This window comes from Schistocerca cancellata, chromosome 2 (genome assembly GCF_023864275.1).
Source record: "Schistocerca cancellata isolate TAMUIC-IGC-003103 chromosome 2, iqSchCanc2.1, whole genome shotgun sequence".
NCBI lineage: Eukaryota > Metazoa > Arthropoda > Insecta > Orthoptera > Acrididae > Schistocerca > Schistocerca cancellata.
Window position 1 is genome coordinate 1,061,742,985 of NC_064627.1, and position 72,089 is coordinate 1,061,815,073.

Consider the following 72,089-nt stretch of genomic DNA (forward strand, 5'->3'; position numbering starts at 1 on the left):
TGTTAGCGGACGAAACTCTAACTGTTTGTACCCTGGTACTTGGAGACATGGTGTTTTAAGACAGCACCATAATACCGAACGCCTCCGTCACTGCGTACCACACGTGCAAAAAGGTGGTGGTGGAGTGAAGTTCTGGTGTGGCATTACATGGGGCCACAGTACTCCTGTCGCTAAGGGCAATCGTGCAGCTCTACCTAAAGAGACGAGATTCTGCAATACTAACATTTTGATGACAATTTCATTTTGATGTATGATAACTCACATGCTCATCGTGCTGTTTTAGAAGACATATTCCTTTATCACGCTACAATCACCAGAATGGGTGACCTTCCTGTTTCCCGAATATGAAAGCGTAGAACTTGTTTGGGATCGACTAAAACGAGCTGTTTTTGGACGCCACCAATAAGCACGGACGCTGCGCAATTTACTCACAATCGCCATTGAAGATTGGGAGAATTCGTCACGACGGATATAAGCCTGTATCAGAGCAAATGGCTATTAAAGCACGTACTGATGTTGCTCTGGAGTGCTGTAAAAAAATTGCCATAGAAAGCAGACGAATTTGTCGTTACACAAACGTTAGGTTTCTCCCAGACGATCTGGACTCATTACTACGCTACTGGCCATTAAAATTGCTACACCAAGAAGAAATGCAGATGATAAACGGGTATTCATTGGACAAATATATTATACTAGAACTGACATGTGATTACATTTTCACGCAATTTGGGTGCACAGATCCTGAGAAATCAGTACCCAGAACAACCACCTCTGGCCGTAAAAACGGCCTTGATACTCCTGGGCACTGAGTCAAACAGAGCTTGGATGGCGTGTATAAGTACAGTTGCCCATGCGGCTTCAGCACGATACCACAGTTCCTCAATAGTAGTGAATGGCGTATTATGACGAGCCAGTTGCTCGGCCACCACTGACCAGACGTTTCCAATTGGTGAGAGATCTGGAGAATGTGCTGGCCAGGGCAGCAGTCTAACACTTTCTGTATCGAGAAAGGCCCGTACAGGACCTGCAACATGCGGTCGTGCACTATCCTGCTGAAATGTAGGGTTTCGTAGGGATCGAATGAAGGGTAGAGCCACGGGTCGTAACACATCTTAAATGTAACGTCCACTGTTCAAAGTACCATAAATGCGAACAAGAGGTGACCGAGACGTGTAACCAATGCCACCCCATACCATCACGCCGGCTGGTACGCCAGTATGGTGATGACGAATACACGCTTCCAATGTGCGTTCACCGCAATGTCGACAAACACGGATGTGACCATCTTGATGCTGTAAACAGAACCTGGATTCATCCGAAAAAAATGATGTTTTGCCATTTGTGCACCCAGGTTCGTCGTTGACTACAGCATCGCAGGGGCTCCTGTCTGTGATGCAGCGTCAAGGGTAACCGCAGCCATGGTCTCCGAGCTGATAGTCCATGCTGCTGCTTACTGTTCGTGCAGATGGTTGTTGTCTTGCAAACGTCCCCATCTGTTGACTCAGGGATCGAGACGTGGCTGCACGGTCCGTTACAGCCATGCGGATAAGATGCCTGTCATCTCGACTGCTAGTGATAGGAGGCCGTTGGGATCCAGTACAGCGTTCCGTATTACCCTCCTGAACCCACCGATTCCATATTCTGCTTACAGTCACTGGATCTCGACCAATGCGAGCAGCAATGTTGCAATACGATAAACCGCAATCGCGATGGCTACAATCCGACCTTTATCAAAGTCGGAAACGTGATGGTACGCATTTCTCCTCCTTACACGAGGCATCACAACGACGTTTCACCAGGCAATGCCGGTCAACTGCTGTTTATGTATGAGAAATCGGTTGGAAACGTTCCTCATGTCAGCACGTTTTAGGTGTCGCCACCGGCGCCAACCTTGTGTGAATGCTCTGAAAAGCTAATTATTTGCATATCACAGTACCTTCTTCCTGTCGGTTAAATTTCGCGTCTGCAGCACGTCATCTTCTTGGTGCAGCAATTTTAATGGCCAGTAGTGTAATATATACACGGACGTCCAAAATTAAAGCAACAAACCGCTATTTCCCCGTCCTGTGCCTAATTCATGATATAATCTTACACACTGTCAACAGATGTCAGTACGATCGCGTTCTTCGCGGATGATGGCATTCCGGTTAACGGACAACACGGACAACCATGCCAACAATGACGTCAGGGCACATACCGAAAGGGGTAGTGTCTGCCGGGTAGTCCCACACCGACAATCGCTGTGTACACAGTCACATACAGTGCAGTACGGCACAGAGAAGACGCCTACCAAGCTCTCTGCGGTGAAGGGCCACAGGAAGAATGGAAGCAGCAGGACAGTTGAAAATTGATGCTACCGCCTTGGTGCCGCACGGCAACTTGCATCTGACCTCGCACCATCCAAAGGATGTGTTGTATCGAGGCAAACGGAGTACAGAAGGCTTCCGCAGAGTGGCCTTCATTGTCGGAGAGCTGCCGTACCTTAACCTCTGATGCACCTTCACAAAAGGGAATATCTATAGTGCAGTCGTCAACATGCCACCTGGACGGTCGAACAGTGGGCCAATGTTATTTTCACTGATGAGGCCTGATTTGGCCTGTAGAGTGATTCTCGGCGGATTCGCATCTGGAGGGAACCTGGAACATCATTTCGGGACCCAAACATTATGGGAAGGGACTGGCGTCGAGGAGGATTCCTAATGGTGTGGGCAGGGATTATGTTGACCACTCGAACACCTCTTCATAAAATTGTACGAGTGGACTGACGAGGTTTAACTGCTGTCAGGTACCGTGTTGGGACCTCATCCGCGGTTGTTGCGAGGTGCTGTGGGCCAGACTGCGTACTGATGGACGATAACGCTCGACCTCATAGAGCACAGGTGGTTGACATTTTCCCGGAAACGGTAGATACTGCACTCATGGCGTGGCCTGCTCGCTGTCCCGATTTGAATTCCGTAGGGCATGCCTGGCGTGCACTAGGGAGACGGGTTGCATCACGCCAGCACCCACCAACCACTCTTAAGGATTGCGAGCAGCTGTGAGGAAAGAATGGGCTTTATTTCCTGAACATGAGATTTATGATATCATTCTCCGCGGCTCGTGGTCTTGCGGTAGCGTTCTCGCTTCGCGCGCACGGGGTCCCGGGTTCAGTTCCCGGGGCCAGGGATTTTCTCTGCCTCGAGATGACCGTGTTGTGTGTCTTTCATCATCATTTCATCCTCATTCACTCGCAAGTCGCCGAAGTGGCGTTAAAGAACTTGTGGAGCGGTGGCCGAACCGCCCCGCGAGGGGTCTCCCGGCCACCAATGCCGTACGCTCGTTATTACTATTATGACATCATTCCCCGACGTTGTCTGTGTTCATGCCAGACAGAGAGGTGGTCGCACCCTGCACTCAGCATATTAACCTGTCGTAGAAACGTGTGTGCAAATCCGTCAAACTGAAAAAAAAAACGAAGAACTTTTTGTCTACCGTTATGCATTGTGCAGCGGTTTACATTGTTTCTACTTTACTATCACCTGTTTATGCCTTTTAGTGGAAAAATTAACGCAGCCTTGCAAAATTTTCATTTGTTGCTTTAATTTTGGGCACCAGTGTATATACACTCCTGGAAATTGAAATAAGAACACCGTGAATTCGTGGTCCCAGGAAGGGGAAACTTTATTGACACATTCCTGGGGTCAGATACATCACATGATCACACTGACAGAACCACAGGCACATAGACACAGGCAACAGAGCATGCACAATGTCGGCACTAGTACAGTGTATATCCACCTTTCGCAGCAATGCAGGCTGCTATTCTCCCATGGAGACGATCGTAGAGATGCTGGATGTAGTCCTGTGGAACGGCTTGCCATGCCATTTCCACCTGGCGCCTCAGTTGGACCAGCGTTCGTGCTGGACGTGCAGACCGCGTGAGACGACGCTTCATCCAGTCCCAAACATGCTCAATGGGGGACAGATCCGGAGATCTTGCTGGCCAGGGTAGTTGACTTACACCTTCTAGAGCACGTTGGGTGGCACGGGATACATGCGGACGTGCATTGTCCTGTTGGAACAGCAAGTTCCCTTGCCGGTGTAGGAATGGTAGAACGATGGGTTCGATGACGGTTTGGATGTACCGTGCACAATTCAGTGTCCCCTCGACGATCACCAGTGGTGTACGGCCAGTGTAGGAGATCGCTCCCCACACCATGATGCCGGGTGTTGGCCCTGTGTGCCTCGGTCGTATGCAGTCCTGATTGTGGCGCTCACCTGCACGACGCCAAACACGCATACGACCATCATTGGCACCAAGGCAGAAGCGACTCTCGTCGCTGAAGACGACACGTCTCCATTCGTCCCTCCATTCACGCCTGTCGCGACACCACTGGAGGCGGGCTGCACGATGTTGGGGCGTGAGCGGAAGACGGCCTAACGGTGTGCGGGACCGTAGCCCAGCTTCATGGAGACGGTTGCGAATGGTCCTCGCCGATACCCCAGGAGCAACAGTGTCCCTAATTTGCTGGGAAGTGGCGGTGCGGTCCCCTACGGCACTGCGTAGGATCCTACGGTCTTGGCGTGCATCCGTGCGTCGCTGCGGTCCGGTCCCAGGTCGACGGGCACGTGCACCTTCCGCCGACCACTGGCGACAACATCGATGTACTGTGGAGACCTCACGCCCCACGTGTTGAGCAATTCGGCGGTACGTCCACCCGGCCTCCCGCATGCCCACTATACGCCCTCGCTCAAAGTCCGTCAACTGCACATACGGTTCACGTCCACGCTGTCGCGGCATGCTACCAGTGTTAAAGACTGCGATGGAGCTCCGTATGCCACAGCAAACTGGCTGATACTGACGGCGGCGGTGCACAAATGCTGCGCAGCTAGCGCCATTCGACGGCCAACACCGCGGTTCCTGGTGTGTCCGCTGTGCCGTGCGTGTGATCATTGCTTGTACAGCCCTCTCGCAGTGTCCGGAGCAAGTATGGTGGGTCTGACACACCGGTGTCAATGTGTTCTTTTTTCTATTTCCAGGAGTGTATTAGCATGCCTCAGAACCAATTATTGTTTTCTGTGCCGTGAATTTCGAAATAAAGGGGTGACGCAAAACTTCTCTGGAAATGTGTGCTTTCCTTACCGCGTCACCAGCCAGCATTCAGTTTCGCGGTGGGTAGTGGTCGTAATGTTTCGGCACATTAAGATACATGTGTCACGGAAGTCAGCGCTGCCATCCAGCGCCGTCTGGGAGCCTGTGGAAGTATGCGTCGGATCCATGCGTGTGCGTGAGGGAAGAGGAAGGCATATTGGCACTCTCTGTGAGTCCGTGAAAGGTGAATATCAGAAACAATTGTCGACTCAGGTAATTACAACGACAGAGACAGAAACATGTACCGCAAATAACGGGTATTGTTGGTAGCGGTGTATCTTCATGGAACGCGACCGCCGTTATCCATAAAAGCAAGGAAGCGAGGCAGCAGACCGGGTCGTATTACGGAGCATAAAGCGGCAATAAAGACTTGTCTGGGCAGGATGACTGTGCAGTAAAAGTTGCAAATTCGCGCGAGTTTAGTAGCGCCGTTTGCAGTGAGAACTGTACGGTGGGCCAAGACATCGGCGAGAACGGGCGCCAGCCGCAAGCAGCTATTCGGGCGTGGAAACTCACCGCTACGTTTACAATTGCAGCGCTGAATTCGGGTTTCTATACACGGCCTCACGTGGCGGATGGAGCATTGATTGTCACGGAAATTTCTGCCCTAAGACGGAACCGTTTGATTGAAACGATATTTCATTAGCGCGATAGAAAACGAGACAGAGCACAAGCTCGGATTATGGAAGGGTGGAGAAGTAATTCCACTGTGTCCTATGGAAAGAAATAATCCCGTTCATGTACCTTATGCAATTCAGGGAAATAACGGAAAACTTAAATTTGGGTGGCAGTACAGGGATCTGAACTGCCGTCTCCAGCGTCTTTCCGCTGCACTACCTCTCTCTTCCCAACCAACCTCAGTGCATGCCCCACAACACAATCTACTTACAGAACCGAACTGAAGGATTAAAGTCGTTTGAACCCATTGCTTGCATATGTTGTTTACTACAGAGACGCCAGTAGTGTTCCACTACCCCGATCCACACCGTGTTCTTTCACTGGTAAGTTGGCGGGTCAACTGTCAAACCTGTCCCGCACTGTCCAAAATCACAAACTCCACGAGTTGTGAACAATTTTTTGTCGCGAACCTTGCCCATCTTTGTATGGTTTATCGTACGCTTTAATGCATGGCACTAACGCTTCCTGCATGCAGCGTAACATCAGTACAAAAATAACAAAGATTCGCTGAAATTATACCCAGTCCGATAGAGCGCGAGGATTCCATCTTGGGCGCACGGGTCCTGAATAACACTTGCAGTGAAACCTTGCCACCGTTGCTACTCTTCAGTTCGACCAATCCTCGCTATTGAGCTACTGTGCTGTTTAAACAGGAACTTATTTGCCGCCTCAGAAGGTACGTTCTCGTAAGGTCTGAAATCAGCCAGTCCGTTTTCACAGGGTGATAGCTGTGCGTTTTGAAACACAATGGGGATGTGGTCCCCCTATTGGAGGTATAGGCATACTGTTATTACTTTATGCAATTGTTTATGGTCTAATTCTCCTGCCTAGTGATGTTCATAGCTCTCCAATTGTTCAGCTACGACAGTACCAGTGGTTTCCTCTCTGTAGTGGCAACATATACGGTTGTAAGTGACACGTGGAAAAATACTGGAAAATACAGTGTCCCCAACTAACTTTGTACTGTAAGCTCCTTTTAGCTGTATTGTCGAAGAACTGCGACTATTTTTTTGCATGGCAGCTATGTAGTACAAGTTCATACTACGAAGGGATATGTTATATTAATAATCTCAACACACTTCTTTGAAACAACGAGATTATATTCTTGAATTGATTATTTCACATTTACTATGGCCAACTGTTTGAAAATTGGACTAATAAAAATGTTCCTTTTTACAGTAGCCTTTCAGAGGTCACAAAAGTTATATTTCACGTAATGTGCGTACGTTGCATGTGTAGTTGTCGTCAATAAAGTTCCATAATAAAAATTGCTCTCTCTATGTGGAGTTCCACAAACAAATATAATAGTCTTATTCAGAAGCAGAGGGCTATCACTGTTTCTCGTAGATACAACAGGTCTGTGACTACGACTGTCTATGACAGTGTCATAAGGCTCTGACCTCTCAAGTTCACTCTGTGCTGTCACTCTTCAAGGTGATCCCTTCACCACTCTCCCCCCCCCCCTCCCGCCTCCCCCTCGTCCCATGCAGTGTAAATTCGATCTGGCTGATGTAGCCCATTCTTACTACTTTTAAAAAAAATACAGGGCGTTGGAAGTAGACCAGTTAACACAGTGGCACAGAAAAAAATTTCTCAGTATGGGTATCAGCTTGCACACCTGGTGTGGAGCAGTATTCCCTAAAGCAGTCGTGATGGTGGATCTCTCAGCAACTTCCTTCAAGTTTCGATATATTTGTCATTCCCACAGTAATATATCCACCGAAATGTCAGTAATTTGAGCTGCCTCTGATGTTTGTCAGGGATAACGTAACCATGTTGGTTGGTTGATTGATTTGGGACCAAACAGCGAGCTCATTGTATAGCACTATAGCTTAGACACTACATACCTTTTGCTGATTCATTTTGCTTTCTGTTTTGTTCAACATTCCATCGTTGAGCTTAAATAATAATTTTATAATTAATTATACTGTATAAAAATGTGTACATTTTTCTTTGTAGAAACTTTGATGTCCTCGTTTAATCCTGTGCAATGTATTGTCTTTCTCAGTTAAGGGGCTCCGGAAAGGCTCAAAATCATGAAAAGTTCAATTTTTATTTTTTTGCGTTTTCTGAATCTGCAGACTATTACCTTTTAATAGATATATAATTTATTCAATTCCGAAGACTACAACTATTTTTAAATTTTTTTTGAAATGTGTTCTACATGGGCGTGACACACTGTGGCGCTGTTAAACTGCAGTCTAATGGTGTTATTATTAACGTCCGTGTTCATCAGGTACATTTTAGTGATGTGAGATAAAGTATCTGTTGTGGCTAACCTGTGATGGTTCAATATATATCGCTGGTGTGATTGTCGATTGTTTCATGTTTATTTACTCTGTCGTTATCTCGAAAATATTCGTAATTAATTCAGTTTCTTGAGTCTCAGTTTTGTTGAAGTATAATAATGAGTAAAAGTAACGTTATTAGAAATCCTCTGAAGGCTTTTAAGAAAAGGAGAAATGTTGGAAAGCCAAAGGTATTTAGAAATATGGGAATGAAGATAGGTTCTAACATGGTACGAACGATGCTTGCTTTAGACAAGGAACGCCTTCGGGCTGCAGACAGGGCTGTAAAGAGTCTAGAAATACAAGCAAGAGTAAACAGGAGAAGGAACAAGAGGAAGCAGGAGGAGGAGTTTGCAGAGGATGAAGATAATCCATCCTATGGACCTGGAATGCACTAAAAAGTTAATCCAATCTTTGTCGCTCGATTTCCAAAACTTTTATTTTCTCATACTAATTACATGTTTTCTAAGGATCTTCCAAACATATTTGTTTCAAACTTTCAGTATATGTTACACAGTACCTTCTGCATAATTTAACACAGCCTTTTTCCAAAAAACTGTATACTTTTGAATATATAAATAAAAAATTGCAAAAAATGTTGTGAATTTTCATTACAATTGAAAAAAATCATCTGTAATAACTGAACTAAAACTTTGTAAAATCCCTGTGTTAAGTTGTAGCCCATATTCCAATAAATAACGTGTAAAAAGTTCAACTTCTTACCTCAAATACTTTGTGAGGAAAGATGTAATTTATAAGCGTTATTTTAACATTGCAAGTATAGGGCGTTCCGGAGCCCCTTAAACGCTTTGCCTCACTTGGAGGGAGACAAAACTTATTATATATAACTGAAAATTTGTTCAAATAATTTTATTTTGAACTGTCAATATATGCAAATGATAAGTTTTGTTCAAAATGTCTTGTTACTCTGTATTTGCTGATCCTCACTTAGGGTTCTTAATTCTTTATATGTACAAAAGGTGTTGCGGTTCCCCTCTGGAACGGGAACTCGCAGCGCGCGCAAAATGTGGTTGGCATGAAGGAAGAGGTGGGACCAAGAGTCAGTCTGGGAAGAGCTACCTACCCGCCAACTACTCATGTAAAGGTTGTGTATTGTGCTGGTGCCGAGAGAGGCTTTTCGTGCCGTTTTCCAATGTGCCAAAGCCTCGGATGGATGGATAAACAGCTGGAACTTTTCTGGAATTTGTGTCCATCATCGCCACCAAGAAATGACAGAGTCCAGCATTTCTACCTGCAAATTCACCTACCAACATGCACTCGCCACCATATTGCGCAATCGCTATAGCGGAATAGAAGAATCGCAGAAATGTACAGTGAAGGATCAGCTCATGTGGATGATTTATTTGTTTTCAATTATAAGGTAAACAAAAAGACTATTTATGAAAATTTACCTTGATTTATCCCCTGTCACATATCCACTTAGGATCCTTCCCATGCTACAGTGATTACCGAGAGTCCTTATTGAAAAAATATTAAAGCCCAGTGTTTTACTAATTAATGCTTCTTGAATATAGTAAAAAGAAAGTTAAAGTTAATGTGGCAAAAGAGTGTGCAAAAGTAAATGATGTTTGTTGAAATTAATCTTGCAATCAGAACTGCTTTCCAAAGACTAAAATAAATAATTGAATATAAAGCAGTAGAGTAGTTCAAACAGGCATTAAAACAATTTGCTGTTACTTTTAAAAATTAAAAGTTCATAAAATTGAGGCTTACAAAGTTTTGCTTAGTTAATGATCAAAGTGCTGCCTGATGGAAATTGTAAAAGGTGAGTTAGTATCTTACAAACATGTCAATATTGTGTCTCACTGCAGTAAAAGTTGAGAAATGCAATTTTGTGTGTGTGTGTGTGTGTGTGTTATCTATCTTTCTGCAAGCAGTCTGCAGAGCAAGGTTTCATTTCCTTGTACAGTGCGCTTTTGTTGCATTTGTCCCTTGAAAATGGAACGGTGTGCGCCTATCGAAATTTAGGCGATTGTCCAAAACACTACCAGGCTGCATTCCTGTAAGCTATAAAACTAGGCTATCAACTCTATTTCAGTTTTATTTCAAGAATAATGCTATTGATGTATACAATATGTCACATTAATCAATCTAGATATGCACTGAATTCAATACCTGTTCCCTTGAACTGGAGCCAACAGGAGTAAAAGATAAGTAATGGTGTAGTTTTCATTTTACGTACATATACTGACAGCCGATCAAGCACCTTGCGATAGACGTCTGGGATAGGTCGTCGAAATATTGTACATACAATGGAAACTACAAATCCCTTAACACCGAGAAAAACAGTCTCAAGCTGAACCAACTTTAACTTTTTTAGGGTGGGCAAGCACAGCGAAACCTCGACATTTTTTCAAAGAAAATTCCGCACTGGCTTTATGAATGATTTTTATTAAGTCTGCAACCGGTTTCGCATCACTTATCAGTGCATCCTCAGGCAGTATACGCTATTTATAACATAGTGACGTTGATCATTGCCCTGTAGCCACTCCCCACCATTCACGTCGAGTATACAGTCATCTGGTGAAAGCGGTAGTTAAAATTTAAAAATCTTTTTTAATTCTTTTTAAATGATGGGAGCGGCAATGACCGTGCAAGTTGAGAGGCGCCGCGCGGCAGCGGACACGGCCTCACTGACTGCAAGAGAAGAAAAGACGATCACTATGACCCATATGATGCTCAGTGTGGTGCAGGAAAGTATTAGTGGTAAGCAATTCTCAACAATAACTAGGTACCGGTACCATTATTTGATAAACTATTGGGGTTAGAAACATGAAATTTGGTTAATTTGTACTGCAGATGGTAATAAGTTATAGTAAATTGAGAACCACCAAACAATCAGAAACTGTTTCATAATAACTAATATACAAAAAAAGTTAAATTTTACTAGTGAAAGAATAAAGTTGTTTTTCTTCAAAACCATATGAGGTATTACGTTCATTTTACTTGTAAATTGAGGCATATATGTTATATATACGCAGTAAAAATTTCATTGCTTTATCACTTACAGTTCTTTTGAAAAGTGTACCTATTCAGAGGGTAAAATAGCATTGGCAGAATATGGATAAAAATTGCCTTCTGTCTCCCCTTAAGCGTTTCTGCCTTAAGCGTTTATGTAGGTTTAACTTACGCAACCAGATAATGGGAGCTTGATTCCGAAACTCGTTGCTGGGGGTTAGGATCCTAATATTAGTCGCTGTATGCTAAAATATTTATAACAATTTTACATTAGCTCTGGAGAAGGAAGGATGACTGACCCACCAACCAAAGCCGTTGCTGTAGTGCTGTCATTTCCTCGCATCCAGAGGGTCAACTCCTGGCTGGAATGTTAGGAAGGCATACGAAGGAAACGTCAGTGACAGTGAAAAACTGAGTCGGTAGTGAAATACGGTGGTAGGATAGCCTAACTTGTTAAGGCGAATACTGGCTGTAAGCACGAAATCTGAATTAGAGCCAAAGCCTGGCTCTATATCTAAATTGGAAAGTTTCTTGCCCTACATCTGTCAGTTTATATTTTTGTGTCCATGTTCCATACATAGTAATATACTTCCTAATTACAGAATTATTTCATCTCATCCTCATTCTCCTCCTCCTCCTCTGTGTCTGTACATGTCCAAATTAACCTGACTGCTTATTCCATTATACCGGGTGGCCAGTAAGTAAGGGCAAGTATGAGTTTTGCGCCATTTTGTCATATGACGGTTGGCAGCCGTGGTTTTCTCATGTTTGTTATCTCCGATCCTTCCCATTAGTAACCTGTTAGCTTTTGTGTGGTAAGCATTGTTGTTTGATGTTTATTTTCGTCATGGAGCAGATGATAACTGAACAACATATCCAAGTGATAAAAAGTTATTACAAGAACAGTGAAAGTCCGACGGTAACCGGCCTAAATTGCGTGTGAGACTCGGATGAAATTTTGCTCCATCCGAATCATTAGTTCGGAAGTCGATTCGGGAGTTTGAAACCACGGGTACAGTTTCAAACGATAAGAAAACTGGTCGACCGCGTTCTGTTCGAATCCGCAAGAAAATACTGCCGTCGTGCGTGACAATGTGACTGCAAGCCGACAGAAAATCGGTTCGCCGACGAGATCAGCAATTTAATTTGTCACCAAGTCCACTGCATGCTTTCAATACGTCTGAAAATGCATGCGTACAAGATTCAGCTTACACAAGAGCTGAAGCCTGCAGATCATGGGAAGAGACATAGATTTGTAAATTATAGATTTCAGGGATCAGTCGACCTTTTCAAATTTTATTGGCAGATCTAGATTTCAGCTAGAAGGTAGCCATTCTCAACGCAATATTATTTATGCTCATTGCATCTGATGCCTGTTGGTCGGGCTTCATCCATAGTTCATTGAATACTACAGTAGTATTTACAAGTCAATATAACAGTCGCTAAGTGCAACAGCTTTCCCAATGGAAGGTAACCTGATGAAGACATCGATTTGCTCAAGGGCCTTGACTCGACAAGCGGAAAACGAGAACTTCACAAAAAGAATAGTTTTCTTGGATGGGTCGTACTTCAACCTCAGTGGGTACTTCAGTTAGAAGAACTGTAGAATTTGGGATAACGAAAATCCGCGAGTGACTGTGGAAGATGAGAAGGACGAGTGATCGGCCAGTAGTTGTTTGAAAATATGGAACTGCCGTCACTTTGAAAGGCGACCGTTACAGGAACGTGCTTTCTGATTAATTTTCCCCTCTTATTAATGAAAACAAGACAATGTGACAAGTCACACATGCAGTGAAGTGACTGTGCTGCTGAATGAAAAGTTTCCTCAACAAATTATCTCTCTCCGCGGCAACCAGGAATGGCCTACCAGATCGTGCGACCATACGCCTTCTGATTTTTGTTTGTGGGGATATGTGAAGTCAAAAGTGTACGTCAACAAATCACAAACAGTATACCAATTGAAGGATGAAATTAAAAGGGTTATCAGCGGTATCGCACCATATGTTTGTGAACGCGTCATCGAGAATTTCAGTGAACCCATTACTCGTTGCCTTGCGCCTGGGGTGGCCATATGAAGGATATATAATTATTCATACATAAATGGGAGAAGTTACTTAATATATTTGTAAATTTTGTATCTTCTGTAGCACTTTATTATTCGTCCCTACTTCCCGGGCACTTTTATTCAGTAACAGCTCTAAGTATTCTGTAATTTCAGGCTTCAGCGCAGTATGAGCCAGCAACCTGGGGCCACATTAGCTTTCTGGCGCCCTAGTTACGACGCCGTTTCCCGCGCAGAGTGCTATCTCTCCACGTTCTTAAGAGCTGTTGTGTGTGTGTGTGTGTGTGTGTGTGTGTGTGTGTGTGTGTGTGTGTGCGCGCGCGCGCGCGCTTTCCGGGGCACGTGGGTCATAAAAGTAATGTCAACTGCGCGCGAGGGCGCCGTGTCTTCACAACAAACAAACACGCGAAGCCGAGCAGCTATCTGTGTGCACAAGCAGCGGGGGTTCTCGGAAAGGCGAGTCCACGACAGAAACATCGACGCTGCGCTTCACTCTACAAGACAGTATGTGCTATTATCGACAGTATCACTCACAACTGTTCCCGGTGGGAGGGGGGAATCACTCTCAAGTTTCAAAGGTTCCTGGCCGGATGATTTCTCGCAAAGTTGGTGTTAATTGGCCACCCATACCCTGTGATCTGACACCATGTGATTTCTTTCCTCGGGTATTTGAAATCTCGTTTGTATGTCAACAAACCATGATCATTGCCAGAGCTCAAGGATGAGATTCAGCGTCTACTTTAAGTACTAGAAGCGAAAATACACCAAAAAGTTGTTGAAAATTTCACGAAAGGACAAAAGTCTGGATGCAGTCGTCGAGGCCATATGACTAATATAGTATTTCATACTCAATCACAGGTAGCATACACTGAAATAAAATGTAGTTTACGTAATTTCGATCAATAAATTTGTGCGTTATTGTGCACTTGAAAGTTGCGTTCTTCATGGGACACCCTTTACACCGTTTTCGCTATCATGCTTGTGGTGCTTCACACTTGAAAGCTGGAATAGCCCCGGTGGTTTCTGCTGTCTTCTTCCGGAGAAAGAAATTTTAGGCTAACTGAAGCCAAGAACAACTTTCGTCTTAGCGTCCTCTCCCGCCTCCTCCTGCCGAAATTTCTCCATTTGTTGTATAGTAGCCTGTTATTCGTTTATTGAGAAAAATACCACTTCACAACAAAGTTAAATAAACGCATACCAATAGATTTTTTCGTATCATACAATTCAAGGCATGGAACAATATACAGTGAGTAGAGCTTGTTCACAAGTGCATTTGTTTATTGTTTTGTTTTTAATTTCAGTAATGTACGCCCGCTAATGTTGCGCAGGCATAATATTACGAAACAGCAGCGCACCAGCGAAATCCATAACCGCTGACAACAATAGCTCCTATTATTAGACTCTAACAACGCTGCCTGTCGTGCTGCGTGCTGGAGAGGATCGATGAAGACAGAGGGTGAGTGCGACCTCTGGCTGGCTAGCAGGCAACTGCGATCGCTCTCGCTCACACAGGGTATCAGTTTCTAGGATGGCTTGCAGTATTGTTTTCATTCGTGCTGTTTTGTAAAAAGATGATTTCTATTCAATTTGGTGCCTATTACATCGAGCTGTCTAAACCACAACTGTTATCATTTATCTAGCAACCTTTGTAATCTGCAGAGGTTCGTATGAGCAGTTTTGCCAGCGGGCTCGTGCGCATGCGCAGAGCTGAATTCGCTATGAGCAGTGCCTTCCTCCCGCTTCTGGCTACTTGGAGCGTGGCTGTTTGGTGTACGAGCAGTAGCAGGAAGTAGCTAGAAGCTACCCGGAAAAATTTTACTGGCGCGCCCAAGCTGCCAGATTCGCGCATGCGCAGAGCAAGCTGAGTTATAGTGGGGGGGTCCTTCCTCACGTGACCCGTGGCCGTGTCTTCGTTTACAGCTCCCACGTCAAATGAAAACAAAACAGATTTCTGTGGCCGGGAGCCATCAAGTGAATTAATATACATTCTCATAACCATGAAAGACCAAAATAAGTTAGTAGTTTCAATTTTCTGATTTTATATTATTTCCAGGTTATTAGTAATCAACCATTAACGTCTTAATGAAGCTATTTCTGTCTGTTTTATAGAGAAATTTGCTTGAGTTAATTTTTTTCCGCTGAGGCAGTTAGTTTATTTGAAACGAAACGAAGTGTTTCATTCCGCGCTATTGGCTACTTTCAACCTCGTTCAATTTAAAGTGCAAATTTTCATTTTCTGGGACGAATGACGTTATACCATAATAAAGAACCAAATATGAGAATACAGTACTGGACTTCCAAGAAAATTTGTATCACGAGAACCACATGAAAAGCTGAATATCAGGAACTTCAGAGTCCATCTGGACATAGAAATGTGCAATTAGAGCGGAATGAAGCATTTAGTATGGTTTATGGAATTCCGATGCTGCTGGAGTAGTCTCTGATGTCCGGTTCCTTGTATGACACTGTAAGATTTCTTAATGCTATATACGTACGAACATACGTAAACATTGACTTGAAGCTAAGTAGGCAAATTTGGTCAGTGGTTTTGAACTAAATACTTTGTTTCAAATATAATGACAGCTGTAGCAGAATTTTATAGATCTGCCTTCTGTGAAAGTGTTTTTCTATCACAAGGCACTTGTCTCGTACTTCCTCTGGGCCTGTAGTTATTTCTTAATTTGTGTTTACGTCTTAAATTTATAGAATGCCATTCTATGCTACATTTTAGACTGGCAGCATACCATGTTTTATCGTTTTAACTCCCCACATAGCTTCATATTTATTCCTAGAGTAGAATATAAACTGTCAGTTGTACAGTTTCTTTACCTCATAGACAACCATGTTAATTTTTTCACATTTCGAAATAGTCATGAAATTTATTGTCCTTTATTCCGGTGTAAGCTACACAAGAAACTCTCTCTTTTTTTGTTGCAAGTAATTTGTATTCCATCCTAGTAGCTTTTTGCAGTGATGTGTAGATGTAAACGTGTTGGAAATGCTACATAACAACATTACAGAGCACGAATTAAAAAAAAAATCTGTCAACAATTTTATGGTACTTCGAGCTGTGGAGTCTAATTTTGAAATGACTCAAAAGCCAAGAACTGCTTCCTTATTTGATCCTTTATCTGTGTGGGATATGATAAAACAATTGCTCTAAGTACAATTCAGTATGTCCTCTCAACAAGATGCGGCACGGCTACACATGGTCACGTGATGCCCCACCAGAAATACGACGAAAAGCGTATGAGCAGAGCAAGCACCAAGCACCAAGCACGGGCTGCCTACGTCATCGTAACTGCGCATGCGCAGTACAGCTTGTTGTCTGGCGCATTCTGGTAACTGCTCAAACGAACCTCTGGTCTCGCGGTTCTAGGCGCTCAGTCCGGAACCGCGCGACTGCTACGGTCGCAGGTTCGAATCCTGCCTCGGGCATGAATGTGTGTGATGTCCTTAGGTTAGTTAGGTTTAAGGGGAGTTGGAATGCCGGAAAATGGAAAAAATTCACATTTTCAGTTTTTAACCTTATAACTTAATTTGAAATTTTCTGCTTAAAATGGTGCAAAATTTGTTAAGAAATTCCAATTGGAAGTATTTTTATTTAATTTTTCAAAATTACATGTGCGCCCAGCAAAGTTACCCATCTTGTGATTTGTACACATTTAAATCTTCGCATTTCCGAAAACATTACATATAGAAGGCTGTGGATTTCACTCTTCAGTTGTAGAATCTTTGATCCTTCCATAGGTACCATTGTTTTTACGACTAGCTGTGTTTATTGTTCAGTTTTTGATCTGTGAGTGTTTGTTTTGAGCCTCGAGTTTAGTTTGTCGCTCATTTGGAGTTTGTTATCTGTCTTGTTTTGACTTTCAGTGGTGAGTGCGTAGTTTCTACGATGCCTAGGAGTGCATCATTATTTAAAAAGCGAAAGTTTCGCGGTAATAGATTTACAAATAACGTTTGTTCAAGTGATTCTGCTTCAGCACCTGTTGATGCTGGTGAAAGTTCTGACGTTTGTACAGCTGAGATGTGTGAAGGAGACACGCCCACCAGTGCATCAAAAAAGAAGTTATCAAACTGTGCAAGTGAAATTACAGATGAAGCTTCTAATGAACAATATGTTTTAGTCGACTTTCCTGTTTTTACTGAGTTTATGAAGAAATGTTTGTGTTGTAATCTTTGTGGAGGTTCTTTTGATATGAACATAACAAAATCTATAGGACTTTCCTGCAAAATTGCTATAGTTTGTGCCAGTTGTGAAAATGAGACCTGTTTTTGGAGCTCTAAAACATGCAGTAGCAATTTGTTTGAGAGTAATATCAGGCTAATGTATGCAATGAGAGCAATTGGTAAAGGACATACTGCTGCTCAAACATTTTGTGCCATAATGAATCTTCCACCTCCACCTGCTAAAATTGACAATTACACTGAAGTGATAGGAGATGCTGTTCAGTCTGTAGCAGATTTATCAATGAAAGCTGCTGCCAGTGAAGCAAAATATATAAATGAAGGAAACCCAGATATCCCTGTTGCTTTTGATGGAACCTGGCAGAAAAGGGGTCACACATCCAAAAATGCTGTTGCTACTGTTACTAGTGTGGACAGCGGTAAAGTTTTGGACTATGAAGTGCTCACTAAACATTGTTACCATTGTGCATCTGGTAAGATAGAAGCAGCTCACATATGTAGCAAGAATTATGAAGGTACGAGTGGAGGCATGGAGGCTGCCGCTGCTGTGAAAATGTTTAGCAGATCAGAAAAAGAACGGGGAGTATTTTACACAAAATTCCTTGGAGATGGGGACTCCAAGGCATACAAAAGTGTTACAGAATCCATGCCATATGTCAATAAGACAATAACTAAACTAGAATGTGTCGGTCATGTTCAGAAACGAATGGGCACTCGTCTAAGGAAACTGAAACAGAATCTGAAGGACAAAATTTTGTCAGATGGTAAAACCATTAGAGGTCGCCTGTCAGATAAAATTATAAATGAATTACAACAATACTATGGTATGGCAATAAGAAATAATGCAAATAATTTGCAGGAAATGAGACAAGCTGTATGGGCCACATATTTACATCGATCATCAACTGATGATAATCCTCAACATTTTGCTTGTCCAGATGGTCCTCAGTCATGGTGCAATTATAGAAAATCTCAAGCTACTGGGGATCCTTATCACCATAAAAATTATATTCCATTGGCTGTTATGGAAGTAATTAAACCAATATATAGAGACTTGGGGCATCCTGATCTTCTGCGAAAATGTCTTCATGGTTGTACCCAGAATCAAAACGAGTCGTTCAACAACCTCATTTGGACTCGTGTACCTAAGAATGTATTTGTTGGGATAAAAACATTGAAATGGGGAGTCAGTGATGCTGTTATTTCATTCAATGATGGTCATATGGGTAGGCTAAAGGTCATGGCAAGGCTCGGCATTGCTCCTGGTATCAACACCATCAGAGGTCTTCAGCTTCTGGACAGCGTGCGAGTAAGGAAGGCTCAGTATGCAGCTGAATTTAATACAAAAAAAGCAAGGGCAGCAAGGAGAAGAAAGCTTCTAGGTGAAGAAGAAGAACTAGAAGATGACCCTGATTACTCTGCTGGACACTTTTGATAATAGAATAAAAGGTATTTGTGAATTTTCATAATAAATTACTTTAATCGCATTTTCTGGCATTTGACATTTTTAGTGTTACATGTACCTTTATCTCATAAACCACTCAACCAACAACATTCAAATTTTCAGAAATGCTGCAAAACAGTTCAAAGAGGCCACTGAACTAGAATCATGACAAGAACTGGCTTATTCTCTGAACTAGGGAAGTTTATGTTATACTTTTTCCAATAAAAAATGGCTTAATGGTAAAAAATTCATAAATACTATACCAACAAAAAGAAAACATTGGTTCTAGTTCAGTGGGCTCACAATATATGCTGAAAACCTCTGCCAGAATTTCAAAGTTCTGAAGATAATAGTTCCAAAGAAAAAGGTACACAAAGTTAGCAAATTTAACATTGGCGAGATAGGGCATTCCAACTCCCCTTAAGTAGTTCTAAGTTCTAGGGGACTGATGACCACAGATGTTTAGTCCCATAGTGCTCAGAGCCATTTTTTGAACCTTTGTAATCATCCAAGTGCATAAACGCCAATAAATTTTCACTAGAATGGAGACAAGATTTCGTAAAAATTACGCTAGGTATGGTTTTTGAGTAAAAGGCTCCGTGTAGTATTGAAAAATACGAAACGAGATTCTCCATACCATGGTGGTAAGACGTTCCTCTTATTCTGGAAAAAAATTTATTTGATGTTTTTAACACTGTTTTGGAACGCTGCAGTTAACAGGAATAAGTAGGTTTCTTAGCAACTCCTAAAAACTAACTGCAGACTGACCACTACATTAAGATCTACCATTTAAACTTCAATTGTGCGCAAAATTAAGCGGATAACGTGAAGCTACGGCCCTCGGTATAGCTCTTTAAGTATGGGATTTGCACAAATCTGAATGTGATTGACACTAACTGGCTGGATTAATTTATTTGCATATGATTCACTACGATTGAAAGCATCTCATTTAACACTGGTTAATTGCATCTAGAATCACATAATGAAAGTATCAAACAGAAACACTGTTTAATTAAATACTCAAATTTATTCAAAAAAGGATCAAGTGGTTGGTTGGGTGACTGACTGGTTCAAATGGCTCTAAGCACTACGGGACTTAACATCTTAGGTCATCAGTCCCCTAGAACTTAGAACTACGTAAACCTAACTAACCTAAGGACATCACACATATCCATGCCCGAGGTAGGATTCGAACCTGCGACTGTAGCAGTCCCGCGGTTCCGCACTGAAGCGCCTAGAACCGCACGGCCACCGCGGCCGGCTTTGGCTGACTGATTCGGGGGAGGGAAGCAAACAGCGAGGTCATCGGACCCATCGGATTAGGGAATGGCATGGAAGGAAGTTGACCGCGCCGTTTCGGAGGTACCATCCAGGCATTTGCCTGAAGCGTTTTGGGGAAATCACGGAAAACATAAATTAGGATGGCCGGACACGGGTTTGAACCGCCGTCCTCCCAAATGTGAGTCCAGTGTGCTAACCACTGGCCCACCTCCCTCGGTAAACATCAATTAATGACGTACAAATTCAATTATGAAAATCGTTACAGTTCCATATCCAAACTCAAATGTAAGTTTAAGTGGATAGCAGCGTTACTTGCCCATCTATAAATTTATTACTTGGTCACTTGAGAATTAAGCTGAAATTAACTACAACGATAATTCCAGTCTACAGAACTCTGCAAATTCTGACTGAAACAGTGACTGGAAGAAGGTGACTATCCCCAAAATTCCAGGCATTCATACAAGTGTAGTGAACTTGAGACAGGCAGCACTCCTGAATTCCACGAGTGTGCCGGTGCTGCAAATTATGCTCGCCATCAGTATGTATGTGTTTGCAGTGTACGCTACATAAGTGCCGCCCCTTGGCGAAGATGAGGTTGGCAGCACCTTGTCGCAACGCGAAGATGTTGCGGGCGCAACTGCGATGCAACACCTACCCAATCTGTCCCAAACAGCCATCATCCATGGATTCGATCCGGACACCTCTGCGACGACACCTGAAGTTGATGCGGACAGTATTACTTTTTTTAATTGGGATGCATTATTAATAACAAATTTCATAAGTGAATATATGTATTTCGAAGTTACTGTGAACATCCCGAATTCCTTAAATACGAGGGCAGTTCAATAAGTAATGCAACATTTCTGAAACAGGGGTTGTTTTATTCAGCATTGAAATACACCAGGTTATTCCCCAATATTTTAGCTACACAACACTATTTTTCAACGTAATCTCCATTCAATGCTACGGCCTTACGCCACCTTGAAATGAGGGCCTGTATGCCTGCACGGTACCATTCCACTGGTCGATGTCGGAGCCAACGTCGTACTGCATCAATAACTTCTTCATCATCTGCGTAGTGCCTCCCACGGATTGCGTCCTTCATTGGGCCAAACATTTGGAAATCCGACGGTGCGAGATCGGGGCTGTAGGGTGCATGAGGAAGAACAGTCCACTGAAGTTTTGTGAGCTCCTCTCGGGTGCGAAGACTTGTGTGAGGACTTGCGTTGTCATGAAGAAGGAGAAGTTCGTTCAGATTTTTGTGCCTACGAACACTTTTTCCCGTTCACCATGTCATTACTACGAGTGATCCGTCGATCATCTCGAACGAGTGTGTTCTCACGCTCCGCCATTGCAGGAGTCACAGCTGTGCACGGCCGGCCCGCACGCGGGAGATCAGACAGTCTTGCTTGACCTTGCGGCGATGATGACACACGCTTTGCCCAACGACTCACCGTGCTTTTGTCCACTGCCAGATCACCGTAGACATTCTGCAAGCGCCTATGAATATCTGAGATGCCCTGGTTTTCCGCCAAAAGAAACTCGATCACTGCCCGTTGTTTGCAACGCACATCCGTTACAGACGCCATTTTAACAGCTCCGTACAGCGCTACCACCTGTCGGAAGTCAATGAAACTATACGAGACGAAGCGGGAATGTTTGAACATATTCCACAAGAAATTTCCGGTTTTTTTCAACCAAAATTGGCCGAGAAAAAAAATGTGTTGCATTACTTATTGAACTGCCCTCGTAAGTGTCTGCAAGGTGATCTTGGGTGGGCTTCAGCTATTTTTCTGATAACACGCTTCTGTGTAACGAATACTGTTTCTCTTAGTGATGAATTACCCCAAAATGCACTGAAGCACCAAAGAAACTGGTATAGGCATGCGTATTCAAATGCAGGCATGATGTGTGTAAAGCGGCAGAATACGGCGCTGCGGTCGGCAGCGCCTGTATAAGGCAACAAGTGTCTGGCGCAGTAGTTAGATCTGTTACTGCTGCTGCAATGGCAGGTTATCAAGATGTAAGTGAGTTTGAACATGGTGTTATAATCGGCGCACGAGCGAAGGGACACAGCATCTCCGAATTAGCGATGAAGTGGGGATTTTCCCATACGACCACTTCACGAGCGTGCCGTGAATATCAGGAATCCGGTAAAACATCAAATCTCCGACATAGCTGCGGCTGCAAAAAGATCCTGCAAGAACGGGACCAACGATGACTGAAGAGAATCCTTCAACGTGACAGAAGTGCAACCCTTCTGCAAATTGCTGCAGATTTCAGTGCTGGGCCATCAACAAGTGTCAGCGTGTAAACCATTCAACGAAACATCATAGATATGGGCTTTCGGAACCGTGTACTCTTGATGACTGCACAACACAAAGCCTTACGCCTCCCCTGGGCCTGTCAACACAGACATTGGGCTGTTGATGACTGGAAACATGTTGCCTGGTCGGACGTGTCCCGTTTCAAATTGTATCGAGCGAATGTACCCTACATGTCAGCAAGGGCCTGTTCAAGGTGGTGGAGGGTCTGTAATGGAGTGGGGTGTGTGCAGTTGGAGTTATATGGGACTCCTGATACGTCTAGATACCACTCTGACGTAAGCATCCTGTCTGATCACCTGCATCTATTCATGTCCATTGTGATTTAGGTAGTTCCAACAGGAGAATGCGACACCCCACTCATGCAGAATTGCTACAGAGTGGCTCCAGGAACACTCTTCTGAGTTTAAACACTTTCGCTGGCCACCAGACTCCCCCCAGACTTGAACATTATGGACTATATCTGGGATGCTTGCAACGTCCTGTTCCACCTCCTCGTACTCTTACGGATTTATGGACAGGCCTGCAGGATTCATGGTGTCAGTTCCCTCCAGCACTTCTTCAGAGTCCATGACAAGTAGTGTTGCGGCACTTCAGCGTGCTCGCAGGGGCCCTACACGATATTAGGCAGGTGTACCTGTTTCTTTGGCTCTTCTGTGTATATAAGGATTCTAATGTTGCCTTAAGGCGATATCAAATTTTCCCTCTTACAGTATCTGTCTCTTCCTGTCCGTGATTCTGGGTTGGCGTACTGCGTCTATTTCAGACAACAATACATAGTTGCGTAAAAGTTTTTCCAATATATCTTTCTGGAAAGGCAGCCAGATTCTTCCATTTCTAAATTGTTTCATTTTGAAAGTAATACCTGGATACATCGTAGCCTGCAAACTCCGGAAAACACAGCGATATTATTTATGATTGTATTATACTTTATTCTTTATCACGGAGCCGGACGGCGCATCCTTATCTTCAAGAAAGAAGAGATAAGCATCACTCTGTTCAAAGGAGAGTTAATGTATCAATCAATGTAGACTGTTACAGTGGTAATCGTAGCTAGAGACTATAGAGATGCGTAACATAGACAGCTGAATTGCTGCTGGTGAAAGTATCCACCAGCCACACACCACGAGATAATCCACGTTATTCGCACCTCTCTACGGCGCCAGTGCTTTAATACCGGTAAAAGTGGTGAGTATCCTCAGCGATGCGCTTCACAGTACTTTGTAGAGTACAGATGTAGGCGTATTAAAATCTCTGTTGCGCACCAGTCTCTCTAGTCGGCGTGTGGATGTAATCCACATCTGATCTCTGTGTCATCAATTCTATGGATTTTTCATATTTTTGAAGTTATTTGTGTCTACCTCTATTATTATTAACTGTTTTACAGTTTTCTGAATAAATGTACCGAAACAGCATCCTGCAATTTATTCAACGAAGATTAGTTATCCGCATTTCTATTTATAGCCAATAGAAAGACTGTTTGCTTCTCCGAAAGAGCCCAATAGCTCTACAAGAACTGCTTCAAGGAACTACAATAGCAAGAAAACTGCACAGAACAAGCACGGAGAAGTTCTAAGCGTCGATTCACTAAGCTGATCCAAGAAAATTCAGTTGTTTCAAGTGGGAAGTTACGACCGTTGTATACTGTACGTGGCCTATAACGCTTTCTACAGGCGTGAGGCTAGACTGAGAAACTTGTTTGGAGGTTTAGTACCAAGAGCGGAGAGGGAACAGGGGTTGCGCGACCTTTCAAAGGTGACTTAGTCACCACAATCCACTCAATTTCCTCACGATTCTTTTCACACATTTTCAACAGCTTCCTATTTTAATGCTCTTCAGCCCATCGCCGTCTTCTCAAAACTTGGCCCCGGCTGCCACACCTCAGTTCACCACTGAGCACGGGCTATGTAAAAGTAGCACCATCGCTAGAGTAGTCACAGGAACGGGGAGAGGGGCTGAGGGGGGGCAGAGAGTTGGTGGTCACGGATTTGGCACAAATTTTCGTTAGTCCTGACTCCTCTGATGCAACGACAAGATTCTTGCCCTCAGTAATTTCCAATAGAGACGTCACACGGCAGTGGGCCAACTGTGATTTGATGTTTCGCTCCGCGTCAAGTGCGGACTGGGGCGACTCGTTAACTGGACGTCACCCCACGCAGTTACACAGAGGCACGACTCGGCCGGAGTCGGATGCAGGGCTTAAAACGGCGCTAAGTTACGACCCCCTGATAGGGCCGGCGGAACGGCGCGCAGCACATAAATCCCTCCTCGCGATAATAACGGCCGGTCGTCCGTCCCTTCCTTCCTTCACACGCGGGCCGCACCTCGATAGCGTATGCACAACCAGAGCTCTAGAGCCGCCGGCGGATTACGCCGGCCATCTTTATGGCGCCTGCGTGATTTACGCGCGACGTTTAAGCGCACAATTACTGACCATAATAGCTGCGACGTTCGCCTCGATAGCGTAATACGACACGAGTTCCTTACACATTGTGCTTGCAGCTGGTACACCAACTACAGACTGTTGTCTCCTGCCTAATTGTCTAATATGGGGCGCCAAGGAAACCCGCGTTCTCGAATCGCTAGACAACAATTCAAGCAAATAGTATTCTGAAGTTCATTACAAAAGGAAGTGATTAAAATACTCAACTTTGTTAAATACAGATTGAAACGCGTATGTATTCAGTACGGCGATGGTGAGCCATGAGAGAATCTCTGACCACAGACTTACTTATCGTTGCAAGTCTGCGCTTGACCGCGCGAGAGTGCAGTTGCATGTAGGGAGTCGGTAGTTTCAGTTGCGAGTTAGCTGTTGTGTGTGAGGAGTCGGCGGGCGTCGACATGGCTCTATGGTCGGGATTCAGGACGAGGTATATTTTTTAAATAAGGTAATGAAGCAGCATTGCGCTCATCTGATAATGTAATGGATCTTAAGTGTAATTAATTTGTTCAAGAATCGCCCCAATAATAATTTTGTTTTCAAATCAAGCATTTTATCAAAACAAACATTTTATTGAAAGAAAATTTCCTTTGATTTTCCTCCAAGAATCAATTTATCACGCTGGTTATTGCACAGGGCCTAAGGTTAGCGCAGCTGGCCTTATAAGATTTATCAGGTTTAGCATAACGTTAGTTTTGTGGGGCTTAACATTTTTTGCACATTTTTATTATCATTGACTTTTATTACTGTGGGAAGCTGACATATGGGATTATTTGCATTTTTTTTATTCAATTCATGTCATTTAAAAATAATTACGGGGAGGTTACACTTGGCTCAATGTCCATTGTCATTTAAAATTATATCTTTCATTTTTTGTGGGGAGGTTACAAGATGTATCGCAAGAAAAGAGTGACATACAAAATAAGAAATCTCTTCAGTATACAGGGTGGCCCATTGATCGTGACAGGGCCAAATATCTCACGAAATAAGCGTCAAACGAAAAAACTACAAAGAACGAATTTTGTCTAGCTTGAAGGGGGAAACCAGATGGCGCTATGGTTGGCCCGCTAGATGGCGCTGCCATAGGTCAAATCAACTGCGTTTTTTTAAATAGGAACCCCCATTTTTTGTTACATATTCGTGTAGTACGTAAAGAAATATAAATGTTTTAGTTGGACCACTTTTTTCGCTTTCTGATAGATGCCGCTGTAAGAGTCACAAACATATGGTTCACAATTTTAGACGAACAGTTGGTAACAGGTAGGTTTTTTCAATTAAAATACAGAACGTAGGTACGTTTGAAGATTTTATTTCTATTGTTCCAATGTGATACATGTACCTTTGTGAACTTATCATTTCTGAGAACGCATGCTGTTACAGCGTGATTACCTGTAAATACCACATTAATGCAATAAATACTCAAAATGATGTCCGTCAACCTCAATGCATTTGGCAATACGTGCAACGACATTCCTCTCAACAGCGAGTAGTTCGCCTTCCGTAATGTTCGCACATGCATTGACAATGCGCTGACGCATGTTGTCAGGCATTGTCGGTGGATCACGATGGCAAATATCCTTCAACTTTCCCCACAGAAAGAAATCCGGGGACGTCAGATCCGGTGAACGTGCGGGCCATGGTATGGTGCTTCGACGACCAATCCACCTGTCATGAAATATGCTATTCAATACCGCTTCAGTCGCACGCGAGCTATGTGCCGGACATCCATCACGCTGGAATTACATCGCCACTCTGTCATGCAGTGAAACATCTTGTAGTAACATCGGTAGAACATGACGTAGAAAATCAGCATACATTGCACCATTTAGATTACCATCGATAAAATGGGAGCCAATTATCCTTCCTCCCATAATGCCGCACCATACATTAACCCGCCAAGGTCACTGATGTTCCACTTGTCGCAGCCATCGTGGATTTTCCGTTGCCCAATAGTGCATATTATGCCGGTTTACGTTACCGCTGTTGGTGAATGGCGCTTCGTCGCTAAATAGAACGCGTGCAAAAAATCTGTCATCGTCTCGTAATTTCTCTTTTTCCCAGTAGCCGAACTGTACACGACGTTCAGAGTCGTCGCCATGCAATTCCTGGTGCATAGAAATATGGTACGGGTGCAATCGATGTTGATGTAGCATTCTCAACACCGACGTTTTTGAGATTCCCGATTCTCGCGAAATTTGTCTGCTACTGATGTGCGGATTAGCCGCGACAGCAGCTAAAACACCTCCTTTTGCATCATTTGTTGCAGGTCGTGGTTGGCGTTTCACATGTGGCTGAACACTTCCTGTTTCCTTAAATAACTTAACTATCCGGCGAACGGTCCGGACACTTGGATGATGTCCAGGATACCGAGCAGCATACATCGCACACACCCGTTGGGCATTTTGATTACAATAGCCATACATCAACACGATATCGACCATTTCCGCAATTGGTAAACGGTCCATTTTAACACGGTTAATATATCACGAAGCAAATACCGTCCGCAATGGCGGAATGTTACGTGATACCACGTACTTATACGTTTGTGGCTATTACAGCGCCATCTATCACAAAGCGAAAAAAGTGGTCCAACTAAAACATTCATATTTCTTTACGTACTACACGAATATGTTATAAAAATGAGGGTTCCTATTTAAAAAAAAACGCAGTTGATATCCGTTTGACCTATGGCAGCGCCATCTAGCGTGCCAACCATAGCGCCATCTGGTTTCCCCCTTCATGCTAGACGAGTTTCGTTCTTTGTAGTTTTTTCGATAGATGCTTATTTCGTGAGATATTTGGCCCAGTCACTATCAATGAACCACCCTGTATACAAAAAATGGTTCAAATGGCTCTGAGCACTATGGGACTTAACATCTATGGTCATCAGTCCCCTAGAACTTAGAACTACTTAAACCTAACTAACCTAAGGACATCACACAACACCCAGTCATCACGAGGCAGAGAAAATCCCGCCGGGGATCTAACCCGGGCGTGGGAAGCGAGAACGCTACCGCACGACCACGAGCTGCGGACCCCTGTATACAAGTCATAACACAAGTGAAGTAATACAGTGGATGCTTCCATCTGTGTCGCCGGTCTTGACAGTTCTGTAGAACTCACAGAACTCGGCCGCAGCAAGTCGGGTGCAGCGCTTATGTTCTCTTTGCGTAGAGGGCGCTGCCGTCGCGTTGTCACCCTAGAGAGGTATCGGTCCGCATGAAATTGGCTGACGTCTTCTTCACAGCCCTCTCTGCTCTAATGTTCCCGAACGGCGTGCCAGTGCTAGATTTTACTCCGGGACACACACTTAACACGTTCACTGTGAATGACTGCCACTGTAGTCCAGAACGCCGACGTGCCATAGTGCGGTAGGCTTTTGTACTATTTTCTGAACACGGGCATGTTTTTGTTTCGCTATGGTGCAATATGAGTTCCATTAAATTGCAGCACTACTTATGAATCATCACAGAATATAGTAAGCTACTGCCCTTCGACTAGGTAATGCAAATGTCAATGGAGAGCAATCTACATTACTAAATGGCTTCAACAGTGAACAGTGCTAGTCGCAAGTAGAGTGTCTAACACAGAGGCGGCCAGGAACTCGGCACGCGGGCGGCCCTTTGGCACCCGGGCTGCGCTTTGGCATGCAGGCCGGTCTCTCTCCCCTCTCAGTGCACGCTTCCCCCACCATCCCACTATGCTGTCTGACCAGGAATGGTGGGGGAACTCGAAATGCGCCTCTTAGATGGCAGGACAGTCACGCGTGGAACACAGGCCTTCTTGCATGTGGCTTGGTTGCATGTTATGCCATATTAGGAAATTAAAAAAAAACTTAAGCTATTGTTGTTGTTGTGGTCTTCAGTCCTGATACTGGTTTGATGCAGCTCTCCATGCTACTCTATCCTGTGCAAGCTTCTTCATCTCCCAGTATCTACTGCAACCTACATCCTTCTGAATCTGCTTAGTGTATTCATCTCTTGGTCTCCCTCTACGATTTTTACCCTCCACACTGCCCTCCAATGCTAAATTTGTGATCCCTTGATGCCTCCCTTGATCCCTTTTTCAAGTCAAGTTGTGCCACAAACTTCTCTTCTCCCCAATCCTATTCAATACCTCCTCATTATTTACGTGAACTACCCACCTTATCTTCAGCATTCTTCTGTAGCACCACATTTCGAAAGCTTCTATTCTCTCGTTGTCCAAACTAGTTATCGTCCATGTTTCACTTCCATACATGGCTACACTCCATACAAATACCTTCAGAAATGACTTCCTGACACTTAAATCTATACTCGATGTTAACAAATTCCTCTTCTTGAGAAACGCTTTCCTTGCCATTGCCAGTCTACATTTTATATCCTCTCTACTTCGACCATCATCGGTTATTTTACTCCCTAAATAGCAAAACTCCTTTACTACTTTAAGTGTCTCATTTCCTAATCTAATTCCCTCAGCATCACCCGACTTGATTTGACTACATTCCATTATTCTCGTTTTGCTTTTGGTGATGTTCATCTTATATCCTCCTTTCAAGACACTGTCCATTCCGTTCAACTGCTCTTCCAAGTCCTTTGCTGTCTCTGACAGAATTACAATGTCATCGGCGAACCTCAAGGTTTTTACTTCTTCTCCATGAAATTTAATACCTACTCCGAATTTTTCTTTTGTTTCCTTTACTGCTTGCTCAATATACAGATTGAATAGCATCGGGGAGAGGCTACAACCCTGTCTTACTCCTTTCCCAACCACTGCTTCCCTTTCATGCCCCTCGACTCTTATAACTGACATCTGGTTTCTGTACAAACTGTAAATAGCCTTTCGCTCCCTGTATTTTACCCCTGCCACCTTCAGAATTTGAAAGAGAGTATTCCAGTTAACATTGTCAAAAGCTTTCTCTAAGTCTACAAATGCTAGAAACGTAGGTTTGCCTTTTCTTAATCTTTCTTCTAAGATAAGTCGTAAGGTCAGTATTGCCTCACGTGTTCCAACATTTCTACGGAATCGAAACTGATCTTCCCCGAGGTCGGCTTCTACCAGTTTTTCCATTCGTCTGTAAAGAATTCGCGTTAGTATTTTGCAGCTGTGACTTATTAAACTGATAGTTCGGTAATTTTCACATCTGTCAACACCTGCTTTCTTTGGGATTGGAATTATTATATTCTTCTTGAAATCTGAGGGTATTTCGCCTGCCTCATACATCGTGCTCTCCAGATGGTAGAGTTTTTTCATGACTGGCTCTCCCGAGGCCATCAGTAGTTCAAATGGAATGTTGTCTACTCCCGGGGCCTTGTTTCGACTCAGGTCTTTCAGTGCTCTGTCAAACTCTTCACGCAGTATCTTGTCTCCCATTTCGTCTTCATCTACATCCTCTTCCATTTCCATAATATTGTCCTCAAGTACATCGCCCTTGTATAAACCCTCTATATACTCCTTCCACCTTTCTGCCTTCCCTTCTTTGCTTAGAACTGGGTTGCCATCTGAGCTCTTGATATTCATACAAGTGGTTCTCTTCTCTCCAAAGGTCTCCTTAATTTTCCTGTAGGCAGTATCTATCTTACCCCTAGTGAGACAAGCCTCTACATCCTTACATTTGTCCTCTAGCCATCCCTGCTTAGCCATTTTGCACTTCCTGTCGATATCATTTTTGAGACGTTTATATTCCTTGTTGCCTGCTTCATTTACTGCATTTTTATATTTTCTCCTTTCATCAATTAAATTCAATATTTCTTCTGTTACCCAAGGATTTCTATTAGCCCTCGTCTTTTTACCTACTTGATCCTCTGCTGCCTTCACTACTTCATCCCTCAGAGCTACCCATTCTTCTTCTACTGTATTTCTTTCCCCCATTCCTGTCAATTGTTCCCTTATGCTCTCCCTGAAACTCTGTACAACCTCTGGTTCTTTCAGTTTATCCAGGTCCCATCTCCTTAAATTCCCACCTTTTTGCAGTTTCTTCAGTTTCAATCTGCAGTTCATAACCAATAGATTGTTGTCAGAATCCACATCTGCCCCAGGAAATATCCTACAATTTATAACCTGGTTCCTAAATCTCTGTCTTACCATTATATAATCTATCTGATACCTTTTAGTATCTCCAGGATTCTTCCAGGTATACAACACCTAAGCTATTATGTATCTTGAAAAGTGGAAAATTGGAGATTTGTGGTGAGGTCCCTAGGCTTACGCACTACTTAATCTAACTTACACTAAGGACAACACACACACACCCATGCCCAAGGGATAAAAACTGGTATTACACTGTTACTGACTGTTGTTACAAGCGCATATACCTACAAAAAAAATTAAATTAAGTTTGCAACTACATTACATAACTAATACAGAGGGATCCAGAAAATAGTAAACCCTTTGATATTCAATACTAAACAAAAAAATTATATACCGTTACAGTTCTTGCATGGGAAAAGATTATTTTATGTGTTTAAAGTGACCGCCATTAGCAACCAAATACCGTCGACGCCGCTCCACTGTTGAATGAACTATGGCTGTCCCTGTTGTTGGTTTGATAGCTGCACATGAGGCATCGATGGTTTCTCGTAGCTCGTTGCGTGTAAATGTCTTCTGTTGACAAACTTCATTTTTCAAAGTCCCCCATTGGCAGCAGTCAAGAGGTATAAGGATGAGGACTGTGATGGATACTCAGCAGCTCCTCTTCGACCAGTCCATCGTCCAGGTAGATTTTCATCCAAGAAGGCTCTGACATCACTGTGGTAGTGAGGCGGAGCGCCATCTTGTCGTCAGTAAAATCTTTCATTTCAAACACCTCTCAGATGGCACTTAAAATCGATCTTAGCAGCGTATAGACATACACCTCACCAGTTACAGCACCTTCAAAGAAGAATGGGCCAATCAAACGCGCAATGATAGACAACACCACACATTAACGCCCAGTAGATTAACATGTTAGTCCATGTGAACATGAGGATTTTCAGGAGCCCAGTACAGGCGGTTGTGGTGGTTTACAGTGCTGTTCAGTTGAACTGTGCCTTGTTAAACCAGATAACCATCCGTGCAAACCGTTCATTCTCGCAAAGCATGTCTTCACACCACTCGCAGTACTTCATTTTTCAATCCAATCTTCATAGTGTGCAGCGATCTTGGAATGTACACTTTCCACTTCGCAGCCTTCAGAATTCCTCGTACGCTTGATCGGCTTACCCTGCTTTCGCGTGTGCCTTGCTTCACGGATTTTTGAGGTGACTTAGCAAAATGCTGTAGCACAGCAGCACTGTAAACTGGACTTGTTGATGTTTTTGGTCGCAAGGCCTTTCCTTATGCACATCCTGGCCAATACCGTCGGCTTCAGATTTATTCGGAACACGGTAAACTCTTGTACATGTTGGTGGCTGAGTTCTGCACACATTACGCCATTTCCGTTGTACCTCCATCATGTTTTTGTACTTCCAGTGGCACTTCAATACGGCCTTACGCTGATAAAACGACAATTTTATTTCATTCATTATTGCGCCGTCATGTGTTGCGTGCCAAGATCTGTTGAGAAAACAAGAGACTACGCTACTGCGCATAATTGGAACGATGTCTCATTTTGTTCCAAAGATATTAACTATATAAGAGTTTCTACATTTTTCTGGACCCCTTGTATTGAGTGAGCCACATATTTCCACGTAGAATTCTTACTTCAGCTTAGATATAGAAAAAGATGCAAACGCAAGTAGTCTCTATAGCACGCCGTTAAGGATGGAACGAATTATCATAACTACAGGTAAAAGGGGAAAAAATACCTAGCCATTCTCTAGCGACAGTGCAATGGCTACAGTTTCCAAAAAAAGTTAGGAGAAAACCACAATTTTCATCATTATTTAACTACTTTTGACTGCTGAAGAAACAATATAGTTGATATCTGATACAAACTGTCGGGACTTTGGCATGCACAAGCAGCTTATCATATTGTCTTCACCCAGGCTGTCATGTAATGGCGTTCTATTTCAGTCCATTATTCAAAAAAATTTCGATCTAAACTTGGATAGCGCCTTTGAACCTCATTATACAGACGTGTAAACTGTTCCCGAGGAAAAACTTCTTAAAACTCCTGGACACTTTTAACTTAATAGAATTTCTGTTGTATCGGAAATCAGTTCAATCTGAAAATGAACAGGAGCGCTTTCAACACATACGGCAAATGATCTTGAAAAGCCTCAAAAACAGACGCGAGGTTGACTGTGTCCTGAAACAATTTGAGAACTGTTCCTTTATTTCTTCTAGCTAAGAAATGAATTGTACAAAATTCGCATTTTCTTTAACACCAGAGAACTTGGTGAAATGTATAATGTTCTTTTTCAGAGGTTGTTTCTTCCAAAATGTGATTTTCATTTTAAATGCGTCCACTTCTCCCATTAACTCATACATTAATTGCTTTTCACCTTGCAACGTCTTATAATGGGAGTTCACGTGTACAGTCAAGTCAACTAAAAATCCGAGGTCTGCAATCCATTGCGGACCTCCTAAGGTTGGTTCCTGCTATCCTTTTCCCTTCATGAATTGAACAATAGCAGGTCTTAACTCCAAAAATCGTTGTAGACATGCTCCTCGGCTTAACCAATGAACGTCGCAGTGGTAAATCCCGTCTACACGCTGTTCCTGCAGTTCCATCGAAAACTGTTTAAACTGACGATTTAATAACCGATGTAACAAGATAATTTACTATTCTTACTGTCCATCCATGAAAATTTAGCACAAAGTGCTTCTTGATGTGGGAAACAAAAAAATTCCGTACGAATAATCTGTTGATCGTTTTTTTGCACAACAGTGCTACGAGACCATTTTCTATCTCTCACATCACTAGCGGTCCATCGGCGGTAATTGAGACCAACGTGTGTTCACGCCAATGGCGTCAATTGCCTCTTCAACAGTTTTCAGCAAGTCGATCCCTCTCGGTGTGTATTTCATTGGCACCAGATCAAACGGTGCTTCTATCACGTGCGAATTGCTGTCCACGAACATGAATCGCAAGTTATGCCGTGTCCGAAATGTCGATCGACACGTTAAAAGCAATCGGGAATGCGATGAACTTGCTGGAATTGTCCATGACATCCACTGAAACACGACAGCTAAGCGGCTAATTACTGTTTGACGCGACAGATGAATTTGGGAAAACGTCTGTACCTCCAGTGGCGTCACGAATTCCGCTGCCTCAACAATCCACTCTTTAATCAATTCGGTACGATATTTTAGTGCCTGTGTTATTCTGAATTACGATGCAAAGTTTCTTCGGAAATGCGTGCATGTCCGAAGAAACAGGTACTGAAATGCATTAAATGATCCGCAGTTGCGAATATGGACAGAAATCAGCTGTATAATGGAATGACGACAGTGAAAATTTGTGCCGGACCGGAAGTCGAACCCGGAAACGACTAACGGCTAGACCGAAACTTCCATATGTCATCAACTATGTGTCCATATACATAACGGGTGTATGAGTTGAGCTGTCGACACATGGTTGACGACATATTGTGAGTTAACGAGCATTTCGCTCTCATTTAAGTATATGGCCGAAAGAGACAGCCTTCCAGGAATTGTGAAACCAATCCTGTCGTTCACGACCGTGAGCCACAAAGAGCGCAGATTCGCCACGAAAGGAGGAAATTCATAGGTGTCTGTTGTGGTGAATGAAGCCAGGCTGATCAGGCCTAAGCGCTGTAGTATGCGAGTGAGACAGACGAGAACCTAAGTCGTAGGAAAACGCCGTAGGGACCGTTTGTGCCCAGGGAGGCGTAGCAGTGTTAAATATGGCGGACCTAAGGTCGGCCATAAAGGGAAATATTCATGAAAACTTTTTAGTAATTCAGGAAATGAAGCCACAGTAATTTTAATCTACCATCTTTCCTGAATTTTTATGGTGATCCCAATAAAACTTGAGTATTGATCATATCTATAATAGTTCAGGATTTACTGTTAAAGTGAAATTAACAAGTTTTGTAACAAATACGTGAATGCTAAAAGCTGAACGCTTTGGTCGATCTTAAAGATCGGCATTTCATATAAAAGCGCATCGTTAAAATGACAAACGTTGTAAATATAAACTTTGTAACTTTATTTGTTTAAAAGCTGAAGTAAATTTAAATTATCAGTATTTTCAGTTAAGCATCGGATCATCATTTCCTCCACACAAAACACACTGAACGATGTCAGCATGACACCTTATTGAATCATTAGGTAATAGAATATTTGTTGTAAAGTTTAGTGCATAATAGTTACTTCTGTTCTTTATTTTTTTATTTATCAGAAAGTACATTGGTGCAAGGCTACTGGCCGTGACATTCAAAGTTAAGAAGGAAATTCTATTGGTTTTATGTAAAAGAATTTAACGTTTATTATGTAATGGCTATTATTGTTACTTTATATAGAACGCGAAAGTCATCAAGCTTACTTAAATATGTTAAAATGTAAAATAATGTAGAATAAGCTGTAACCAATCAGATGGACGGCTTCAGGGAAGGGAACTGGCCTAGTCAGTTGAGCGAGTAAGTTCGGCACGCGGGAAACGCGGCAGGGGACGGGCAGAGGGGCAGTCCTGACGCAGACTCGAAAGCGGACGGTCGGTCTTTAGGCAGCTAGGAAGTGAAACAACTTAGAAAATTTCGCGTTGTGTGGTATCGCGGAACTTAATCTCTGAGGGGTGAGCAGCCGCCCGCCTGCTCTGAACTCTTACCTTTTCGCGTAGATACAGAGGTGGAGTATTGGACTTTTAATTCACAATGAGATTGTGAATGACCTAACTGTATCAAATGGATATGCGCTAGAGAGTAACATTTACTCTAAATACGACCACTTTCCCTATTAGTTTGCTTTCTGAATAAACATTATTCTCACCAAATCGCAACTTTGTGGCCTACATCATTTATGGGTCGTTAATTCAGCGCCCGATATTATTATTACTGTTGTTATGTGTTATATTAACTTTGAATGTTTCATACAATTTCGCAAACTTGACATCAGCCAGACAATTTAACCAAAGGGTCACAAGCGTCTAATTTAGAGCGTGTAGCGCGATACGTGTGGTTCAACCCCTATACGAGTTTGAGCCAAGACATTTCGTTGAAGAGGAACCGCATGTGAGCCCGAACGTCTTTGGGATTTTAGCTCGCAATATGGAAGTTTGGGTCTGGCCGTGGTGGATCTAAATTTTCATTGTCACTGATGTTTCCCTTATGTTACTTCTGGACACCACAAGTTGGTTTTTTCTCCAGAGGTAGTAGTCACAACCTTCGTTTATACCGTATACAAGCTGTGAGGATTGTGTAAATCCCTTTCTTTTAGCGGTTCACTTCCGGAATCTATTTGGCAGGTGTCCCCATATCATCTGGTTTTGAATGCACACACGGACGGCAGAGTTAGTTCGTGAACGCGCAGAGTCTTATCACAATGTGACAGCATACGACGTAAAAACTGGAAATAAGCGTAGCACACGTGCTAAGGTTAAGCTGAAGTGTGGACAGCATCAGTCAGCATCTGAACGAAATCCAGCCTCACATCCGAGGAGACTTGCTGTGACAGACCGCACAACCTCATACTGTATCGACATAATGGAAGTTATAAGGGCGCAAAAGCTTCAGTACCCACGATCGAAAAACAACGCAGCAGTCTGATTGGACACACGACTACTTGCACAGTTCACAATCGACCAGCATACACAGATTTAGTTGACAATATGCTGAACATAATACTCACACCACCATAACCAGGAAAAAAATAAGTCAGTGGAGTCAACATTTCCAGTACCTACCTATTATCAATCATCATCTTCATCATCATCATCTTCATCATCTTCATCATCTTCATCATCTTCATCATCTTCATCATCATCTTCATCATCATCTTCATCATCATCTTCAGCATCATCTTCAGCATCATCTTCATCATCTTCATCATCATCTTCAGCATCATCTTCATCATCTTCATCATCTTCATCATCATCTTCATCATCATCTTCATCATCATCTTCATCATCTTCATCATCATCTTCATCATCATCTTCATCATCATCTTCATCATCATCTTCATCATCATCTTCATCATCATCTTCATCATCATCTTCATCATCATCTTCATCATCATCTTCATCATCTTCATCATCTTCATCATCATCTTCATCATCTTCATCATCTTCATCATCATCATTTAAGACTGATTATGCCTTTCAGCGTTCAGTCTGGAGCATAGCCCCCCTTATACAGTTCCTCCATAATCCCCTATTCAGTGCTAACATTGGTGCCTCTTCTGATGTTAAACCTATTACTTCTAAATCATTCTTAACCGAATCCAGGTACCTTCTCCTCGGTCTGCCCCGACTCCTCCTACCCTCTACTGCTGAATCCACGACTCTCTTGGGTAACCTTGCTTCTCCCATGCGTGTAACATGACCCCACCATCTAAGCCTGTTCGCCCTGATTGCTACATCTATAGAGTTCATTCCCAGTTTTTCTTTGATTTCCTCATTGTGGACACCCTCCTGCCATTGTTTCCATCTGCTAGTACCTGCAATCATCCTAGCTACTTTCATATCCGTAACCTCAACCTTGTTGATAAGGTAACCTGAATCCACCCAGCTTTCGCTCCCATACGACAAAGTTGGTCGAAAGATTGAACGGTGCACAGATAACTTAGTCTTGGTACTGACTTCCTTCTTGCAGAAGAGAGTAGATCGTAGCTGAGCGCTCACTGCATTAGCTTTGCTACACCTCGCTTCCAGTTCTTTCACTATGTTGCCATCCTGTGAGAATATGCATCCTAAGTACTTGAAACCGTCCACCTGTTCTAACTTTGTTCCTCCTATTTGGCACTCAATCCGTTTATATTTCTTTCCCACTGACATTACTTTCGTTTTGGAGATGCTAATCTTCATACCATAGTCCTTACATTTCTGATCTAGCTCTGAAATATTACTTTGCAAACTTTCAATCGAATCTGCCATCACAACTAAGTCATCCGCATATGCAAGACTGCTTATTTTGTGTTCACATATCTTAATCTCACCCAGCCAGTCTATTGTTTTCAACATATGATCCATAAATAATATGAACAACAGTGGAGACAGGTTGCAGCCTTGTCTTACCCCTGAAACTACCTATTATCAATAACTTCAGATAATCATATCGTTTATCACATTGTAGTTATCACATCCCGTATTAAAAGTAATGAGTCTGGATAGAAAACCCAGTGAACTGGTTAAACAAATGTTAAGCAACACAACATCCAAGGCAAAGTTCAGAGAAAAGCTTTCAGAGGTCTTCAAGATTAAAACCAGAGTCACACAGGGAAACCGACTGTCCCATTTGCTGTTGACTGTGTAGTTGATAAGGTGATTAGTCAGTGGCGATGACAAATGAAAGGAATGGGTGGAATATGGCTGTCATGCAACGTTAAAGGGGATAAGGGTAGATTGTCTAGTATTCGCAGGCGATGTTGGGATATTGTCAGGATCATTAGAAGAAGCGATTAATCAAACCACGTGTGCGCAGCTCGTGATCTAGAGGCTAGCGTTGCTACCTCTGGATCATGGGGTTCCACGTTCGAGTCCCGGCCGCGTTGGGCATTTTTTTCCGCCCGGGAACTGGGTGCTTGTGGTGTGTTCATCTTTTCATCATCATTCGGGAAAAGTGGCGAGAATAGACAGTGAAACGACTGGGAACTTGTACAGGCGCTGATAACCACGCTGCTGACCGCCCCACCAAACAAATATCATCATCAAGCCACGCAACTACAGGGACAAGCGGCTAAAGCAGGCCTAAAAATCTCCGCCGAGAAGACGCAGTAAATGACAAACATGAAGGCTGTCCAGGATGGATGACATTAGGAGGAGGGAAAATTCAGAAGTAGGAGAGGTTTAAATACCTGGGAGAATGGACAGAAACTGGGCTGACAGAAGGAAGCAATGGGAGCACAAATAAACAAAATGAATTTAGCATACAAACTAGCTATGTCTGATATACTCTTTATCAATCAATCAAACTATTCTCCCAACCAATTTCAATAACAAGCGACAAACAATCAGTTATCTTTAAAGGTAATGATAAGGGAAAGGATTAATTCCCCCCCTCCCCCCCCCCCAACGCTTCACTTTAGATTTTGCATTTACTGTCACACCCTTCAGTGCAAACCACAGGACAAGCAAGTGTAACAATGAGAGAATATTTGCACTCGTAATATTGGCTATATAACCTAAGACTTACTTAATAAGCAATAGGAATCTAAGATTATTCCTTTTTAACAAACATTTTTAAGACCATAAACGATGAAGATCAACGGTTAATAAAGTCCCATAAACTTGTGCATGGATCACCTTTTCAGTCTCTGAATGAAGACAGTAGGTGACGTAGGGGACAATCAGACGTACATTAAATGTTACACCATTAAAGATGATCACTCATTAAGAATCATAACCACAAATTAAAGAAGATTCAATTAAAGCAATTAACATGAATAGCAAATAATTAAGCCACCTCTCAGCAAATGTATCAAAACGAAATCTTTCAGTTCTATAACAATGTTGGGTCGTGGAATACGCCGGATTACCATGTTGGTAAATTTTACCAAACAGCAATTTCCCCAAACCTAGAACTATCTTAATAGAGTACAATACTTAGGTTCTCCTTTCTTGGGCATAACGGTGGAGTAGATAAGTAATCTCTTATTTCATTCTTCTGGAACACTGAGCGGCAATACACACTGCGACAACTTTTTGGCCAGTGTGGCTCGGGAAACAGGATGGCTCCAGCAGGAGGAGGAAACATTTACCCGAACTGGAAAGGGAACTGGTCTAACACGAGCCACTAGGTTGGACGAAGACCAAATGGCGATTTTTAATCATTAACCAAAGCTTGCTGGCCAGCAGACGAAAATTACAGAGGCAAAGGTAGCTTTATTTGTGCTCACAAGAACTGATAACTTCTGCAAATGAGATTCCAGCAGAACAACCGCCGTAGTATCAATACGAGACTTCGGAGCTGAGGAGAGCACGTCAACAACGGTCTCTACCCAATAGGCCCAACATTTCAGACAGACCGAGCAACCGACACCAGTCGTGGCTGGGCGAATTACCAAATAGAAACTCTAGCACTATCTTAAATATAATTAAATAGAGCACTTAAATGCCACGGGGACTAAACTCAACACAAGAATATATACACAATAACAACGACTAAAGTTAAATATGCCTACGTACTAAAACACAACAGATATTGGCGAACATTAACATGATCTCACATTTCAGACAACCATCAAGTTAAAGTTAATTGGGTACAGTCCACTATCTCTCCGCCAGACAGTACAAGGTTATTTAACATTTTACAACGTGCTTATCCAAACAGTGAGCTACACCGTCCATGGGAAAACGACGGCTTGCAGTTATTATTATTATTATTATTTTTTTTGTTTCTTTACGACGCGCGTCTCGAATTAGCATGGCGTTCAAATGCACGATCGTGCAAAGCGGCAGTAACACACACGTAAGGCAATTGCCGATCACAAACTCAAAGCAGAGAAACGTTGCCACACAGTTATTAATAGTTCCCACAGCACCGGGAGATTGGCCCCGCCAGACGACGACCGTTGCACTAACTAGATGAAAAATCTTACTTTCAGTGACGATACCAGCTTCTGGAGGTCATTGGCAGCAGCAGACAGACTTCATAGCTTCCCCAGCCCATGAAGGGAAACCAAACGTTGTCCACAGACTTACGGCCTCTCGTGTCCTCACTCCCCGGGTTTTTGGGCCCATCCAGACTTAGCATAGAGGGACCGAGCGTCCGCTGCAGAACGGTTGTCCAGGGACAAACACTCGTCTCAACTCGGTCGTCCGCCTTCGGTGCAGCACACGGCGCCTCCTCACAGCGGGCGCGCTAGCAGCGGCTCCACAACGCCCTCCAGGAAAGCGCGGAAACTTCAAAAAGGAGTAAACCGAGGGAAAAACAGGAACCGTGGCAAACGACACGGTTCACTATGAAAGTCTACAATAAGAAGAATATTTCGAACAAGGCAAGAATGAGACATTAGCACACGGTGATCTGCTCTAGAGCCTGATTATCTGCAGAAACTCTTAACTTTGTAAGTACGGGTATACTTAAGACACTAAAACAGGTGGAATGAAATAATCTCAGAAGGACATCGTGACTTAGAAGATCAGAAGATGGTGAATTTAGAAGACGAGCGAACCGAAAACTGTATACCAAGATAGAGAGGATCCCGGGCATTATCAGGAAAAGAAGGAGCCTATTCTTGGGATACATCTTTCGAATGGAGCAGAGGAGGTTAACACAGCAAATAATACATACGTTCAATCAAAGATGTGTAAAGGGACCTGGATGAAATGGGAGTTCCAGAACCAGAGATATATAAGGGGGTCATTATAAAAAATTCAGGCCCTCACAGGTTTGAAGGACAGAATCCGACCCAGAAAAAAAAATCGTCACGGACAGAAGAGCGAAGAAGGTTGCAAAGATGAGAATGAAAGAATGTTGTTCATGGAGAAAGACCAGAAGAAACGAAGGTGACGCAAATTAACGTGGTCCTCATATGGCCAAAACACAATCTGTTAAGATTGAAATGTCGGGAATCGTCGTAGGACGGAATAAAAAAATGGTATAACACATGGAAAACTAAAAATTACACTTCTAAAGGTAAATTTTTTATGGTAATATTACTATTTACAATGGTTTGTAAAGCTATTTATAAATTTTGTTCCAAGAAAAAAATAACACCACTTCCAAAATCTGCAAGGTTTGCGGGAGAGCTTCTGTGAAGTTTGGAAAGTAGGAGACGAGGTACTGACGGAAGTAAAGTTGTGGGGTCGGTGCGTGAGTCGTGCTCGGGTAGCTCAGTTCGTAGAGCACTTGCCCACGAAAGGCAAAAGTCCCGAGTTCGAGTCTCGGTCTGGCACACAGTTTTAATCTGCCAGGAAGATCACATCAGCGCACACTTCGCTGCAGAGTGAAAATCTCATTCTGGAAACACCACATCCACATGATCACAGTTTGTTCTAGAGTAACCATAAGCCCCGAACGAAGATGCGGAACGCAAGAGCAGAGCAGGCGGTGGGGAAACGTCGGCCAATGGCGCGCTGAATTGGACCACGCCGCGCCAACAGCGACACCTGGAAGAAGGGAATTATAAGCGACGTTCCTGCCAGCCTCGGTCCTACCCTCAAATACCTTGACCTCACACTCGACCGCCACCTCACCTGGTCTCCCCATCTCCTTACCATCCAAAACAAAGCTCACAACCGCCTCCGCCTCCTGAAACTCCTGTCCGGCCGGACGTGGGGTCTGCATCCTTCCACCATCCTTCACACCTACAAATCCATGATCCACCCCATCCTTTGTTATGCCAGCATCGCTTGGATTTCCGCCCCTCCCCGGTTCTATAAAGCCCTCCAAATCCTCGAACGCCGTGCACTCCGCCTCGCCTTCCGCATCCACCTTCCGTCCCCCACGCGCATCCTCTGTGACCTCATCCCCTTCCCCCACCTTCTCCTTTTCCTTGAACACATCCGCACACTATATATTGTCCGCCGCCTTGATCCCCCTCACCCCCTGGTGTCTCCCTTCCTCTCCACTCCCAACCAGTTGCCGCGCCGTTACCGCTGTGTCCCTCCCTCTCTCCATCTCCACACCCTCCATCTCCTTTCCCAACACAACTTCCACCGTCTACCCCTCCCGGATGATGAGCTTCGCCCTGACATCTACCCTTCCTACCAACTCTAACCCCCTCTTCCTGCCTCCTCCTCAGGGGTCCCTCTCCCCCCCCTCCCTCCTTCTGAGCGGATTTCCCCTCCTACTCCCCCTCCATCTCTTGTGCCTTCTTTCAGTGTCTCTGCGCTCCCTCCTGCCCTGTCTTCCCTTTTCCTCTCCCGCCCCATGTGTCTCCTGCCTCTTCGTGAACCCACGGTTGCCCCTCCTCTCTTCATCCCGCCGCTTCCCCAGCTGCCCCATGCTCTCCCCTCCTTTTCCATCCTCTCTGACCTTTCCCTCGGCAGGTCCCACCTGGTAGTTTTATTCTTCGTCGTGTGTGCCTCAAGTGGGTTTTAAGTGTGTTGTTTCGGAGTGTTTTTAATACTGTGGCCAACTTTTAACCTGTGCATGCGCGTCCAGTGTCTTCTCTGTGTTTTAAGAATCGCCAACTGTGTTTTTTAACTTTCTGGTGACTTTTTTAACTGTCCCCAATGAACGTCTACGTGTCAGTGTATTTTTACCTCCATTTTCTCCCCTTACTCTGTTTAATGTTCCCCTTTTTTATCTCCTTTTGTATGCATTATTTTATTCCTGTTTTAGTTGTCGTCTCACTCGGCTGAAGAGCGGCGGATTGTGCTGCTGACAGCCCTCCCCTGCCCATATGGGGCAGGGGAATGAAATCACAATAAAGAAAAAAAAAACCAGCCTCGGCCACGCAGATCGGCACCGGATCGCGGACGTTAGTTATCAGTGACGTATGTCAACTTGCCTGAACAATTCACATATCAAGGACTCTAAATTATATGGCATGTCGCCCCTCGTTTGCGACTACTGCTTGTAAATCTGCATAGTTCAGTACTTCTACAAATAAAACTGCTAATGTTATTTGTTTGACTTGTTGAAGAACGCTGCTTCCCTTAGGCACCCTATTAGCGACGAGTGGGCAAGGTCCCACGCAGTTAACATCAAGGACGATTGAAGAAAACTTCATCTTACTTGTATGTAAAGGAGAAAATAGTTTTTTTCTTTTTCCATGTTGACTTTTAAATACGAATCACCTTTCCAAACCTATAGTTCGCTCTCTAGACGCCAAGACTCGAAAACTACTGTCAGTCACATGTTAAGGCCCTAGTCATGCCTTCAACGGATTTCGTAAAGTTTATCATTATGAAGTGAATACAGAGGAGTATGTAGGGAAAATTGGTGAATAGGTGGATCTACTTTGTGGCGCAGCTAGGTAAACACGGATGACTGTGTCTAAACATAGCGACGGCCACGCCTTGTGCGTGCGGACGAAACGAACACGCATTTGGCTGTCGCGTGTCCCACTTCAAAGGCTTCCGTGACGCTTGCGTCGCACAGCCACACGTGAAATGTGGGCCGCCTGCCGTCACACGCTGTATGCAGTCGCTAATGGAAACCGCCTCCAATTACGAGATAACGTAAGAGCAAGGAGAGAAGCGCAGTGGAAGTGACGTCCTCATCGAGGTCATGAGTGATCACCGCTGTCTCATCTACAGCATTTGCACCCAACGTCCTCTGTTATGTGTTGGACATGTTCTGCTCTCGTTATTTGCTTACAGTTTCTACTCTTCACAGGGTTCCCGTTAGTACCATTGAATTTAATCCTTAATTAGCACCTGTCGTACGACCTGTCCCTTCCACAGGTCAACGTTTTACGTGGGCCTACTTTCCTTTCCTTCGCAGATTCTGTGGAGAACCTCATCTTTCCTTACCTCTCAACATCATTCTGGAGCACCACAACACACACCTCGATTCTCTTCTGTTCTGGTGTTCCCACAGTCCATGTTTCATTGCCATACGTATATTATCAAAAATTCCTTCCTGAAATTAAGGTCAATGTTTCATACTAGCAGACTCCCTTTGGCGAGGAATTCCACCTTTGGCTGAGCTCGTCTGCTTCTTATATCGTCCTTGCTTCGTCCATCATGTGCTATTTTCCACGACAAGGGACACTTTCACTGCGCATACCACTGGACCACAATTTTGATGTTAACTTTGTCGCTCATCTCATTTCTTCTACTCATTACTTTCATTTTTCTTTGGCTAGCTCTCAATCCATAATCACTGATTCAAGAGTATTCATTTCGTTCAACAGGTACTGTAACTCTTCTTCACTTTCACTGTCAACTGGAGAGCAGTAATGTCACCAGCATAAACTGATATCCATTCCTCTGAGAATTCCGAACAGCTTCTCAGACTAAAGGTGCAACAAAACTCCATTTATATGTGCAGATACTGCAGTTTTACTGTTTGTATTTGTGAGTACATAGGGTTTTAATACTAGCACTGATGATGCTCACGCAGTGACTGAAACCGACTTGCAACAGAAATAAAGATTTCTACTTCAACAACCAATGCTGACTCTCCTTTTGTTGTTAATACTGGTGCGGTGGTCGTGATGCACGCAACTCCTGATGGACACCCCATTAAAAAAAAAATCCTGTATGTGGTTTATAAAAGTGAAAAAACTCAATGAGAAACGGCTTACTTATTCGCCAGAAGAATAAAAATGAGTGAATGGTCCTTGTACAACCCACGATACATGTGCCATCTGGTGATAGAATAGCATGTTACAAAATGTGCGAAGCTAATGGATGACAGAGCAACTTTGCCAGTCAGAATTGATTAATGCTCTTAATTTTCGTTGCGCGAGAGCAACGTTGTTAAAATAGACGGTTATATAAAAATTTTCTATCTGTCTCTCTATCGCTTGAGCCTTGGCCCGCAGTTACACAGGGTCAGCCATCGTTAATCGGATTTGGCATGTTAATGGTTAAGGGGTGGCCAGATGCCCTTCCTGCCGCCACCGCAAACCACCGGGACGGAAGTAGTGTACCCCAACTGCCTGCGTCGTGTGTAATCCATGAAATAGTGCGAATGTGTTCAGATGTCTGCGAGCCGTGAAACTGAGGTGGAACATTGGGACCAGCCCAGTATTCACCTAGCGGGATGTGGAAAACCGCCTAAAAACCACATCCAGGCTGGCCGGCACATCAGCCGTCGTCGTTAATCCGCCGGGCGTATTCGATCCGGGTCCGGCGCGCCTACCCGAGTCCAGGTAGCAGCACGTTAGCGCTCTCGGCTACCCTGGCGGGTCAGACGGTTATATGAAACTATGTCTATTTTTCCTATGCAAGTGGGGCTGATATCGTGCCTAGCTAAGTGACGACAAACACAGGTGTGTTCTTCATAGCACTTCACTGCTGTCTTGCGCTGAAGCCTCCACTTCCACCTGTACATATAATTTATGACGACGCACAGTAAACATGGCACGGATGAACGCTGTTAGACAGCATACTACGTTGTAGTTCAGGGACCGTTCTACATTTGATTTCACCAGGCGTGACGTTACCGTATCCCATACATCAATCAGGACGTATAAAGAGCGGTTCCTGTTTACTGTTACATTATTATTAGTTCATTTCGTGCAGTGGTCAAAGTGCCATTCTTCATATTTTGTTTTCCTTCCCTTCCAGTATTCCCTCATCCTTTCACTGTGTTGCTTTTTTCTCAGTCCATTTTGGATCTGTTCTTTTATCATTTCATACCTGGAATCCATCCACCTGTAAAATTTTATTCCAAAGCTCTCTATATCTGTTGTTTCTTTGTAAATCTTTCTTGTCGTCTTGAATTCAGGTTGCCGGTAACGTTTTTGACAAAGGTTTTCAAAGACCTCTTTATATAATCTGTTGTCGTCTACTCTGTACAAAAAAACTGAAGAATATCAGTCTCCTCATTATCTTTTCTACATTCTCAATTACCAATACTTATACGTTTTTAGTTCGTTATTATTTTTATTATTACGATAATTATATTCTTCTCTTGTTCTTTTACGTGGATGACAGTTTTAAGGGGTAATTTAATAACAGGTAAGTGCCATAGATTTATTAGGAGAAATAAGATCAGATTTACACGCACTTCTGAAATGGTCATCAGCTGGTAGGGAAGAATATCACAACCATTTAATGGAAACTCAAAAAACAAGAGAAATGTAGGGTAAGGTGCCCTAAAACTGATACAGCCAAAACTTTCCAAGAAAATGATACACACACTCTATTAATAAGAAAACTATATCTGTCAAAAATGTTCCTACTGTTATTTATGAATAGTTGGTCATAATCTGTTTTCCCATTAGACACATGACTTTGGAGGAAAAAATAATAATTTCAACCAACAGTACTTTCACTGAAAATAAATGTACATGCCCACAGCTCTAGAAAATTTGCAACATTTTCAAATATAGGATGTTTCAAAATTGCACCAATAAGCTTCGAGGGGATGTAGAAGGTGTTTTGAACAATATGAGGACAGGAAACCATGTCCAGAAACGTCATCCAACGACGCTACAGAGCGTCGAAGTTACAGGTGCCAGCGCCTGCCGCAAGGCAATGCCTTCAGCAGCAAACGTGACTTCGTGCAGGAACAGGCCGCGGGCAGAATGTCTCGCTTTGTACCTGACAGCAGTCTGGGCGTTAGATGGCGCCAAACGCGGCCACGCCTGTGACGCCAACACTGTCGGAGACAGCTAACAGCGGCAACACAGAGGGGAGCAGACTCCTCAGCCGTACTTTGTCCGTCCTGGTGCACTGCATCGTGCAGACGTTCACCTGGGACCAGCATTAGACATGTACCTCGTAGATGGTGAGGCGAGAGGCAATGAGCACGCAGCGTTATGCGCCAATGGGCTATAGGCGTCAGCTGCACCACTCCATTTTGCCATCCATCGGCGTCTGGGTGAAACAGGTGGTCTCACACGGCACCTACAACAGAGGTCGCATGGAGGAAGCTTATTCACGCCACGCCTTATGGAACACGTACTAGAGAGGTTGTAAGGTACCCTTTATTTGCAGATAAGAGCGCATTTTATTTTATTTCCAGTTTTGCTGTTTCACATACATGAAGTGAGTGTATCAGCGTTGTAGTAAGTACGGAGTAAGGAACGAGCGGCAAGTTCCCACGCTGGCGAGCAGAGGCGGTTGGCCATCTGGAGCTTTCAGAGCCAGTGGGATGAAGTGCCGATGCAGAAATCGCTCGTGACGTCAGCAAGGGAGTGCGTAGGGAAGTGCGTTTATTCTAGCGAGAATCAAGCAATTGTTATCAATAAATATTTGCTAATAAAAGTTACCTTTTCCCACTCAGACATTAGGAGGAAGTTACAGGTCATAAATACTATTTCTCAGTAATTTTATAGTGCCAGGAAACGTTGATATTAACAAATAAATGAATAACTTTGGCATAAACTAAGAAGTACGATCTCAAACAAATTCTACCGAGTGTATACAAGTTACAAACTGCGCGCCATAGTCGGCAATCGTCGATAGGGTGCTTTTCGATCTAGTCAAGCTCTCGTATCGTTAATAGTTTGCATACAATCAGCGTGAACAAATTCATTTTAAGGTCTTTGTTAAATAAATGCACCGTGGTGGCATCCTGTGCAAAAATTATTTGCACAGAAAGAGCATACAGTAGCATAGCACTTTCAGAAGCCGAAGGTGCTGCTACAGCTCTGCAACTGGACATTAAACTACGAGAGCATCTCCACGTAATAGATAGGAAGAATTGCTACGGACTAATGACCTTGCAGTTTAGTTCCTTTCACTCCAAAAAAGCAACCAACCATGAATTCCTAAGTGGCGTCTCACTAAGTCAGTTCGAGGACGGGCTGTCTTAATCATCGCAAAACTTGGGTGAGAGAGCGTGGCCCTTTATACCACTATCCAGAGAATCACCGGCTAAATTGAGTTTCAGTACGAGTGGGAGGTTCTTTAAGGTCCATCCACAAGTACACTCAGCGGTTTGGCTGGTGCTGCATGAGGACGAAAGACACACATTCCATCTTCACACGACGCAGGCGCTGCTGGCCCACGATTTTGCTCTGCTTGTGGAGATCGGGCAGTGGTTCCTGTTGCGTTGCACCAGGCAGCCGTATAATGCTGAATACGTGTTGTTCATGGACGATGCGTCCTTCACCCATTGATGGTGTGTTCAACGCCCAGAATTGACACGCGTGGACTGCGGTGAATCCCCACGCCACCCATGAACGAGATCATCAGCGAAAGTCCATTATAAGTGTATGAGCTGGCATGGTCCACGATTACTTGATTGGCCCCTACATGCTCCTCTGTCGACTCACAGGCGACAGCTTTACAACGCTTACCGAGAAGTGCTGCCAAGATTACGGAAGAGATGTCACTTGCTGTCCAACAATGTATGTAGTTGCAGTACGATGGGCTACCCACACACGTCAGTCAAGCAGCCAGAACACAGACCGCCCGGAAGTTTGGGGATCGCTGGATTGGTCCTGTGGGGACATCTAAAGAATATGCTGTACGAAAGCCGGCTATAGTCAACGGAACACCTAGTGGAGAGGCTACGTGCAGCGTGTGAGGTTGTTAGCACCGTGCACGGTACCTCTGAGCGGCAGTCAGTGATAAGCAGATGTCGAGCATGCTGCGACGCTGGAAGCAGGAATTTTGAGCACCTGCTAGAACTGTATTCAATCCGTAAGTGTGTAACCAATGTTGCGGGGAGTACTAGAGATCCGATAAACTAATTTAAAAATGTGAAGAAAACAGTCTCGATCTCAATGGAACATTTAGTTTTTAACGTTTGTTTCACATCTACAACGTTTTTTAATTACTTGTAACAACCGAATAAATGAAAAAAGAGACAGCATTGGTCGTATATTTTTTACTATCGCAAAATCGATTTTCTGTCACTGAGTGACCATCTTCAGTGCTAGAAGTTAAAATTTTTTCACATTACGATCAGAGAGTACAACATAGAAAATCACAATTACATCTGCATATGAACATAACACTTGTTAGAAACAAACCTATATTGTATAACTTAAATTAGGATGCACTGTTGTCACTAAGCTTACGGCAATCACATAGACTGAGGTCACTGTTTACCTGCACTCGTTCAGCAGACCTCGGTGTGACGGGGCTTGACACGCCCTCTATGTGACATGTGTCACGTGATGTCATAGTATTACTGGTTATGCGAATTATTAACACTAAATAACTCTTGTACTTTTGTGAATGGTGTAGTAATTCAAATTTAAAATGTACGTATAGCACATAGCAGACGCAGGGGAATATCTAAAATACATTGGCGTATTGTTTTTTATAAACTATACATAAAATACCCCCCATGAACCATGGACCTTGCCGTTGGTGGGGAGGCTTGCGTGCCTCAGCGATACAGATGGCCGTACCGTAGGTGCAACCACAACGGAGGGGTATCTGTTGAGAGGCCAGACAAACATGTGGTTCCTGAAGAGGGGCAGCAGCCTTTTCAGTAGTTGCAGGGGCAACAGTCTGGATGATTGACTGATCTGGCCTTGTAACATTAACCAAAACGGCCTTGCTGTGCTGGTACTGCGAACGGCTGAAAGCAAGGGGAAACTACAGCCGTAATTTTTCCCGAGGACATGCAGCTCTACTGTATGATTAAATGATGATGGCGTCCTCTTGGGTAAAATATTCCGGAGGTAAAATAGTCCCCCATTCGGATCTCCGGGCGGGGACTACTCAGGAGGACGTCGTTATCAGGAGAAAGAAAACTGGCGTTCTACGGATCGGAGCGTGGAATGTCAGATCTCTTAATCGGGCAGGTAGGTTAGAAAATTTAAAAAGGGAAATGGATAGGTTAAAGTTAGATATAGTGGGAATTAGTGAAGTTCGGTGGCTGGAGGAACAAGACTTTTGGTCAGGTGATTACAGGGTTATAAATACAAAATCAAATGTGGGTAATGCAGGAGTAGGTTTAATAATGAATAAAAAAATAGGAGTGCGGGTTAGCTACTACAAACAGTATAGTGAACGCATTATTGTGGCCAAGATAGACACAAAGCCCATGCCTACTACAGTAGTACAAGTTTATATGCCAACTAGCTCTGCAGATGATGAAGAAATAGATGAAATGTATGACGAGATAAAAGAAATTATTCAGGTAGTGAAGGGAGACGAAAATTTAATAGTCATGGGTGACTGGAATTCGTCAGTAGGAAAAGGGAGAGAAGGAAACATAGTAGGTGAATATGGATCGGGGGGAAGGAATGAAAGAGGAAGCCGCCTTGTAGAATTTTGCACAGAGCATAACTTAATCATAGCCAACACTTGGTTCAAGAATCATAAAAGAAGGTTGTATACCTGGAAGAATCCTGGAGATACTAAAAGGTATCAGATAGATTATATAATGGTAAGACAGAGATTTAGGAACCAGGTTTTAAATTGTAAGACATTTCCTGGGGCAGATGTGGATTCTGACCACAATCTATTGGTTATGAACTGCAGATTGAAACTGAAGAAACTGCAAAAAGGTGGGAATTTAAGGAGATGGGACCTGGATAAACTGAAAGAACCAGAGGTTGTAGAGAGTTTCAGGAAGAGCATAAGGGAACAATTGACAGGAATGGGGGAAAGAAATACAGTAGAAGAAGAATGGGTAGCTCTGAGGGATGAAGTAGTGAAGGCAGCAGAGGATCAAGTAGGTAAAAAGACGAGGGCTAATAGAAATCCTTGGGTAACAGAAGAAATATTGAATTTAATTGATGAAAGGAGAAAATATAAAAATGCAGTAAATGAAGCAGGCAAAAAGGAATACAAACGTCTCAAAAATGATATCGACAGGAAGTGCAAAATAGCTAAGCAGGGATGGCTAGAGGACAAATGTAAGGATGTAGAGGCTTGTCTCACTAGGGGTAAGATAGATACTGCCTACAGGAAAATTAAAGAGACCTTTGGAGAGAAGAGAACCACTTGTATGAATATCAAGAGCTCAGATGGCAACCCAGTTCTAAGCAAAGAAGGGAAGGCAGAAAGGTGGAAGGAGTATATAGAGGGTTTATACAAGGGCGATGTACTTGAGGACAATATTATGGAAATGGAAGAGGATGTAGATGAAGACGAAATGGGAGATAAGATACTGCGTGAAGAGTTTGACAGAGCACTGAAAGACCTGAGTCGAAACAAGGCCCCGGGAGTAGACAACATTCCATTTGAACTACTGATGGCCTCGGGAGAGCCAGTCATGACAAAACTATACCATCTGGTGAGCACGATGTATGCGACAGGCGAAATACCCTCAGACTTCAAGAAGAATATAATAATTCCAATCCCAAAGAAAGCAGGTGTTGACAGATGTGAAAATTACCGAACTATCAGTTTAATAAGTCACAGCTGCAAAATACTAACGCGAATTCTTTACAGACGAATGGAAAAACTGGTAGAAGCTGACCTCGGGGAAGATCAGTTTGGATTCCGTAGAAATGTTGGAACACGTGAGGCAATACTGACCTTACGACTTATCTTAGAAGAAAGATTAAGAAAAGGCAAACCTACGTTTCTAGCATTTGTAGACTAAGAGAAAGCTTTTGACAATGTTAACTGGAATACTCTCTTTCAAATTCTGAAGGTGGCAGGGGTAAAATACAGGGAGCGAAATGCTATTTACAGTTTGTACAGAAACCAGATGGCAGTTATAAGAGTCGAGGGGCATGAAAGGGAAGCAGTGGTTGGGAAAGGAGTAAGACAGGGTTGTAGCCTCTCCCCGATGTTATTCAATCTGTATATTGAGCAAGCAGTGAAGGAAACAAAAGAAAAATTCGGAGTAGGTATTAAAATTCATGGAGAAGAAATAAAAACTTTGAGGTTCGCCGATGACATTGTAATTCTGTCAGAGACAGCAAAGGACTTGGAAGAGCAGTTGAACGGAATGGACAGTGTCTTGAAAGGAGGATATAAGATGAACATCAACAAAAGCAAAACGAGGATAATGGAATGTAGTCAAATTAAGTCGGGTGATGCTGAGGGAATTAGATTAGGAAATGAGACACTTAAAGTAGTAAAGGAGTTTTGCTATTTAGGGAGTAAAATAACCGATGATGGTCGAAGTAGAGAGGATATAAAATGTAGACTGGCAATGGCAAGGAAAGCGTTTTTCAAGAAGAGGAATTTGTTAACATCGAGTATAGATTTAAGTGTCAGGAAGTCACTTCTGAAAGTATTTGTATGGAGTGTAGCCATGTATGGAAGTGAAACATGGACGATAACTAGTTTGGACAAGAAGAGAATAGAAGGTTTCGAAATGTGGTGCTACAGAAGAATGCTGAAGATAAAGTGGGTAGATCACGTAACTAATGAGGAGGTATTGAATAGGATTGGGGAGAAGAGAAGTTTGTGGCACAACTTGACTAGAAGAAGGGATCGGTTGGTAGGACATGTTTTGAGGCATCAAGGGATCACAAATTTAGCATTGGAGGGCAGTGTGGAGGGTAAAAATCGTAGAGGGAGACCAAGAGATGAATACACTAAGCAGATTCAGAAGGATGTAGGTTGCAGTAGATACTGGGAGATGAAGAAGCTTGCACAGGATAGAGTAGCATGGAGAGCTGCATCAAACCAGTCTCAGGACTGAAGACCACAACAACAACAACAACAACAACATAAAATAGATCGATGATAAGTTGTTAGAGTGCAGAACATATAAAAAGCAAAAGATAATGCAAAAGAATAATAAATGAATAACATAAAAAGAGGCGTAACACAGGTTTTTTAAAAAACATAATACCCACCATCTGGCGTGGGAAGTCAGAAGTACAACGTTCGTAATTTATGTAACAAACGTTAATACCTAGGAGTCAAATATATAAAAAATATTAACGTTAATACCAAGGAGTCAAATATATAAAAAAATAATAACAGTACGAAACTGCCGTTACTTAATAACTAATTTTTAAAAAACCTGTGTTACGCCTCTAATACCTGTTATCTGGTCGTAGTGCACAAGACAACATGGAGTCGCCAATCAACCGAATAAATGGTAATCGTGTTATATGATGCCTGACTACGTGCATGGTTCCTCGCCGTTTCCTTGCATTCGTGGTTCCCGTCCTTTAAATTCAGTAATGCGTCGATGTCTCGGAACGTCGGCCGTTATTCTTGTAACCTTTATACTACACTGCAAAACATCGAAGCTTGTGTAGAGGGTTCCGAGAGACAACAGACTGCAGATACAAGCCCGTACCCGACACCGTCATCCACCGAGGCAACAGCGCATCGCATTCATAGGAGACAAGGCCTGCCTATGCAGCAGTTAGCTCCATCTGCTCCACTGGCGACAGTGGCAATCAGTTGCGGTCTGCCCCTAGTCAAAGTGGCGTCTGCTGCCAGACGGGAGACGTGGCGAGAGAACTGCAAAGCTCTGCAGCGACGTTGGACGACATTTCCGGACACAGGTTGCCGTCCTCATTTTGTTCCTCTAGATCCCTTCTACATTCCCCCAATAAGTTAGTCGGCGTAATTTTGAAACACCCTGTATACTGACTTTCTACCTACCGAATTTGTCTTACATATACAGGAAATCGTGCTCTATCTGCTGAAATATTTATTATTGTTACATTTATTATATGGAGCTAATTATTAAGTAGTCAATATAGTCTCTATATTTTCTGACATATTACAAGTTCCTAATCAGGGGCAAATTATTTAGTTTCACCTGACTGCTTCGGTAGTTAGGTTTTTGAATATCTGAGTATTACTAGACACAGTTCGTGCGTTTTCGTTAGGGTCTACACCAGAGTTGCGCAGCACCCGCCGATAGTCCGTTTATCTGCATAGTTTTCCACAGTCCTTAGTACGGACAGGAACTGCAATTTTTGTGTGCCGATGCGAGCCGAGTTAGTGACACTTCGCTCTCAGCTTCAGGCTGTGATGGCTTCGGTTACACAGCTTGAGGCTGCAGTGGATGGACACCACTGTTGTGGGCCGGCTGTGGGGATCCAATGGACGTCCAGCAGGTCAGAGCCCTGCGATCGGTCCTCACCGGTGGCCAACCCAGTTACTACTCGCACTGAGGCTGACCCCTCACCTGTGGTCGAGTGGGAGGACCCCCCAGGGCGAAGGAGGCGGCGAAAGACTTCCCAGGCGGCCGCACGTAAGGCCTCCCCGGTTCCAGGTGCTGTCTGTGGCTGACACTGTCGATGAGCCAGATGCTGTCGCCTTTCCTGTTGTGTTGGCGTAAAATAGATGTTTAATTCTGGAGGTAAGCATGAAATATAATCCGAAATTGTGCTGAACGCATTCTCTGAAAATTATTTCGCGCAGTTAGTTCATGAGCCCACACGAATAGTAAACGATTGTGAAAACACACTTGACCTCTTGGAACAAATAATCCAGAGTTAATAGTGAGCACCAAAACCGATTCAGGGATTAGTGAATACAGGGTTGTCGTAGCGAGATTGAATATTGTAATCCCCAAATCCTCGAAAAATATACATATTCAAAAAAGCAGATAAAAATTCACTTGACGCCTTCCTGAGAGACAATCTCCACTCATTCCAAATTAATAATATAAGTGTAGACCAGATGTGGCTTAGATTCAAAGAAATAGTATCGGCAGCAATTGAGAGATTTATACCAAATAAATTAACAAACGATGGAGCGGATCCTCCTTGGTACACAAAACGGGTTAGAACACTGTTGCAGAAACAACGAAACAAACATGCAAAATTTAAACAGACGCAAAATCTCCAAGATTGGCGATCTTTTATAGAAGCTCGAAATTTAGCGCGGACTTCAATGCGACATGCCTTTAACAGTTACCGCAACGAAACTTTGTCTCGAAACCTGGCAGAAAATCCAAAGAGATTCCGGTATTATGTGAAGTATGTTAGCGGCAAGCAATGGAGATACTATCGAAGACAGTGCTGCCAAAGCAGAGTTACTAAACACAGCCTTCCGAAATGCCTTCACAAAAGAAGACGAAGTAAATATTCCAGAATTCGAATCAAGAACAGCTGCCAACATGAGCAACGTAGAAGTAAATATCCTCGGAGTAGTGAAGCAACTTAAATCACTTAAGAAAAGCAAGTCTTCTGCTCCAGACTGTATACCAAGCAGGTTCCTTTCGGTGTATGCTGATGCATTAGCTCCATACTTAACAATCATATACAACCGTTCGCTCGACGAAAGATCCGTACCCAAAGACTGGAAAGCTGCACAGGTCACACCAATATTCAAGAAAGGTAGTAGGAGTAACCCACTAAATTACAGGCCCATATCGTTAACGTCGATATGCAGCAGGATTTTAGAACATACATTGTGTTCGAACATTATGAACTACCTCGAAGAAAACGGTCTATTGACACACAGTCAACATGGGTTTAGAAAACATCGTTCCTGTGAAACACAACTAGTTCTTTATTCACATGAAATGCTGAGTGCTATTGACAAGGGATTTCAGATCGATTCCGTATTTCTGGATTTCCGTAAGGCTTTTGACACTGTACCACACAAATGGCTCGTAGTGAAATTGCGTGCTTATGGAATATCGTCTCAGTTATGTGACTGGATTAGTGATTTCCTGTCAGAGAGGTCAAAGTTCGTAGTAATAGACGGAAAATCATCGAGTAAAACAGAAGTGATTTCTGGCGATCCCCAGGTAGTGTTATAGGCTCTTTGCTGTTCCTTATCTATATAAATGATTTGGGAGACAATCGGAGCAGCCTTCTTCGGTCTTTTGCAGATGACGCTGTCGCTTATCGACTACTAAAGTCATCGGGGGATCAAAACAAACTGCAAAACGATTTAGAAAAAATAATCTGAATGGTGCGAAAAATGGCAGTTGACCCTAAATAACGAAATGTGTGAGGTCATCCACATGAGTGCTAAAAGGAACTCGTTAAACTTCGGCTACACGATATATCAGTCTAATCTAAAAGCCGTAAATTCAACTAAACACCCAGGTATTACAATTACGAACAACTTAAATTGGAAAGAACACACAGAAAATGTTGTGGGGAAGGCTAACCAAAGACTGCGTTTTATTGGCAGGACACTCAGAAAATGTAACAGACATACTAAGGAGACTGCCTGCACTACGCTTGTCCGTCCTCTTTTAGAATATTGCTGCGCGGTGTGGGATCCTTACCAGATAGGACTGACGGAGTACATCAAGAAAGTTCAAAGAAAGGCAGCACGTATTGTATTATCGCGAAATATGGGACAGTGTCACAGAAATGATACAGGATTTGGGCTGGAAATCGTTAAAAGAAAGGCGTTTTTCGTTGCGACGGAATCTTCTCACGAAATTTCAATCACCAACTTTCTCCTCCGAATGCGAAAATATTTTGTTGACACCGACCTACATATGGAGGAACGATCACCACTATAAAATAAGGGAAATCAGAGCTCGTACGGAAAGATACAGGTGTTCATTTTTTCCGCGCATTATACGAGATTGGAATAATAGAGAATTGTGAAGGTGGTTCGATGAACTCTCTGCCAGGCACTTAAATGTGATTTGCAGAGTATCCATGTAGATGTAGATAGATTAAAGGCGATGTCCTGACTGTACGGCAAGTTGAAAAAGAGAAAGAGTGAGAGTGAGAAATAGGGTGATATGTTTACGTGTGTATGATAAACTTCTTCCCTCAAAAACATTTCTCTCCTTCATACCTCCTTTGTGTTACCACAGATGACATGTCACTCATCTTATTTGTACTAATACTGCAGCAAACGCGAGATGCCTATTTGCTTACACAGCACTGAGTGGAATGCATAAATTATTATGAAATGTTCTGTGTGTACGGAATTGTGCTATTGTTCATTCACTTTACCTTATGTGGCTTCGTTTTCTATGTCCATCACTATATATTATTTAATATATTTCTCGTCTTCTGAAACCTTCTCCTTCTGTTAATTTTACGAAAATATGACCATGGACTTCTTTTCTTCCATTTCAATTGTCGATGCAGACAGCCGACTCCAGGGAACACCAGTGCCTCTCAAGGTGATATAAAATATGAATGAATTCTTCTTAACTTAGTTCTATTTCACTTTAAAAAGAATACATAATACTGATATCAAGTCTTCTCTTATTCAGAAACATATATGATACATAACACTCCTAGCTCGTCGTGCTCCGAGCTGTACACCGTAACCAACTTCTACATACAAGAGAATGAAACAAAATCATGTACAAAAAAAATGAATGATGTTTTATGGTCATTTGTCTACGCTTTACTGTCTATTCATAACTAAATGTCTTTGTCGATGCTTGCAGTCGGTCTTTGATTCTGTCCTTACCGCTGTTTCATTTTTTAATAAATTTTAGCTTTACCATATCAGAGGTCTTTCACCAAGGAACTCTCAGCGAGGATCTGTTATTTTAGAAATGATTAAATTTTCAATCAGTTTGTTTGTACGGGATGCCACTCATTTTATTGGGAAAACATGAGAAAACTGCACAATTACATTCCTTTTTAGAGTCACAAATGATTCTGTTCTGCAACAAATTAATGAACTGTATATATCCGTAATTAGTATCACACTGATCTCAACTACATGTCCAAATAACTATACATTGCTAATAAGTCTTAATTAACATTGACCGCGGCAGACTACACGTCTGTTTTTCAACACTGCCGATCCAACTCTGATTTGCACACTAGACATTGCTAAGTCTTAATTGATACCGCGGCGAATATGTCCTTTGTCTGAGATTGCCAAACGAGCTCTGTTTTACAAACTAGTCATTTCAAGTTAAGTCTTAACTGATACCGCGGCGGACACCATGTCCGCCCTCCGAGGCTGCCGAACGAGCTCTCATCTTACAGCCGAACTACACTCCTGGAAATTGAAATAGGAAACCCGTGAATTCATTGTCCCAGGAAGGGGAAACTTTATTGACACATTCCTGGGGTCAGATACATCACATGATCACACTGACAGAACCACAGGCACATAGACACAGGCAACAGAGCATGCACAATGTCGGCACTAGTACAGTGTATATCCACCTTTCGCAGCAATGCAGGCTGCTATTCTCCCATGGAGACGATCGTAGAGATGCTGCTTGCCATGCCATTTCCACCTGGCGCCTCAGTTGGACCAGCGTTCGTGCTGGACGCGCAGACGGCGTGAGACGACGTTTCATCCAGTCCCAAACATGCTCAATGGGGGACAGATCCGGAGATCTTGCTGGCCAGGGTAGTTGACTTACACCTTCTAGAGCACGTTGGGTGGCACGGGATACATGTGGACGTGCATTGTCCTGTTGGAACAGCAAGTTCCCTTGCCGGTCTAGGAATGGTAGAACGATGGGTTCGATGACGGTTTGGATGTACCGTGTACTATTCAGTGTCCCCTCGACGATCACCAGTGGTGTACGGCCAGTGTAGGAGATCGCTCCCCACACCGTGATGCCGGGTGTTGGCCCTGTGTGCCTCGGTCGTATGCAGTCCTGATTGTGGCGCTCACCTGCACGGCGCCAAACACGCATACGACCATCATTGGCACCAAGGCAGAAGCGACTCTCATCGCTGAAGACGACACGTCTCCATTCGTCCCTCCATTCACGCCTGTCGCGACACCACTGGAGGCGGGCTGCACGATGTTGGGGCGTGAGCAGAAGACGGCCTAACGGTGTGCGGGACCGTAGCCCAGCTTCATGGAGACGGTTGCGAATGGTCCTCGCCGATACCCCAGGAGCAACAGTGTCCCTAATTTGCTGGGAAGTGGCGGTGCGGTCCCCTACGGCACTGCGTAGGATCCTACGGTCTTGGCGTGCATCCGTGCGTCGCTGCGGTCCGGTCCCAGGTCGACGGGCACGTGCACCTTCCGCCGACCACTGGCGACGACATCGATGTACTGTGGAGACCTCACGCCCCACGTGTTGAGCAATTCGGCGGTACGTCCACCCGGCCTCCCGCATGCCCACTATACGCCCTCGCTCAAAGTCCGTCAACTGCACATACGGTTCACGTCCACGCTGTCGCGGCATGCTACCAGTGTTAAAGACTGCGATGGAGCTCCGTATGCCACGGCAAACTGGCTGACACTGACGGCGGCGGTGCACAAATGCTGCGCAGCTAGCGCCATTCGACGGCCAACACCGCGGTTCCTGGTGTGTCCGCTGTGCCGTGCGTGTGATCATTGCTTGTACAGCCCTCTCGCAGTGTCCGGAGCAAGTATGGTGGGTCTGACACACCGGTGTCAATGTGTTCTTTTTTCAATTTCCAGGAGTGTAGTTCGCGCGCCATCCAAGTCAGGCGCAATCCGAAGATCACCCAAGTGCTTCGACTGCCCTTTCGTTTTGCAGTTGTTTATTGGTCTGCTAGTTATTAATACTTGTGAAATAATGGAATAATAGCACGCTATTGACAGATGCTTTAAATATGACATTCAAGTAAATACGATGTTTAGTTTTTCAAATATTACAATAGAAGATTGCCATTTTGACGTGCAAATTCCGAACACAAAAGCCAATCGCGGAGAAGGACCACAATTTAGGCGGTCTTTCTCACGATACGCGTACCGAACAAACCATCTGTCATCGTACCTCAAACCGCGCTACGTCATGTTGCCACAGCTGCCTCCTCAGCTCCTCTAAGAAGAGCTTCTGGTACCTGAATATGATGGCTCCAAAGCCAGAAATATTACAACTTACTGACTCATCATCGCCCAGCCCAAAGCGCTACGGATAGAAACTTGAAATTTGGAGATGGTGTAGATCTTGCCCCGTGCGAGTCGTTTAAGAAGGGATTTTACGAAATTCTAACCCTAAGGGGGTGAAATAGGGGATGTAGAGTGTTTCTTTTTTTAAAAAAATGGTCGCTATTAAGGCAGTTTTGAAGCTAGACCTATGAAAATTGGTATTTGGTTTCTCGGTCAGAAATAAAGAAATATCTGGTTCAGAATTTTTGGAAGGTTAACCCTATGAAATAGTGAGTGAAAGCTTCCTTTTAAAACATACCATTCTTAAAGAACTACTGAAGTATTTTAAAGCTATGTCTAAAAACATTGCTATCTCACTTACAAATAAAAAAATATGTGTTTCAATGTTTCTGGAAACTGAACCCCTAAGGGGGCGAAATAGAGGATGAAATTTTAATGAAAATGTTTTATTATGAAGCATTTTTAAAGCTAACCCTATGGATATTTAAATTTGGCTTCTCAGTTAGAAATTTAAAAAATATGTGGTTACTGTTTTCGGAAATTCAAGCCCTAAGGGAATGAAATAGGGTCAGGCAGATTTACTGACTTATCACCCATCCCAAACCGCTAAAGACAGAAAATTTAAGATTGGAGAGAGTGTGGTAGGCATCGTTTAAGAAGGGACTCTCCGAAATTCCACTCCAAAGGGAGTGAAATAAGGCGTAAAAGACTTTTTGAAAGTATGTGCGCTATTAAGGAAATTTTGAAGCTAGAACTACGAAATTGGTATTTGGTTTCTCATTGAGAAAATAAAAGATACGTGTTTCGCCATTTTTTGGAAATTCAACCAGTAAGGGAGCAAAACAGAGAGTGAAAGTGTTTTTGAAAATAAGTAATTACTAAACAGCTACTAAAGGATTTTTAAAGTTGCTTCTACGGCAATCCGTATTTGATTTCTGGGTTAAAAACAAAAAAACCTGTTTCAGTTTTTCTGGAATTTCAACCTCTATGGGAGTGTAATAGGGAACGAAAATTTTTAAGAAAATATTTTGTTACATTAAAAATATTTTAAGGCTAAATTTATGAAAATTGGTATTTCACTTCTGGGATAGGTATAAATAAATGTTAATTAGGGGATCAAAGTTGCTATGGAAATACCTCCACAAGAACGCAAAAGGAATGAGTAGCAAAAACTTTGGATTGTGTCTACCAGAATCGCTTTTTGGTCAGGAGTACATTCGGAAAAGATCATGCTTGTATGGTCTTAATTAGCGTGAAAAGCTTAGAATATGTGATCATTTGAGAACAACATAAAAATTCGATTAAATAAAGACAAAAAACTCTGCAGGACACACAGTCTCCGAGAGCGAAAGAACGGGCGCTTAGCTACTTCTTAAACATGTTACGCACCATTCCAAAATGTGATACACTTGATTCCTAAATGTGATGCACTGTCGCCTACGGTGCTGCCACCAGCTACACACTACTGTTTCATGGGTTGCCGCCCTTCCTACGTACCAGAAACAAACCGCGGGAGACCACATCTGCAGCAGTAAACTCACTCCCGAAAAACAAAAATGACGTAGGTCAAAAATAGGAGAGCCAGAAAGCTATACCAGTGGCAAAACCTGTTGCAAGTACACGAAAGAGGAAGCAAGCAGAGGAGACTGTATATGACATCTCTTTGAGGTGGAACGACAGCATGGATGTTGTCGATCCCTTGAGAGAATCCACACCAGATGTCATTGTAATGATTGCTACAGCACATGTAGGTGGAAGAGATTATATCTTGGCTAAATTTCGAAGGGAAAAGAGGAATTCATATACCTACAGATATGTCTGTACTACACAAAATGCTCTGGAAAATGACCTAAGAGTTATGGCTCTAGAGTCTGTGGACAAGGACAAAATAGTTTTAAAATCAAACAAAAAATACATTTATTTTATTAATAAAAATGATGCGTTAGGGAAACTGTCAGTCTTTCATATTGCTACTGGGGTGGGAAGTATCAGACGAGGAATCTGCTTTGTGTTTGACGACCCTGACCATGTTTAAGAACAAAATAAGATTGTGATTCTCGTTTGCTATCTCTTACTTTTGTATTAGTGTCAGTATGTTAAGTGTAATGATTCTCGTTTGCTTACCTCTTACTTTTGTATTAGTGTCAATGTGTTAAGTGTAATGGTAAACCGTTCCTACCGAATGCTGGTCGATTTCTTAGTATTAAACATGGGAGAAACAAAGAAAGAATTTCTGCTAGTGCACTCTGGTGTATGTTTCAGGCCATAAATATCTTATAAATGTCCCCCGCAGCAAAATCTGAGTCATACGCGTACAACGTTGTATGTGTTCTCTATCTTATATGTAAAAGAACATCATTCTTCTATCCTCAGTGCACATAACAATATCACATGTGTATCATTTTTAAGAATTTCAGTTAAAAAAAATTATATGCCGTTTATATTTTTCTAGTCAACATTTGAAGCTTTAAAGAATTAAATACAGTGTCTTTTTAAAGCAGTTTCTACTCTCTAACATTTACATTTTTGTTCTTAATTTCCTTCAAAAATAAAGACATATTTTGTGCTTTTGTATCATATTTAGGTCACCTTACCCTACACAAATTCTGTAAAACCTTTTTCAAAAAACGTTTTTAGAAACATACTTTCGATGCCAATTACATATATAATGAAACACTAATAAAGGCAATGGCATTAAACAGATGCAGATGAGCTCCTGGGAAGGTGTCCATATGCGCCAGCGTTCCCTCTGCTCAGATTTCAAAGTAACGACTGCAACTTCAAGAAAACACGACATCTTCAGTGATTTTAATACTAATCCGATGTTGAATGGGAAAAATGTTTCTCCCCCTCCAGCCGATAGCCCTCCATGCAGGCGCGACATCGTTGTTGTTTGTTGGCCAGAGGAAATTAGTTTTGACACTCAAATTAATTGGCGTAATTAGTGATCTTTTTAATTAAGCAGTTAAGATGTTCGCGCACGGCACGAATAAGCTCATAATCAGGTCAGAATCCTGAATCAGTAATCGAATTTTCTGGTTTAGTTTTATTTAACTCCTCTTTATTTCCTGTTTCTTAAAGGACTGTTGAAAATGGTTGAAATGGCTCTGAGCACTATGCGACTTAACTTCTGAGGTCATCAGTGGCCTAGAACTTAGGACTAATTAAACCTAACTAACCTAAGGACATTACACACATCCATGCCCGAGGCAGGATTCGAACCTGCGACCGTAGCGGTCGCTCGGTTCCAGACTGTAGCGCCTAGAGCCGCAAGGCCACTCCGGCCGCCAAAGGGCAGTCTGAGTGGCTTCGCCATGTACCGTGTCTCTCCACGATAAAGCCCGGTCCACACGCAACGATCTGTCTGCGCAGACATCGGCGCAGATGTCTGTACATGCAAAAGATCGCTGCAAATGTGGTGTGTTCACACGACACAAAACGCAATCTACTACTCGCCGCCATCTGTCGGTGTAGAAAAGAAATATCAGTGGCAAGCGACTGCGCTCCCCGTAAACGTCAAAAATTTAATTCAGTTATTTTGAAATATAGAAATGGAGGAAGTTCTGTTGTGGTCTGTGTTCGCAACTTGTGTTGCAAAAAACATTCAGACCAACCGCAGCAAACAGAGAAAGCGCTCAAAATGGTGTAGACAGTGGCTGCTAAAGCGAAAGCAGTTTTCTCACGTAAATTTACTGCGAGATTTGAAGGGCGAACCTTAAGAAAGCCAAGCAGATCAAAATACCATAACGTTGGCTGGTGTACTTGATCTACTCCTACTTGAGATCTTCTAGATTTCTGAACTTTGGATAACTCTTTTCGGCAAACAGTTTGCAAAGAATTTTTTTTTCTAATTCTGTTTGCCGAGGCGTCAACTGCTCGCAATTTTTCAATTAGAGCATTGTATGGTGCTGTCTTTTTGTCTCTGTCATTATATTCTTTACTTTTAATCTTCCACAAACATGGGTGGTTTCTATATATTTCAATGAATTCACTTACAAACTCTCGAGAACACTGACGAGTATCAGCCATTTTAATGCCCTGTGCGCACAAATACTAACACTAGACTGAGCAAACAGCTGTTTCGGGCCAGATTTGCGGCGATCTCCTGTCCACACGCTCCAACTTGTCTGCGCAGGTGCGGTTTGAACCCACAGATTTGAGAGGTTTCGCTCAAACCTCCAACTCCAGCTTCCAGGTTTGCACACACCTCAGGTTGGTGCAAATCTTCTGTCCACACGCAACGATCTGTCTGCGCAGATGTGATGTGCGCAGACATTTGTGCAGACAGATCGTTGCGTGCGGACGGGCCTTTAGTCTTTTGGTTGCAGCTTTAAACAGAAACAGTCGGCCCTCTTCAGATAGTAAGAAATGTATTCAAGTTTAAAATTGATTGCACCTCCGTCGTCACACATCAATAGGCAGCTACACTAAACTCCATCAGAACAGGCCTTGAAAGCCCAACGGTACCAACCTACCGCCGTGTCAGCCTCAGACCACAGGCGTTAATGGATGCGTGCATGGAGGGGCATGTGGGCAGCACACCGCTCTCCCGACCGTTGTGGGTCTCGCGACCGGAGCCGCTTCTTCTCAGTCAGGCAGCTCCTCAGTCTGCATCACAAGGGCTGAGTGAAGCCCGCATGCCAACAGCGCTGGGCAGACCGGACGTCCAGCCGTCCAAGTGCTAGCCCACCTCGACAGCGCTTAACTTCGGCAGTCTGACGGGAACCGGTGTTACCACTGCGGCAAGGTCGTTCGCATTGAAAGGCAGATACTTCCACAAATATACAGATGTCTGTTTAAACCAGATAGCGTCCTGCTGGTGCACTCTTTCCTGTTAGTGTATACGAATATTATACCACCACTGACACAACTTAGGTTATATTTCCATTCAGTTCTCGTGAGTTTTTTTTCTTTACTTACGTGAAAAGTGAGAAGCTATGCTATTATCTGTAAAAGAAAGTCTGTCGTAGTAAGCGCCACAACAGCTCCACCTCGATCTGCGAGTACGTAGAATTTTATCAGTTCAAAGTTTCATCACCTGTACTGTAACAGGATGATAATATTCCGTGGACTGTACTGTAAGTATAGTCCGTAGAAATACTGGAACACGTGAGGCAATACTGACCTTACGACTGATCTTAGAAGAAAGATTAAGGAATGGCAAACCTACATTTCTAGCATTTGTAGACTTAGAGAAAGCTTTTGACAATGTTGACTGGAATACTCTCTTTCAAATTCTAAAGGTGGCAGGGGTAAAATACAGGGAGCGAAAGGCTATTTACAATTTGTACAGAAACCAGATGGCAGTTATAAGAGTCGAGGGACATGAAAGGGAAGCAGTGGTTGGGAAGGGAGTGAGACAGGGTTGTAGCCTCTCCCCGATGTTATTCAATCTGTATACTGAGCAAGCAGTAAAGGAAACAAAAGAAAAATTCGGAGTAGGTATTAAAATCCATGGAGAAGAAATAAAAACTTTGAGGTTCGCCGATGACATTGTAATTCTGTCAGAGACCGCAAAGGACTTGGAAGAGCAGTTGAACGGAATGGATGATGTCTTGAAGGGAGGATATAAGATGAACATCAACAAAAGCAAAACGAGGATAATGGAATGTAGTCGAATTAAGTCGGGTGATGTTGAGGGTATTAGATTAGGAAATGAGACACTTAAAGTAGTAAAGGAGTTTTGCTATTTGGGGAGCAAAATAACTGATGATGGTCGAAGTAGAGAGGATATAAAATGTAGACTGGCAATGGCAAGGAAAGCGTTTCTGAAGAAGAGAAATTTGTTAACATCGAGTATAGATTTAAGTGTCAGGAAGTCATTTCTGAAAGTATTTGTATGGAGTGTAGCCATGTATGGAAGTGAAACATGGACGGTAAATAGTTTGGACAAGAAGAGAATAGAAGCTTTCGAAATGTGGTGCTACAGAAGAATGCTGAAGATTAGATGGGTAGATCACATAACTAATGAGGAAGTATTGAATAGGATTGGAGAGAATAGAAGTATGTGGCACAACTTGACCAGAAGAAGGGATCGGTTGGTAGGACATGTTCTGAGGCATCAAGGGATCACCAATTTAGTATTGGAGGGCAGCGTGGAGGGTAAAAATCGTAGGGGGAGACCAAGAGATGAATACACTAAGCAGATTCAGAAGGATGTAGGTTGCAGTAGGTACTGGGAGATGAAGAAGCTTGCACAGGATAGAGTAGCATGGAGACCTGCATCAAACCAGTCTCAGGACTTATGACTACAACAACAACAATACTGTAAGTGGCCCTGTCTCGATGTTTGAAACTTTGTTATTTTTTTCTGCTCTAGCACGCTTTGTACACCGCCAAACATTTTGTTTTTCTGTCACCACTTCAAGATCTAAACTGACATTAAGACATTTTGATCACGGCCTCTTGCAGACAACAAGGATATCACCCGAAAGTACTGTTATCCAAGACATCGCACTGTGACGCGTTTGACGTCATTCAAGGTGGCTGCCGTGACGTCAGCTGATGACCGATACCCAAGATGGCTGCAAAGTGCCACATGCCCCTGCCAAGCCCCCCTGGTGGGAAGTTTGAATTTTGGAGGGAAGGTAGGTCAATTGGCATACCTTTAGACATGGCACTGTTTAAATAATATTCTTACTGCCGTTAGCACAAAACACTGCACACATCGGATGATTTTAAATAAAAGTCATTTACAACAAAAGGGAATTGGAAGAGTTTTGCGGCGTTGGCGTATGTTTCCAAACTACATTTAAACTCACATGTCACACTGATTGTATAGCTGATTGCTCTGCATTTCGACGGACTCCTCATAGTGCTGTCACGTACGCGATCACTGTTTCTGGTGCTAGCCATCCCCAGAAGGTGTCACCCCACACTAAAACTCTTTCTCTAACTCAAACAAGCGTTGTCAGTCAATCGTTGTATGGTAACCAACAGCGTGCCAGTGGACGTATGGGATGGAAAAGACACCTTTGATGTACTGAAATAATAAGCATTACAGTTGATTGGGTGAACAATTTTACCAATTTTACAGTAATTTCAACACTGACCAATGATGTGACAGCATGTTTCGCAATTTCAGTATAATAGCTAAACCACCCCCTCCCCACTTTGCGAGTATCATTGCGAATGATACTGTGAGTTGACTACTGTATTTGACGCTTTTCAGGAAGACAGAGAACCATCCGTTTCTAAACTTACATGCATCTGCATTAAAGGATGACAGAGAGAGGACAGTGTGATCAAATGAGATGGTTGACTGGTGATGCATTCTACAGAGCGAGAAGCTGCTGTAGGTCAATTTTTCCTCTGTTCTGTCAGGATGCATCAGTCGCGTGACATAGCCTGCGTTCGACTCATATACATCCAAGTGTTCTGTATGTGATTGGAAGCACTGTCTACTTGCGATCGTTAATGGTAAAACTGTGTGTCATCAGAGGACTTCCATCTCATGTGTGATGAAACGCGACACATTCCTCTAAACGAACTATTATTTATGCCATGTACTCCATCGAGACTTCAGCTTCATATCTAAGTTAGCGATACATGCTTGTGAGACGCTGCAATCCCCGTGTACACATTTGCCTGACAGATGTGCTGTTTACAGCGTTAGTGGCGGAATGAATTGTAATTTTCACATGTCGGATGGTGCTGCTATGCGTTTATCTGTTTTCTTGCAGGTGGTATTCTCCGTTACTTATGATAATTTTATATAGGGCTGATGCAGGCATAGTATAATTTCTGAAGCGTGATCGTATGTGAACAGTGCACACTATACATCTCTGGAAAGCTATATTCTGCTCGTATCACACAGAGTCAATGTTTTAAAGAAGTAGTTTTTCGTTTTACGATTCGATAACATAGTTTATTGTAGAGAAACCGGAAAGAATGATGTATGTCTTGCACTTGAAATATATTTCTTACATTCCAGTATTAACAGCGCTAAATTCCATTCGCTGACAGGTCGGAAACGCAAGCGATCTAACATTATAGCCCATTTTAAGTGCGGACTGTTGTAGCCTTAGGTGTGTGTGTTTATGTTATCTCTTACCAATACCTTCCAGGTACTGATCCTAGACTCTGGAACAATAAAATTGATAGCTTGGTTGATTTACATAAAAATGCTTCGAACTCCATCCGTCAGAGGCTCCATTGTGTATAAAAATCATCCGTTTCTTGTTCTTCTTCACCGTCTGCTATTACATCACAACATTTTCAAATCTGTTACTATACATCGATAAGAAGTGCTAACCTCTTCGACACGGGTGCATCCCGAGAAATCTTGTGCACTTGGACGGGCGAGGACTCAGCAAGCTCCATTCATTCACGAGACGTGGAATGTAGCGGTCTACTTCTGGTCGGTTGCAGATTAAATCGGTAATGGAGCTGCAGGGCGGGTTGGTCAATGAGAGTGTGAGGGGGTTCATGCAGGCTCTAATTTTACCCTAAGACTGCGAGAATGCTCTGTGACTCCCATCAGCATAGAGATAGATAGTAAATTAAGCACTATGTTCCAAGTGTTAGAAATATGTACAGTGCTGTCTGCTATACTTTGGTAATGGATGTGTTCGAGAATTAACAATGTATGGACGTACTGCACAGTCATCTATGCACATTCACAACGATTTTTACAGAGTGGGGGAGGGGGTGGTTTAGCTATTATACTGAAATTGCGAAACATGTTGTCACATATTGGTGAGGATTGAAATTACTGTAAAATTGGTAAAATTGTTCACACAATCAACTGTAATGCTTACTATTTCAGTACATCGTGGGTGTCTTTTCCATCCCATCCATCCACTGGCACACTGTTGGTTACCATACAACGATTGACTGACAACGCTTGTTTGAGCTGGAGAAAGAGTTTTGGTTTGGGGTGACACCTTCTGGGGATGGCTAGCACCGAAAACAATGATCGCGTACATGACTGCAAGATGAAGAATCCGTCGAAACGCAGAGCAATCAGCTATTCCATCAGTGTGAGAGATGAGTTTGAATGTAGTTTGGAAACCCACGCCAACGCCGCAAAACTCTTTCAATTTCCTTGTGTTGTAAATTACTTTTATTTAAAATTATCCAATGTGAGCGGTGTGTTATGGTACCAGCAGCAAGAATAAGATTTACACCGTGGCATGTCTAGAGGTAGCCCAATTGACCTACCTTCCCCCCAAAATTCAAACTTCCCGCCAGGTGGCTTGGCAGGGGGGTTGTGGCACTTTGCAGCAATCTTGGGTAACCGTACGTGCGTCATAAGCTGACGCCACGGCAACCATCTTGAGTTATGTCAATTGCGTCACATTGCAACGTCTTGGATAACGGTACTTTTTGGTGATGTCCATGTTGTCTGTGAGAGGCCGTGGATCAGAATGTCTTAATGGCAGCAAGAATCTGACACAGACTTTGAAGTGGTGGCAGAAAAACAAAATGTTTGGCAGTGTATAAAGCGTGTTAGAGCAGAAAAAAATCAATGTTTCGAACAACGAGACAGGGCTACAAGGGGCGTCTCTTGCGACTTACAGTATGGTCTGCGGGATACGATCATCCTCCTAGAGTACAGGTGATGAAACGTTAAACTGGTCTGTGCAGTTGATCAATACCCGTATATTTAGTAGGATCGTCACATGTGCCCGATGCCTTTATGCATGCGGAATTTGTTTTCGGTATATGGGAGGAGAGAGATGCGGTAAAAATCTTATCTAGTTCTCCATCAGATGAAGTTAGTAGAGCTTTTACACTTCGTAATTTTTCTCTAATGGATGGTACAGAATAAGGAAGGTAGCATGCTGGGGAGATAGATGTGAATGACGTGGATCTGTAGTACTTGTATGTAGTTTGGGTGTGCATCACAGTACAGTAGCAAAAATCCTCATCCTTCTCTCAGTTCCCTTTTCCATCGAATGGTCAAAATGTAGTCCTGTCGCAGTAATGCAGCTTAGCCTGTTTCTACACAGTATGCAGAAGGTGGTAGATATAGTTTCCTCCGACTTCTATTCAGTTCCGACTTGCACTGGAAGAATCACATGCGCAGAGGTGCAGGGATGGTAGCGCACAGTCTGAGACGGCTGTTGCGTGATGCATAGGGACTACCTAAAACGAGGATGGAATTTCACTGTAGCAGATAGGTTCGAGAGAGGTGACTCGTTTCGAGATATGAGAGTGTCAGAAATATGATTCACTAGTGGCTGTAATCATTAAAGGACTTCTCCATAGGATCCAACGCAGGTGGAATGGAGAGACCTGATCCCATATCATAGACATCGTTTCTGGTGGATAGTGTGACCCTAGAGATCTGAAAATCTAGTGTATATTTCTTACATCGTCAATCAGCACAACATCTACTACTATTTGTGATCCTCCTCAATCAGTCATCGCCTATAACTCAGTGGACATATCACCGAACCTCTGACATAATGCAGTGGCTGCGGCTGGGGAGGGTCGGTGCTGGGGGAAGTGCAGCGGCGGCGAAGGCGGAGGCGGCGGCGGCGGCGGCGGCGGCAGTGGGCGTCGAGTGGTGTGATGTGGTTTTTACTAGCGATCTTTTGTTTAAACTATATACCATCGATTTCACCGACCAATAGGATGCTGGAAATTAAAAAAAAAATCCCCATACATGCGAAAAATATCGATTTAATTAATTTGCATAAATTTTTTATATCAGCGTGGTGTTAGCAGTACAATAGTTAAGGGGAGGGTGTGAATGAATTGGTGACCTGGAGAAGAACAGCTGGCTAAGCGCAGAACACTAGGTTAATTTGCATAATTTTATATAAAACGAAGTGAAATTGTTCAAGAGGATGGGTGACAAAGAAGAATGCACCAGAAATGGCGTTCAAAAGCATGTGAAATCCGAAAAGTGTACCAAAAAATGGTGGGAAGACATAACTAATTACTTAATTTGGTATCAAAGACAGTACAATAGTTTAAGGAAATGGGGGTGACATGGAAAACCACTTAACAGAACAATAGGTTAAGTGCTGACATAGGGTCAAACATTAGGTTAAGACACCCAGAGTACATTGCCAAACATTAGTTCAAAATGGTTCAAATGGCTCTGAGCACTATGGGACTTAACTGCTGAGGTCATCAGTCCCCTAGAACTTAGAACTACTTAAACCTAACTAACCTAAGGACATCACACACATCCATGCCCGAGGCAGGATTCGAACCTACGACCGTAGCGGTCACGCAGTTCCAGACTGTAGCGCCTAGAACCGCTCGACCACTCCGGCCAGCCGCCAAACATTATGTTATGCAACATGTTTGCTCCATGTAAATACTTCTTACAAGAACTACATGTTTCCAAACAGCAGAGAATGACAAGCAAGAGAAATCCAACTTGCAAAAAGTGATTTTTTTTATAAATAAACAACATACCCCTGAATTTCCTGTTATGAGAGCCTTCCTCTCCACCACCAGACCGCAATCTTGGATTACGTCACTGAAGGGAAAACAGCGCCTCTGGTGGCAGTATTGTGTACTAGGTCAGTTGGACTCTGAGCCTTGGGGTGAACAAACTTGATGGCAGTACTGCCTCTAATTGTTTAAATAAAGACTGAAAATAAAGACTTGTGTCCATTTTGTCCATTACAGGCTGAGTCCTTTTGCAGCCAATTCCTAGGAAGAGGTGGCTGTCAGATGACTTATGTTAGTAGAGATAGCCCAAGTGCCCTTCTTTCCCGCCATTTTTATAGGTTACTGCAGGTAGCCTAACTGCCCTTTTTTTTGCCATTTTCTTAGGTTAGTGGAGGAAGCCCAGGTGACCTATTTTCCCTCCAAAATTCAAGCTTCCCACTTGGGGGACATGGCACTTTCCCGTTATCTTGGGAAACGCTACTCACCTCATCAGCTGACGTTACAGCAGCCATCTTGAATGATGTCATGCTCTGTTGTCAAGTCTACAGGCTGCTATCTTGGATGAAGTCATCACCGCCACCTCGGATATATCTGGCAACAATGGGGAGTGGGGAAGTATGAAGGTTACCTACTACTCAAGTTCCCCCCTTCCCCCACACCACCAACAAATCTAGCTGTCCTGAAACGTCTGTGTCAGATGTCGCGCACATTGTGACGAAAGTGTG

The 72,089-nt window shown here is 43.3% G+C and overlaps 1 protein-coding gene across 1 annotated transcript; it reads right to left on the minus strand.

Annotated features, from left to right (window-relative positions):
- Positions 1–36,588: 36,588 nt before the first annotated feature.
- LOC126160984 (prostatic spermine-binding protein-like) lies at positions 36,589–48,521 on the minus strand. Its single transcript, XM_049916950.1, has 2 exons — positions 48,377–48,521; positions 36,589–36,962 (listed from the first exon to the last, which is right to left on the minus strand). Exons 1-2 carry the CDS (start codon positions 48,519–48,521, stop codon positions 36,589–36,591), a joined length of 519 nt encoding a protein of 172 aa, XP_049772907.1.
- Positions 48,522–72,089: the final 23,568 nt, after the last annotated feature.

Bases quoted from the DNA above. Each gene is read 5' to 3' on its own strand.
- LOC126160984 (XM_049916950.1), bottom strand. From the start codon at position 48,521: ATGGGTGAAGGACGCATCGTCCATGAACAACACGTATTCAGCATTATA. The intron at 36,963-48,376 runs GTGTGTCTTTCG...ATGATGATGAAG, and splicing joins GCGTCGTGTGAAGATGGAAT to ATGATGAAGATGATGAAGAT.